At 41.3% G+C, this 64,108-nt stretch overlaps 2 protein-coding genes and 1 non-coding gene across 3 annotated transcripts; all 3 read left to right on the top strand.

Annotated features, from left to right (window-relative positions):
• The first annotated feature begins 40,065 nt into the window (after positions 1 to 40,065).
• Positions 40,066 to 40,138, top strand: TRNAF-GAA (transfer RNA phenylalanine (anticodon GAA)). The gene has a single exon. It is a non-coding gene; the product is annotated as a tRNA-Phe (tRNA).
• Positions 40,139 to 40,211: 73 nt separating this feature from the next.
• LOC145037910 (putative serine/threonine-protein kinase WNK10) lies at positions 40,212 to 43,379 on the top strand. The gene is made up of 7 exons (XM_078986664.1): positions 40,212 to 41,112; positions 41,285 to 41,322; positions 41,418 to 41,645; positions 41,739 to 41,959; positions 42,060 to 42,217; positions 42,295 to 42,601; positions 42,670 to 43,379. Exons 1-7 carry the CDS (start codon positions 40,810 to 40,812, stop codon positions 43,200 to 43,202), a joined length of 1,788 nt encoding a protein of 595 aa, XP_078842790.1. The 5' UTR covers positions 40,212 to 40,809; the 3' UTR covers positions 43,203 to 43,379.
• A 1,003-nt stretch (positions 43,380 to 44,382) lies between these two features.
• Positions 44,383 to 45,184, top strand: LOC145034184 (protein yippee-like At4g27745). The gene is made up of 2 exons (XM_078982544.1): positions 44,383 to 44,585; positions 44,698 to 45,184. Exons 1-2 carry the CDS (start codon positions 44,493 to 44,495, stop codon positions 44,923 to 44,925), a joined length of 321 nt encoding a protein of 106 aa, XP_078838670.1. The 5' UTR covers positions 44,383 to 44,492; the 3' UTR covers positions 44,926 to 45,184.
• Positions 45,185 to 64,108: the final 18,924 nt, after the last annotated feature.

Below are 64,108 nucleotides of genomic sequence, written 5' to 3'. Positions count from 1 at the left end.
TCATGTTTATGTTATGGAAACTTACCTTAATCATATTAGATCAACCCTAATCCGATTTTTTGATATATATATATATGACTATAATCTTAATCTAATTAAAGATATTTATCATCTAATAAAATATTTAATCTCCTTATATGATAATTGATTAATTATTTTGATAATTATCTTAAAAGAAATCTTGGATAAATCAAATAAAGATAATTAGGATATTAATTGTTAATTGGAATTATTTGTTATTTGATCCTCCATGTTTTAAATGTTTAAAACTTGCCCTCAAGTTTTGAAATTTATATTTGTGATTAAAAGTTTTAATTTAGACAACTTAAATTTCAAACCCTACGTTTTAAAAGGTTTAAAACACAACCTTATACTAATATGATATTACTAGAATAATATATATATATATATATATATATATATATATATATATATATATATATGTATAACTAAATGCTAGTCTTACCGTTAGTAGGCCTCATTCACGAAGCCGATCTATAAGGTGGGTATAAGGTTGCGGCCTATAAGATGGCGCTTAATGGGTGTACACTCACACCCACCGCTTGCTTGATTGGTGGAGGGTCGTTAGCCGAACGGGTAGGATAGGGCAACCTCATCCTTTCATTAAAAGTATAATAAGTAATACAAAGTAACTACACGTTTTAAAAAAAATCCCAATCTTAGTTACTTTAGAAAAAGTGAATTGATGCAATCCCATGAAATTACACTTTGCACCCTTGCTAAGAAGTTAGTGGAGCGTGTGTGGTTTACCGGCACACTAATTGGTTCTAAGCAAAGGTGGCAAAGGGTGATTCATTGTTTATCATAGTTCGATGGAGCGTGTGTGGTTTACCGGCACATCGAATAGGTGATCGTTACAATGAAGGCACCATGTGAATTTGCATGGTAATTCACACCCGCTTTGTGATCCTCGGCATCCCAGTCACAAACAAGAGGGGCATATCGAGATTTAAACATGCCATTGAATAGTTTCAATGAATCTCATCCGAACCTAGGAATTCTCAATACACTTAGGACTAATAGTCTAGGTTTTTGTGATGGAGAATTAGTGAATCGTCATTCACTTACCTTCAATTTATTTTCATGTTAGATTACGGCATCCCTTTTCTAATATGTAAATGTTATTGTTGGATCCTAACCCTAATTTTTCTTATTGGGTGATAATTAGGGATTCTTATTCTAATCTATCTTTGTCCTTTCTATAGATGTCAAACGCAAAAAACGCTGCTGCGAGTTCTTTCACATTGATGAGCCTTTGCCAAAAGGTCACCTTCGATGGAACGAACTTTAGCGAATAGATAAGATACATTCACACCATTGCTTGCTATGAGGATAAGGAGTATGTCCTCGATGAAAAGCTTGAGATGATCAACCCCGAAATCGCTACTCCGGCCGAAATCACCGCTTTTGAGACTCATGAGCGAGATGCAACGAAGGTACATTGCATCATGATTGCCACCATGAACTCCGAATTCCAAAAGTCCTACGAGGACATGTATCCATACGAGATGCATCAAGACTTATTAGAGAGATACCACCAAAACGCGAGACAAGAGCGTTATGAGATTTTCACTAACATGATCTCCGCTAAGATGGGTCATGGAGAATCTCTTACCGTGCACCTGCAAAAGATGCAAAGGTATGTCGATCGCCTTCGCAAGTTAAATGTTGACTTTGGGGAAGACTTGGCGATCGACATGGTGCTTCACTCTTTGCCTCCGATGTACAACCAATTTAGGATGACCTACCACATGAACAAAGAGGAGGTCACCCTAAGCAAACTCCAAGGTCTTTTGAGAGTCGCTGAGAGCAACTTCAAAGACAAGTCTGTTGCACCTACTCCCAATTCGTCTGCTGCTCCTGTCTTGGCAATTGGTCAAGGAAAGGGAAAGAAGAGGAAGGCTTCATCAAAGAACTATCGCAAGGTTAAAGCCCGAGATGGTGCCTCTTCTAGTGGGACCAAAGTTGATCCCTCTAAGACCTATCCTAACCCGAAGGAGGCAGAGTGCCACCACTGCCACAAGATAGGACATTGGAAGAGAAGCTGCCCAGAATACCTGCAAGCAATCAAAGAAGGAAAGATCAAGCCATCTTTCGCAGGTATATACACAATTAAATCTAACGATTCTAATCATGCTATTTCTTGGGTTCTTGACACCGGTTGTGGTTATCACATTTATTCAAATGTGCAGGGACTAAGAAGAAGTAGGGATGTGGAGCAAGGAAGGATCAATCTAATCATGGGGAATAGAAGATCATCGCCTGTTACCAAGATTGGAGTGTATTCTTTAGTGCTTAAGAATAATTTATGTTTAGATTTGAACAATTGTTGCTATTCGCCAGAAATGGCTAGAAACATCATTTCATTTCATGGTTTATATAGACAAGGATTTAGATTTTCTTTTAATAATGAGAATGGTTCTATTTTGGCTTATCTAAATAGTGTCTTTTACTTTGAAGCTATACAATGTAATGGAATATATGAAACTGTTATGATTGTTGATAACTTAGGAAATGATGTTTTGAATATTGATTCTTCCACTAGTATGGATAAAGCATCCTTGTGGCATTGCCGTCTTGGACATGTCTGTTGGAATAGTGTCTAAGGCTGCAACTATATTAGGCAAGTATTTGACCCGGTTGTGCATGGTCCTTTTGGGTTGCCTTCACCATAGCAACTTGACGGATGATTTGTTAAGAGAGAGTAAATATTATAAGGAATAATATATGGTTATTTGATTAATATAAGTCATAGATTAATTGGAATTAATTTGGTGACTTAAAGAGATTAATTAAGTAAGATGGTATAAACTGTCAATTGTTTGATAGTTACACTTTAGACTATAAATCCTTATCCAAGATAGGATGGACGATTTCTAGGGCTTGGATAAGCCAAAATCGTCCATAGGGTTATCAAGGAAAGGATATGCATTAACTTAAAGTCTAAGTTATCCAATTAGGGTTAAAGCTGTAATCCTTAAGGAGTCTACAAGTATAAATAGACCCTAGGGGTGAGGGAATTCGACACACCATCAAAAGTAGAGATACTCTGGACGAATTCCTCCCCTCTCCTCTCTCCTAAATCATCTTTCTTGCTATTGGTGTTTGTAAGCCATTAGAGGAGTGACATTTGTGACTCTAGAAGCTCCAAGACAACAAGATCAACAAGGAATTCAAAGGTATGGTTCTAGATCTATTTCAATGTTGTTATTTAACCTAATTAGCCATTAGAAGTCTTGGATTCAAAGCATGTTTAATTAGAAAGCCTAGATCCGAGCATTAGGGTTTTGCATGCGCACATAGGAAAGTTCTTATGGCTAAAACCCTTCACTATCATCACATGCACTTTGACCTTGTCAGCTTCTTTTATTATGACCAAGTTTTTTGCATTTTAAACATGTCACACTCTTGTCCTTCCTTGATGTCCTACAAACCTTCACCATATCTTCTAATTCAATAGTTGACTTCCTTCTTTTCTTCCTTGGTCTTCCAATGGGGACATGATGATTGGGAGGAAGCAAAGTGGTTGGATATGGAAAATTTTCCCACATTCTCTGTAACGACCCAAAATTTCAAAAGAAAATTTTCATTTTTAATTAATTAAAACATTCCAATATACCACAAAATCTCATAAAACATTGTTTTCAAATTCATAACATTAACATTTATTTCAAATATCATAGTGTCCCATCAAATCAAGTACCGGAGAGTGCACGCCGCGTCATCAAACTTTTCCCTTACCCTCAGGGTCTGAAGTACCTGAAACAATCAACAAACTGTAAGATAATGCTTAGTGGGTTCCCCAAAGCATACCCCATAGAATCCACATAACCATATCAATCACATAAGCCATGCATATAAACAAATAAGGATGCCATGAACACCCTCCAGGGTCTTACTCCAGGATGTCATGGGCACCCCCACATGGTCTTACACCTATGTGCCATGGGCACCCCTATGGTCTTACTTGGAATGCCACGGGCACCCCCACATGGTCTTATAGCCAAGTGTTATGGGCACCCCCGATGGTCTTTACACGGAATGTCATGGGCACCCCCACATGGTCTCATAACCAAGCGACATGGGCACCCCCAAGTCTTTGAAACGTTGTTAGCAAACCTTAGTCCATAAGAGAGAGTTTTGGAGCGTAAAGTGTGTTGTTAGTGTGGTTGAATGAGAAGAAAGAGCATCAAAGGAGCCAAGGTAGGAACCAAGCTTGTAGATTTGGGGTTTTCATCTTTAGGGGAAGCTTCAGAAGGTATAAAGCTTCTACCTTTATGCCTAGATAGTTTATGTCACACCCCCAAACCAGAACGGCGGAAACGTTCGGGGGCGGAGGACGTCATATTCAGTATCATAACAGTTCATAGAAAGGAAAGTACACACCACCATATATATTAAAGTTTCCAAGATGTTTACATAATTGTATTCATTACATGTTCAAAAGATAAATACATAAACATCTTTCAAAAGAAGTAATTAACGCTAGCGCGTTAATCCCAAAAGTTGATTTCCAAACCTGCTTAGCGGTTCCCTGAGAATACAAGTTATTTCAAAGAGAAAGTGTCAACAATTAAGTTGGTGAGTTCGTAAGTGGTTTAGAAAAATTGAATGCCATTCCAAAATGGGTGTATGTTTTCCAGAAAACACAGTATTTCAAATGTAAAGAGTTATGACTTGTTGTGTTGAAAATGAATGTATTAGATCCAGAAAATCCCATATTTTCCCTAATGGTTGAGATATGAATTGTTGTGTTTTCCAAGAAAAACCCTTATTTTCTTATAAAAGTATGAATTGCATATGAATGTTCGTGTTATAAGTTGTAAATAATTGCACCAGGAAAATCCCTTATTTACCTATTGGTTGTTTGGTTTGTATACAGGAAAAACCCTTATTTTCCTAACATAACTGGCAGTCTCTAAGACCGAAAATCGCAAGAAACCGACGTTCTTAAAAGTTGTGTCATAGTTTTATATAATAAAGCTATACGAAGATCGCATTTGTTAGATGAAGAATAGTTTTAATAGCTACTCGTTCATAAAAGCATAATACCATAATAATTGTATATCTGATGAGTTTTATAACCATACTAAACATAATATGCATGTAACGACGTTCTTCAGGCGTCGCAGCGTTATGACAACTGTCACCCCAAAGGACGGACTGTAGCTAACAGTCAGGGCGCGGGATCATGACTTCCCGTATAGATCTATACACATTTGACACGTTCTCCAAACGGGAGACTCTGGTTATAGACAGGACTTGCAGCATTACTTTCTAATAAAGAAAAGTAACATTTGAAGATATACACGTCTCATGGATTCTCAACTAAGTCTGTATTAAAGTGATAGTTTTGTATGCAAAGTTTATCCTTTTTCACAATATTTGACAAAGCAAAATCATAAGTTTTTAGAATGTATAAAACGACTTAACAACGAAAGGTACATTGAAATCACTATATACTTTGTATAAGTCTAATCACACGAAGTATGACAAGAGTTTTCCATAGTAGTAAGGAATTACAAGTGATTTATTTGATAAAAACAAGTGAAGTGAAACTTTATAAAATACACGATAATAACTGTATGTTTACTTGTATTCCCCCCCCCCTTATAGAGTATAAAATCATTTAAAATGTATTTAAAGTGTGTTTGAAAGGGGGGTATGAACTCACATGATAGTTTGAAGAAGGTGTGATGAAAATCGAGCGGAACTTTGGCTTGAAAAAGCGGATTTTCTTGGGATTTCTCGGGAGTAAAATCGACCTTCGGGACTTGCACAAAATGACCACGGCTTCGGGGTAGTGCGAGCACGGAAAACGAGGCAAAACGCAAGAAAAGAGAGAGAGAATGAGCAATTTTTCCGGGAACCCTCGCATCCTTTTATAGGAGGCTGGAACCGCCTCGGTACGCGGGGCGTACGCGTACGTCACGCATGACCGAGTCCTCGACTGCCTCGGACTTCGGATGGGACGGGGGGTAGGCTCGCATAGGGGCGACGTGGACGATCCGAGGCCAAGGCCTTGAGTACGCTCGGCGTACTCGTGTACGCGGGGCGTACTTGTGTGACTCAGACTTCGGATAATACCGAAGTTTTAAAAAAATATATATTAATTATTTATCAAACTTCAAAAATTCATATCTCCTTCATACGAACTCCGTTTTCGACGTTCTTTATATCCACGCGTAGGTGAGACTAAGATCTACAACTTTCGTTTAGATTTCGTTGGCAAATTCCGAAATTATTTTTATTATTTATTTATTAAAATGACGTGATTAAGGAATTTCTTTAAAAATTCATAACTTTTTCATACGATGTCCGATTTGAGCGTTCTTTTTATGAACGTTTGTAGTTTAACGATATCTATGACTTTCATTTAGACACCTAAGGTCAGAAAGTGTTTTATTGAAACTTTGCGTTTTTACGTAACCTCGTATCGTCGATTTTTGTCGGAAAAACTTAGAATGGTCATAACTTCTTCGTTATAACTCGGATTTTTGCGTTATTTATATGTTTGGAACCCTTAAGACGATATTTACTACATAGAGTACTCCAAACAGAGCTTTTGAATACTTCATTTTTCGATGATATTCTAATCCCTTTTTCAAAGAGGTTACAAGACTCGATCTTTGATGACTTGAAATGACGGGTTGTTACATCATCCCCCCGTTCGAGGGAATTTCGTGCCGAAATTTTAATACAAAAGAAAAGTTTTAGGGGCTGAGGAAGAGGTGTGGATACTTCTGTTGCATTTGATCTTCTCGTTCCCACGTGAACTCAGGTCCCCTCTTAGCATTTCATCGGACCTTTACTATTGGAATGCGGATCTGTTTAGTTCGTTTAACTTCCATATCCATGATCTCGACAGGTTCTTCCACAAAGTTAAGATTTTCTGTAACAGCCCGGAATTTCAGGTATTTTTATAATATTGTTTTTGGGGTGTTTTAGGAAGGGACTCGGCGAGTTGGAGCCAGACTCGCTGAGTAGGACCACAGACTGGGTCGCGGGTTCGCGACTGGACTCGACGAGTCCATTATGGACTCGGCGAGTCTGCGCTGTTCAGCGGAAACCCTAGCCGTTTGGTTTTGGATCGTATATAACGCCTTTTAGGCCGTCATTGTCCGTCTTTTAGCCGATTGAGAAGAACCCTAAGCATCTGTGGACATCTAGAGCAAGATTTGAGGCTATTGGAACTTTGAAGAGATTGTTGGGCAAGAAGGAGAGGAGTTTTGGCTAAAGGAACAGCAAGGGATTCGAGTTCTAAGGTTTGAGGACACAGAGAGTACGTTTTTCAGGTAATACTTCGGATCATTCCTGTTATTTTGATGTGTACACGGATTTAGGGTTTATGAAACCCATTTGGTGATTAGATGGATTATTATGCTGTTACCCAAACGTTTATACGCCAGTAATAGGATGTTTAGAGGTCCAGAAAGTCCCATGATTGTATATTTCGGGACCATACGTATTTCAGGAAGCAGTTGATCGACTGCATGGCATGGACTCGCCGAGTCCAATGAACAGACTCGGCGAGTAGCTTGAAGATTCACTGGGACTCGCCGAGTTGTTCTTCAGACTCGGCGAGTGGAGTCGGGGTGGCCCCGCGATTCTTCCACGTGGATCTCGTCGAGTCAAGGGGGATACTCGACATGTAGAAAGGGAACATCAGGGAAAGTTGGAGAGGACGTCTCGACTCGTCGAGTCACCTTTGCACTCGACGAGTCCGGTCCAGTTGACCGTTGACCAGAGTTGACCTGCATATAATTTCTTAGGGTCAGTTGTCTTGAATGATAAGAGTATTAATAAGGGTATATGGTATTATAGGGAGTCTGTAGATCGGCGGATCGAGTGCGAGTGATTTCAAGAGTTGATAGTTTTCATTACCATGAGGTGAGTCTTCTCACTATACTGTACCCGGAAGGGTTTGACTGTGTGACTGAAAGGTCGGATATGATATATGATATATGTGCTATATGTGTTAAGATTAATGTATAAATTGCTGTGTATGTTTATGGGCCGGAAGGCAATATGTTATGGGCCGGAAGGCAATATGTTATGGGCCGGAAGGCGTTATGTTATGGGCCGGAAGGCAATATGTTATGGGCCGGAAGGCGATTATCTCAAGGCCTGGAAAGGCGTATATGCGTAAGTAGTATACTGGGGAACTCACTAAGCATTTATGCTTACAAGTTGTTATGTATGTGTTTCAGGTACTAGCGAGGACCGTGGGAAGGCGCCGGCATGATGCATACACACTGCTGCTATTTGAGATCTTGGGGATTTTATATATGTATTTGATATGAAACATGGAATAAATACTATTGGTTGAATGAAATCACTTTATTTTATGTGAAAAATTTATTTGAAAATTTGCGTTGTTACAATTGGTATCAGAGCCTTGGTTTGAGGGATTCGGGTGTACCTTCGGGTGTAACTGAACTCAAACCGAGGATTTGAGGAAAAAATCTTTTAAAAATAATAAAGACATAAATTTTTATAAATGGTAAAGTGGTAAACAAGAACGGAGCAGTGTGTACGATCAGCCAGCGCCCGAACGGTAAAGATCCCCAGAATACCTTACAATGTTATGTTATGCACTGAATTATGAATTGTTATGCATGCTAGAAGACTAGGTATTCATGATAGGACTAGAATGGCCTGTTTTGTGATGCCTTAGTCTAGGGAGTTTGCTTATATGAGATATTCGATAGCGTGCAGGTAGATAGTGCATACTAGAGGTAGAGTACTCACTATTCGGGGTTTGGGGAGGAAGATTTGGGATGAATACTGACACGGTGTGGTCGGTAGTATTGGGCCCGTACTACCGGAGACACCGAGTCGGTGGAAGACCCAAGTAAGAATCCCTGGATATCAGAGACTGAGTAGGGTTGCGTTATCGAGTACAATTGTACTTGATGGAGTCTCTGATATTTTTATGTTGTATTTCAGAGACATCATGGTTACCACACGTCATGGGGCGAGTTCGAGCAGTGTGAGCGATGAGGATATTCGTCAGATGATTTAGGAGGAGGTAGCTGCAGCGATCCGGGCTGAGATCCCGGAGATGTTTGGGTCTATTAAGACCACACTGATGGAGACGTTTGAGGAGCGGTACGCCGCACTGACTGAGGCTGCAGCCGCTGCTGCTACCGCAGCTGTGGCTGCTGCCAGGCCGCAAGGGGGCGATTCGTTGCTGTTCTGGGAATTCAGCAACACGAAACCCCCTGAGTTCGATGGGACACAGGATCCGATTGCTGCGATGAGGTGGATCGCCGACATTGAGGGGTGCTTCTACACTTGCTCATGCCCGGAGCACCTGAGGGTACGGTTCGCCCTGAACCAGCTCCGTCTGGGAGCGAAGGATTGGTGGAAGTTCGTGACGACGAACTTCACTCTGGCGGAGATTACAGCGGTGATATGGGAGAGGTTTACTGAGATGTTCAGGGACGAGTACGTTCCCCCAGTGGAGAGGGAACGATTGATTCAGGAGTTCTTGACCCTTAAGCAGGGTACTGATTCCGTTGCGGTGGTCACACGGAAGTTTCACGAGAGGGCGATGTTCTGCCCAGAGCTGGTGTCTACAGAGCAGTCACGGATGAGCCGGTATTTAGGCGTTTTGAGGAGGGATATCCAAGAGTTTGTGTCAAACTCCACCTATCGTACTTTCACTGAGCTTCAGGCGAACGCCAGGAAGCGCGAGATCGATTTGGAGACTCAGGCCAGGGAGGAGGCCGAGTCTCGGCAGGTGGACCGACGACCGGCTCAGTCTCAGCCGGCAGCCAAGCGGATCAAGTCCGCTGATTCGAGGATGGGAGGTCAGAAGGGCCGCACTTGCGGGAAGTGCGGCAAAAGTCATGAGGGGGTGTGTCGAGTTGGTGGTTGCTACAAGTGTGGCAAGGAAGGACACATTGCCAGGGATTGTCCTAAGGGGTTCATGGTTTGCTTTCACTGCAACCAGACAGGCCATCGGAAGGCCGAGTGCCCGCAACTTCGTCAGGGATCTACACCTACTACCAGGACTACTGAAACCCGACCGGCGAAGGTCGAGGCCCCGAGGGCTCGCGGGAGAGCCTTTCAGCTGACTGCGGAGGAGGTCCGCGCTGCGCCCGATGTTGTGGCAGGTATGCTGTAATTCACGTATTTACTTTAAAGTCGAAATGTTATGCTTATGTTAATGTATGTGTAGGTACTTTTCTTGTGAACTCTATGCCTGCTCTAGTGTTATTTGATTCGGTTGCGAGTAGATCCTTTGTATCTTTAGGTTTTAGTCAGCATATCAGCATTAGTCGTGAGCCGTTAAGTCGGCCTCTGAGTGTTTCTATAGCGGCCGAGAGGGTGGTTTGTGCCACGGAGGTTCTTCGGGGATGCGTACTAGAGATTTTCGGGGTTGAGTTTCCGATTGACCTAGTTCCTATTGCGATGGGTGATGTCTGTGTCATCGTGGGCATGGACTGGTTGAGCCGATTCAGCGCTGTCATCGACTGTGAGCGCCAGTTGGTGACTATACGGGACCCTAGTGGGGGAGTTCTTACGGTATATGGCGAGGGTACCCGTTCGGGATCAGCTTTTTGTTCGGCCGCTAGGGCGAGGCAATGCCTACAGCAGGGATGTAAAGGTTTTGTGGCGTATGTGATGGATACGCGGGAGGCTTCCGAGAGACCGAGGACAGTGAAGGAGGTTCCAGTGGTGCGCGGGTTTCCAGATGTTTTTCCTGAGGAATTGCCGGGAGTACCTCCTGCGAGGCAAGTAGAGTTTGGTATCGATCTGATTCCGGGGGCTGCGCCTATTGCGAAGGTGCCTTATTGTCTTGCACCTCCAGAGATGCAAGAGTTGTCCTCGCAACTCCAGGAGTTGCTGGGGAAGAAATTTATTCGGCCGAGTAGCTCGCCGTGGGGAGCACCGATTCTGTTCGTCAAGAAGAAGGATGGTTCACACCGGATGTGCATTGACTACCGGGAGTTAAACAAGGTGACGGTCAAGAACCGCTATCCATTACCGAGGATCGATGATTTATTCGATCAGTTGCAAGGGGCATCTTGGTTTTCCAAGATCGATCTGAGATCAGGGTACCATCAGGTAAGAGTGCGGGATGAGGACGTCCAGAAGACAGCATTTAGGACGCGATATGGGCATTACGAGTTCGTGGTGATGCCTTTCGGGCTCACCAATGCCCCGGCAGTGTTCATGGACCTCATGAACAGGGTATGCAGGCCGATGCTGGATCGGTCTGTGATTGTATTTATCGACAACATCTTAGTGTATTCACGAACTAGAGAGCAGCATGAGGGACATTTAAGGGAGGTCCTTGGGGTACTGAGGTCGGAGAAGCTATATGCAAAATTCTCCAAATGTGACTTCTGGTTGCGGGAGGTCCAATTTCTTGGACATGTTGTTAATCAGGCAGGGATATTGGTCGATCCGGCCAAGGTCGCGGCAGTGATGAGTTGGGAGGTACCGAAGTCACCTTCCGAGATCAGGAGTTTCCTTGGGTTGGCGGGGTACTATCGGAGGTTTATTAGAGACTTCTCCAAGATCGCAGTACCACTCACCAGACTGACCCGGAAGGGTGTTGCATTCTCATGGGGACCCGAGCAACAGACTTCCTTTGAGACACTACGTCAGAGACTATACGAAGCCCCGGTATTAGCCCTCCCGGAGGGGATGGAGGATTTTGTCGTATATTGCGACGCATCGATTTCGGGACTGGGTGCAGTGTTGATGCAGAGAGGCCATGTGATAGCTTATGCATCGAGGCAATTAAAGCCTCACGAGGCGAGATATCCCACGCATGACTTAGAGCTGGGGGCAGTAGTGTTCGCTCTTAAGATTTGGCGCCACTACCTGTACGGGGTTCGTTGTACTATATACACGGACCATAAGAGTTTGAAGTATTTGATGGATCAACCCAACCTAAATATGCGTCAGAGGAGATGGTTGGACGTGGTTAAGGATTATGACTGTGAGATCCTATACCACCCAGGCAAGGCTAACGTGGTGGCCGATGCATTGAGTCGTAGGGCGGAGAGCACTCCATTGCGAGACGTATGTCTGAGACTGACGGTGATGTCTCCAGTATTAGATGCTATTCGTGGGGCACAGGCCGAGGTTGTGAGATCCGAGATGCAGAAGAAAGAGCGGGTCGTTGGGTTAATTTCAGAGTTCGTTAAGGATGGACGAGGACTTCTGACGTTTTAGGGTCGGATTTGGGTACCATTCGTGGGCGGTACGCGTGCTACTTTGATAGAGGAGGCTCATAGATCGAAATTCTCGATCCATCCCGGTGCTACGAAGATGTATTTGGACTTAAGGAAGGAATATTGGTGGCCTTGTATGAAGAGAGACGTCGCATGGTTCGTTGAGAGGTGTTTGACCTGCCGTAGGGTTAAAGCCGAGCACCAGAGACCGCATGGTAAGTTGCAGCCCTTGGAGATTCCTGAGTGGAAGTGGGAGCAGATTACTATGGATTTCATCACCAAATTGCCGAGAACTGCTAGGGGAGTCGATGCAATTTGGGTGATTGTGGATAGATTGACGAAGAGTGCACACTTCCTTGCCATTAGCGAGAGTTCATCAGCGGAGAAGTTGGCGGAGTTATACGTGAGAGAGGTAGTATCTCGGCATGGAGTGCCGATCTCGATTGTTTCAGACCGTGATGTACGCTTCACTTCTAGGTTCTGGAAGAAATTCCATGAGGAGCTGGGTACTAAACTGCATTTTAGTACCATATACCATCCCCAGACAGACGGTCAGAGCGAGCGGACGATTCAGACATTGGAAGACATGCTTAGAGCGTGTGTGCTAGACTTCGGGGGTAGCTGGGATGCGCATTTGCCTTTGGCTGAGTCTTCCTACAACAACAGCCATCATTCGAGCATTGGTATGCCACCTTTTGAGTTGTTGTATGGTAGGAGGTGTCGGACCCCCATTTGTTGGGGAGAGGTGGGACAGAGAGTGATGGGCAGTACAGAGATCGTACTCCAGACGACAGAGCAGATTCAGCAGGTTAGGCAGAGGTTATTGACCGCCCAGAGCCGACAGAAGAGTTATGCGGACAGACGCCGGTCCGAGCTGGAATTCCAGGTTGGCGACTTCGTTCTCCTGAAGGTTTCTCCTTGGAAGGGAGTGATCCGGTTTAGAAAGAGGGGCAAGTTGGGGCCCCGGTTCATAGGTCCATTTCGTGTAATTGCAAGGGTAGGTCGGGTAGCTTATCAGTTGGAGTTGCCAGCAGAGTTGGGACGGATTCACAATACCTTTCACGTATCACAGTTGAGGAAGTGTATAGCCGATGAATCGGCAGTGGTTTCGTTAGAGGATATTCAGGTGGATGCGAGCCTGAATTACGCCGAGAGACCGGTAGCTATCAGGGATCGGAAGATCAAGGTTCTGAGGAACAAGGAGGTACCTCTGGTGTTGGTTCAGTGGCAACACCGGAAAGGACCGGAGATGACTTGGGAGCCGGAGCGTGAGATGCGGGAGCAACATCCGGAGTTATTTGCAGAATGAGACTTCGAGGGCGAAGTCTAGTCCTAGTGGGGGAGAGTTGTAACAGCCCGGAATTTCAGGTATTTTTATAATATTGTTTTTGGGGTGTTTTAGGAAGGGACTCGGCGAGTTGGAGCCAGACTCGCTGAGTAGGACCACAGACTGGGTCGCGGGTTCGCGACTGGACTCGACGAGTCCATTATGGACTCGGCGAGTCTGCGCTGTTCAGCGGAAACCCTAGCCGTTTGGTTTTGGATCGTATATAACGCCTTTTAGGCCGTCATTGTCCGTCTTTTAGCCGATTGATAAGAACCCTAAGCATCTGTAGACATCTAGAGCAAGATTTGAGGCTATTGGAACTTTGAAGAGATTGTTGGGCAAGAAGGAGAGGAGTTTTGGCTAAAGGAACAGCAAGGGATTCGAGTTCTGAGGTTTGAGGACACAGAGAGTACGTTTTTCAGGTAATACTTCGGATCATTCCTGTTATTTTGATGTGTACACGGATTTAGGGTTTATGAAACCCATTTGGTGATTAGATGGATTATTATGCTGTTACCCAAACGTTTATACGCCAGTAATAGGATGTTTAGAGGTCCAGAAAGTCCCATGATTGTATATTTCGGGACCATACGTATTTCAGGAAGCAGTTGATCGACTGCATGGCATGGACTCGCCGAGTCCAATGAACAGACTCGGCGAGTAGCTTGAAGATTCACTGGGACTCGCCGAGTTGTTCTTCAGACTCGGCGAGTGGAGTCGGGGTGGCCCCGCGATTCTTCCACGTGGATCTCGTCGAGTCAAGGGGGATACTCGACATGTAGAAAGGGAACATCAGGGAAAGTTGGAGAGGACGTCTCGACTCGTCGAGTCACCTTTGCACTCGACGAGTCCGGTCCAGTTGACCGTTGACCAGAGTTGACCTGCATATAATTTCTTAGGGTCAGTTGTCTTGAATGATAAGAGTATTAATAAGGGTATATGGTATTATAGGGAGTCTGTAGATCGACGGATCGAGTGCGAGTGATTTCAAGAGTTGATAGTTTTCATTACCACGAGGTGAGTCTTCTCACTATACTGTACCCGGAAGGGTTTGACTGTGTGACTGAAAGGTCGGATATGATATATGATATATGTGCTATATGTGTTAAGATTAATGTATAAATTGTTGTGTATGTTTATGGGCCGGAAGGCAATATGTTATGGGCCGGAAGGCAATATGTTATGGGCCGGAAGGCGATTATCTCAAGGCCTGGAAAGGCGTATATGCGTAAGTAGTATACTGGGGAACTCACTAAGCATTTATGCTTACAAGTTGTTATGTATGTGTTTCAGGTACTAGCGAGGACCGTGGGAAGGCGCCGGCATGATGCATACACACTGCTGCTATTTGAGATCTTGGGTATTTTATATATGTATTTGATATGAAACATGGAATAAATACTATTGGTTGAATGAAATCACTTTATTTTAAATGAAAATTTTATTTGAAAATTTGCGTTGTTACATTTTCATTTAGTTCGATCTCATCGAGTGGAATTACAAGTGTTTCGTCGGACAAACACTTCTTCAGGTTTGATATGTGGAATACTGGATGTACTTTGTTAAGCTCGGTTGGAAGTCGGAGTTTTTAGGCCATTGGACCAACTCTTGAAATGATTTCGAAGGGTCCAATGTACCTAGGATTTAGCTTGCCACGTTTTCCAAAGCGTATCATGCCCTTCCAAGGTGAGACCTTCAGTAGTACATGATCGCCAATCTGAAATTCAAAGGGTTCACGTCTTTTGTCGGCATAGCTCTTTTGCCTATCCCTTGAGGATTTCAGTCGTTCTCGTATTTGCACGATCTTTTCAGTAGTTTCTCTGATGATCTCCGGACTAGTGAGGGTGCTATCAGGGACTAGACCTTTTGCTAATTGTGTGTCGCCCACTTCCGTCCAACACAGAGGTGATCTGCACTTACGGCCATAAAGGGCTTCAAATGGAGCAGTCTTGATACTAGTATGATAGCTATTGTTATAAGAGAACTCAACCAAAGGTAAGTGAACATCCCATGCCTTACCAAAGTCGATTACACATGCTCGCAACATGTCTTCCAAGGTTTGGATCGTCCTCTCACTCTGTCCGTCAGTTTGGGGGTGATAGGCTGTACTCATGTCCAACCTTGTTCCCATGGATTTTTGCAATGATTGCCAGAATCTGGAAGTGAATCTGCTGTCTCTGTCCGAGATGATAGACATTGGCACTCCATGGAGTCGTACGATCTCTCGGATGTAGATTCTCGCTAGCTTTTCCTTTTTATCAGTTTCCTTGATCGGTAAGAAATGAGCAGACTTGGTTAATCTATCGACGACTACCCAAATAGTATCTTAGCCACCTTGAGTTTTGGGCAGTTTCGTTATAAAGTCCATGGAAATCTGCTCTCATTTCCACTCAAGAATTTCAGGTTGTTGGAGTAGCCCTGAGGGTTTCTGGTGTTCTATTTTTATCTTGGCGCAAGTCAAACACTTGCTCACATATGTAGCGATCTCCGCTTTCATGTTTGGCCACCAGTAGAGTTGCTTGAGATCTTGTTACATCTTGTCTGACCTGGGTTGTACGGAGTATGGAGTCTTGTGTGCCTCGCTCATAACTACCTCTCTGAATCCACCAAACTTGGGTGTCCATATTCGGTTCATGAGGTAGCGTGCTCCGTCACTCTTGATTTCTAAGTTCTTGTCCATTCCTCTAAGGGTCTCACCTGTCACGTTTTCGGGTTTCAAGGCCTCTATTTGCGCTTCCTTGACTTGTGCTGGCAGGTGCAAATGGATCGACATGGCTAATGACTTCACTCTTCGGCCAGAGTACTCCTTACGACTAAGGGCATCTGCCACGACGTTTGCCTTTCCTAGATGATAGCGAATCTCACATTCGTAGTCGTTGAGCAATTCGACCCAACATCGCTGTCTCATGTTCAACTCCTTCTGGTCGAAGATGTGTTTTAGGCTCTTGTGGTCTGTAAAGATAGTGCACTTGGTACCATATAGGTAGTGTCTCCAGATTTTAAGAGCGAAGACCACCGCCCCAAGTTCTATGTCATGAGTGGTGTAGTTGACCTCATGCGTTTTCAGTTGTCGTGAGGCATATGCAATAACCTTTCCCCTCTGCATTAGTACACAACCCAACCCTTGCTTCAAAGCGTCGCAATACACCACAAAATCTTCGGTCCCTTCTGGAAGAGAAAGGATGGGCGCACTGCAAAGGGCCTGTTTCAAAGTCTGAAATGCAGCATCTTGCTTATCTCCCCAATTGTAGGTCACACCTTTCTGGGTTAAGGCGAGGCTTTGCGATGCTGGAGAAATTCTGAATGAACCTTCGATAATAACCAGCAAGACCTAGAAATTGGCGAATTTCTGTTGGTGTAGTTGGTGCAGACCAGTTTTTGATAGCCTTGATTTTTGATGGATCCACGTGGATTCCTTCCTTGCTGACCACGTGACCGAGGAAGTCCACCTTTCTAATCCAAAACTCACATTTTGAGAATTTTGCATACAGTCTCTCAGTCCGTAACGTCTCTAAGACTTGCCTCAGATGTTGACTATGCTCTTCTTTATTCTTTGAATAAATGAGTATGTCGTCTATGAATACTATCACAAATTTATCCAAGAATGGACGACATACCCGATTCATTAGATCCATGAATACGGCCGGGGAATTGGTTAGTCCGAACGGCATCACTACGAACTCGTAATGTCCGTATCTCGTTCGGAAGGCCGTCTTGGGAACATCACTCTCCAGGACTCGCAGCTGGTATCCCGACCTCAGATCGATCTTGGAGAAGTAGTTGGCTCCTTGGAGTTGGTCGAATAAGTCATCGATTCGGGGTAGGGGGTATCGGTTCTTGATGGTAAGTTTGTTGAGTTCTCGGTATCGATGCACATTCTGAATGATCCATCCTTCTTTTTCACGAACAACACGGGTGCTCCCCATGGCGAGAAGCTCGGTCTGATGAATCCTTTTCCAAGTAGCTCATTCAGTTGGCTGGATAGCTCTTGCATCTCTGCCGGGGCTAATCGATAGGGTGCTTTGGCTACTGGGGTAGCTCCGGGAACCAGATCGATTCTGAACTCGACTTGTCTCGCGGGAGGTATTCCCGGAAGGTCCTCGGGAAAAACGTCGGGAAAATCGCATACGTCGGGCACATTCTTGACGTCCCGGACTTCGCGTTTCACATCTACAACATGTGCCAAAAACGCGTGACACTCCTTGCGTAGGCATTTCTGAGCTTGGATACTTGAGATGATACGAAGAGTGGTACTGGGTTTGTCGCCCAAGACAATGAAAGTTTCGCCGGTTGGCAGATTAAGGCAAACGGCCTTATCGTAACATAAAATGTCCGCATGATGAGAACTCAGCCAATCCATGCCAACGATGACATCGAAACTCTTAATCGAGACTAGCATGAGGCTGATTGAAAAGGGATTATCGTTTAAAGTTAGGGTGCAGTTTAAGTATATCTCCTTAGTGCCTTCGGTTTTCCCGTTGGCCATTTCTACTATGAATGGTTCACTTAATGATTGTGGTATTGATTTTAGCAGGCCTTTAAAGTCGTGACTCACAAAACTCCTTTCCGCTCCACTATCAAACAAAATGCATGCATACGAGTTATCGAGAAGAAACGTACCCGTAACAACAGTAGGGTCCGCAATGGCTTCATCTTGTCCCATTGCGAAAACTCGGCCCCTTCCGCCGGTATTCCGGTTGTTTGCCTTTGGGCAGTCCCTACGGTAGTGCCCCGTGTCTCCGCACTCAAAGCAGGCACGACTTACTCCGGTATTAGCAGTGGGGGCGGATGGTTGGGTTGGCTCTTTGCAATAGCGGGCTGTATGTCCCTTCTTATTGCACCTGGTGCATTGAAGGTCATGGCAAGGACCGTGGTGGTGGAATTTGCATTGGTTGCACTTAGGAAGTTTCCCATTATATGAGCTTGTGGGGGCAGGGTTGGCAGGTACAGTCATAGCGTGGGTCGCTACTACTGGTTGTTTCTTGGGGTTCTCCTGGAGGGTTGTCCCCTCCTCTTGTTCCAAGGCCTACTCTGGCCCTGAGCCTCCTTAGATGGATTTGCGGTTGCTGCAATAGTACCCTGTTTTACTCCGTGGTTGATGAGTCGCTGAGCCAGGCGTTTAGCGCTGTTGTAGGTAATAGGGTTGGAAGCTAGGACATGCCCTTGAATCTAGGTGACAACCCCCAAATGTACCTTTCAACCTTCTTTGATTCTGGGTTGACCATGGTAGGGCACAATGCAGCGAGGTCGTTGAACCTAGCTGTGTAGGCGACTAGGTCAGACCCAGTCATTTTCAGATTCCAGAGCTCCTGCTCAAGCTTTTGCACTTCGCCCCTTGGGCGGTATTCTTCCAGTAGTAGAACCTTCAGATCCTCCCAACTCATGGCGTTGTCGACAGTAAGCGTCACCGAATTTACATGGCTTTTCCACCAAGTGAGGGATTGATCTATGAAGGTGCAAGCAGCGAATTTAACCTTGCTTGCTTCTGGGCATGAGCAGATCTCGAAAACTGTTTCGGTCTTTTCGAACCATTGCATTAGCGCAATGACTCCTCCAATTCCATTAAAAGTTTTGGGCTTAGCGTTAGAGAACTCCTTGTAAGTACATTCTCTTACTTGACCACGACCAGTGCCATGATTTGAATGATTCGTGTTGCTACCTGCCCCTCCATTTCCATTTGAGTTTATTTGCGAGATGGCTGCAGTTACTGCTGCTGTGATAGCAGCCTGGACCATGGCTGGATCATACGTTGGTGGTGGAGGTGGTGCCGTGCCCGGTCTGGGCCTTAGGTTTGGACGAGGAGGCATCGCGCAGCCAAAAGAAAATGAAAGATTTATAAGTTTTGGTAGTTCAGAGTTGAATGATATTGAGTTAACTTTTAATAGTTCTAAGAAATTGGGTTTAACCAACACAGGGTTTTGAGCTTGAAAATAAAGTTTGAATAGATGTACTTATGAATTGAACGAACTACACATAATTAACAACAAGAAAGGGATATGCCCTTATATATATATTCAACATATAGTTGTGTTACATCTGAGTCTAGACAAAAGTTCTTGACCTTTCTAAAGGTCTCCGATTACAGAAAATTTTAAAGAAAATAATACTTTTTTCCGAAGTCCTAATTTATAACAAAAATTGAGAGTCGGGCAAGTACTACTTGCGGCGCGGTTTGCGCTTGGAGCTCGACTCCGTGTCGGACTGCTTCGACTCCATGAGGCGCCTATCAAACGCAGCTTGTTGTTCCCACAATTCTGCGAAGGCTGCATTTGCTTGTGCTTGGAATGCTTCGGCGCGAAGGTGGATGTCGTTCTGCAAAATCTCTAGACGGTTGATATCGGCCATGTGGATTTGTACTTCCACGTTGACCTCTTGGATTCGGTTGGCCTGCACTCCGGATTGATAGCATTGGTTGGCGAGTTTGCCAACCATGACCGGAAGTGCTCGGTCTGCTGATCCCCCGCCTCTGACATCATAGAAGTCTCGGCACATGCCGTAGGGAGGGCGTAATGTCACACCCCCGAACCAGACGGCGGAAACGTCCGGGGGCTGTCGTGACTCAATTGAATACCATAACATTGAATATATATGAAACATAACAACATTCGTCACCATTCATCAACATAGTACAACCAGTAGTGTTTACATATCATACATTGTTTAAACATTACATTCCCCAAAAATTAAGTTGTTCAATTCATACAAAAATAAACCGCAACCGTCACTGGATATGATTTCCCTTGATTCACTGGCTCCCTGAGAATACAAGTATTTTGAAAAAAGTCAACATATGAAATGTTGGTGAGTTCATAAGTAGTGTTTGAAATCGAATGTTTGTATTGTTTGAAAAACCACCAGAAAATCCGATATTTTCTGAAAAGATAAGTTTTCGAAAACGTTTGTGAAGATCCATAGGTATGCTTGTTCGTTTCTATACTTGTAAAAAAAAATGTTCGTTGAAAATGTATGCATTTCAAATCAGTTCGTATTGAAAACCCTAGGAAAACCCGATGTTCTCCTAGTTCCTTGAATTACGTGATGTTACATTGAAACCATTGCATAGCGTATAGTGTCAGTCCCAGGCGACGTTGGAAGGTTTTCGAGCAGGATTATTTACTACAAACCCGCGTTACACAAACGCCCAGTTTATAGTTATACTAACGACTCCGAAGGCGTCGTCAGTACTAATCGCGTTATCCAATCGCCCTGACTAGGTGTAGTCCCACATCCGAAGAGAAAGAGATCACGAAGACCCCGGTAACTCCATTAGCCGGTTGGGGATAAAATGTACGAGGGGTCCCCGACCCGCCTCGCATGAAATGTAGACTTTACTAGCAATACCAAAGGACCCTTGGGGACCGGTGGTATACAAGCCATTGAAAGTCCATTTACGTTGTGTCGGATCGGTAAAACCCAACACACCGTAAAAAAAAATGTCTTCGGGCCTTAAGATCAGGTCATTGGGCTAGCTAGGCTCAACGAACAAGATTTTACACTTGTGGGGCCCAAAGATGGTGCGTAGACGTCTGTGCACACTCGCATGTATATGTATTACCAAACGTTACTTGTATGAATCGTAGTGTCGTAGTGTTAGTAGTTGTAGATTTCTATTGGCTCGAGACCGAGCCAATTCGTTTAACAACGACTTTTGGGTATTGTAATGTATTGTATTTCGTCGATAGTCGCGGTACAATTATTTGATCAAATTGTGTACATTGAACTAGCCTTGAAATATTCCTGTTTTCAGCCCCTAGTTATTTGTAAAATTTACATTTTCAACCCTTTTTATTAAATACTTCCCGGTTTGGTCCTTAAACTATTTTTCTTGACATTTTAACACCAAAAATTATTGAAATTAATATTTTTCAGCAAATTTTTCGTAGAAAACAGTTTAAGTCCTTGAAAATGCAGTTTTCTCGGTTTTAATCCCTTCTTTTTGCAACTTTGACAATTTTGGCCCAAATTGGAAAGTTTTTGCAACTTTGGTCCTTTTTAAATTTAAAAAGCATTTTAAACCTTTGAAAAGGATTTGGAACACTTATAGTCCACTGTTTTACAGAAAGTTACAGTTTTGGCCCTCCAAAACAGAAAAATTCGCATAATGGGCCTTATTGGGCCGAAATTTCATTTTTAGCCCATTAAGCTTGGAATTTATGTTTTTAATCCCCTAAATGAGTATATTTCCAGAAATTTATTTATTGAAACTGTTTTGGCACACTTCATCCATCAGAATCTGTGAAATGTCAATTTGGGCCCTTATTTTTGCATTTTTCACATTTTAGGCCCAAAATTTGTGTTTTTAACCCAAAGAAAATTATTACTAAACCACTTAGCCATTTTTCTTGAAACACTTTGTGTTTAGAAATATATTTGAAGCTAAAATCATTTAACACAAGATATATCTCGGTTTTGATGGGTTTTAAGGCTAGATCCAACATAAAAACACATAAAAGCATACATATAAGCATGGAAATCATACAAGGCATACAAAACACATATAGATCTACACTTTCACTTGTATTCCCCCCCCCCCCCCCCACAAAACTCATAAAAACAGAAAATAGGGGGTATGAAGCTCACCTTGGGGTGTTGATTCGGTTTTGCAAGGAAAAATGGAAGGAAAATGAAGTGTTTTTGGCCTTAGCTCCCTTTGATGAAGATCTCGAGTTTTGAGGTGGTTCTAGGATGCAAGATCACGATTTTTGCATAGATTAGGAAAGGATTTTGATAACAAAAGAATTTAAACCATAGATCTATGCATAATCTTACCTTAGATGAAGAATTTTGTGGAGATTTCCTCTTGAATGCTTCCTAGAACTCGAGATTTTTGAGTGGAGAGGGAGAGTTGTTCTTGAGTGATCTAGAGAGAATTTGAGATATTTTTGGTGTGTGTATGTGTGTATGGCCGAGAGTGAGAGAGAGAAGGGAAGAAGAGGTGATATTTGAGGTGATGTGCATGGAGAAATGAGATTAATGCATGGATATCCTATGGGTAAAGATGAGGTGTCATTTGCAAGTCCATTCTCTCTTGGATTTGGGCCTTGGGCCGAGAATGTGAAGGGAAAAAGGAAAAATTTGGGCTTTTGCCTCTAAGCCCACTATTAGAGGTAGTTTAGGGTATTTATTGGCCTTATAAAATAAAATTGTGATTTTTATGCTTTATTAAGCTAGGTTAGGTTAAATTATGGATCAAAGCTTGTGATTTATTTCATTCTAGGCCCAATATGACCTAAAATGTTGAAATAAATTAGTGTGGGTCCAATTAGAGCCCAATTAGGGTCCTAAGCCCATGATAGTCCAATTGGAAGCTTATTGGTCCATTTGGATCCAAATAGGAAGTCCTAGTCCAAATGGACTTAACAAGAACTTCTAGGGTCTCCAATTGTTTGATGACTACTTGTAGTGCTTGCATATTGTATTTGATTGAAGTTTTTGATTCACATTAGGTTGAATGTATAGATTACATGACACAAAATTTCCAGTTGTGACATCATCCCCCCGTTAGAGGGAATTTCGTCCCGAAATTCTGTTTGAAAGCTAGATTTGAGAATGCTAGAATAGGTGAGGGTACTTCTGCTTCATTTGATCTTCGCGTTCCCACGTGAATTCTGGCCCACACTTTGCGTTCCACCGTACCTTCACGATCGGGATGCGACTCTGCTTAGTACGCTTCACCTCCCTGTCCATGATTTCGATTGGCTCTTCGACGAACAGGAGATTCTCATTGATTTCGATTTCGTCAAGAGGAATGACTAGGGTTTCATCTGACAGGCACTTTTTCAGATTAGAAACATGGAACACGGGGTGTACACCGTTTAGCTCTGCAGGTAGTTGTAGTCTGTATGCTACTGGACCTATTCGGGCGACGATTTCGAAAGGTCCAATGTATCGCGGGTTCAGCTTTCCCCGTTTTCCGAAACGTATAACCCCTTTCCAGGGTGAGACCTTCAACAATACTCGATCACCGACCTGGAATTCTAAGGGCTTTCGCCGTTTATCAGCGTAGCTCTTTTGCCGGTCACGCGATGCCTGTAATCGAGCTTTGATCTGGACAATCTTTTCTGTGGTCTCGCGAATGATTTCCGCCTTCATGTTAGGCCACCAATAGTGCTGCTTAATGTCCAAATACATCTTGTCCGAACCAGGATGGATGGAGTATCGTGTCTTGTGGGCTTCCTTCATAACGATCTCCCTGAATCCTCCGATCTTTGGAACCCAAATACGGTTCATGAAGTAGTATACCCCATTCTCTTTGACTTCCAGGTTCTTCTCCATTCCGCGTAATGCCTCGCTAGTTCTATTTTCCGTTTTCATAGCCTCTGCCTGGACTGATGCAATTTGAGCGGTCAGATGAGACTGAATGGTTATCGAGTGCGTTTTCGCACGGCGATTTGTGTACTCCTTCCGACTTAATGCGTCAGCTACCACGTTGGCCTTGCCTGGATGGTACTTGATCTCGCATTCGTAGTCGTTTAACAACTCCACCCATCTTCGTTGTCTCATGTTCAGCTCCTTCTGATTCAAGATGTGCTGGAGGCTCTTGTGGTCTGTGAAGATGGTGCACTTTGTACCGTACAGGTAGTGCCTCCAAATTTTTAGGGCGAAGACCACGGCTCCCAGTTCTAGGTCATGGGTTGTGTAATTTACTTCGTGCGTCTTTAGTTGACGGGACGCATATGCTATCACTCTTCCACGTTGCATGAGAACGCAACCTAAACCTTGATTTGACGCGTCACAGTAAACTACAAAATCTTCCGTTCCTTCGGGTAGAGATAGTACAGGAGCGCTACAAAGAGCTTGCTTCAAGGCTCGAAACGCAATCTCTTGTCGGTCTGTCCACTTGAATGGCACACTCTTTTGCGTAAGCAAGGTAAGTGGCTTGGCGATCTTTGAGAAGTTTTGGATGAATCTCCTATAGTAACCTGCTAGGCCTAAGAACTGACGAATTTCGGTGGGCGTAGTCGGAGTTGCCCATCCTTCCACAGCTTTGACCTTAGAGGGATCCACATGAATTCCATCTTGGCTAACTACGTGACCGAGAAAATTCACGCTCCGTAGCCAAAACTCACACTTAGAGAGTTTGGCGTAAAGCCTTTCCGATCGCAGCGTCTCTAGGACTTGTCGGAGATGTTGGCCATGCTCCTCTTTGCTCCGAGAATAGACGAGGATGTCCTCGATAAACACAATGACGAAGTTGTCCAAGAACGGTCGACAGATTCGGTTCATTAGGTCCATAAATGCGGCGGGTGCATTTGTTAGACCGAAGGGCATTACGACGAATTCATAATGTCCATAGCGGGTTCGGAAAGCGGTTTTAGGAATATCTTCTTCTCGGACCTTGAGTTGATGGTATCCGGACCGTAGATCTATTTTAGAAAAATAGCTAGCTCCTTGGAGCTGGTCGAATAGATCATCGATTCGTGGGAGTGGGTAGCGGTTTTTAACAGTGAGTTTATTCAACTCTCTGTAATCGATGCACATTCTGAAAGATCCGTCCTTCTTTTTGACAAAGAGCACCGGAGCTCCCCACGGCGAGTAGCTAGGTCGGATAAATCCCTTGTCCAGAAGCTCACTGAGTTGGCTGGACAATTCCTGCATTTCAGCAGGTGCCAATCGATACGGTGATTTAGCGAGGGGAGTTGCTCCTGGGACGAGGTCGATTCGGAACTCAACCTGCCTCTCTGGGGGCACTCCTGGAAGATCTTCAGGAAACACGTCCGGGAATTCACACGCTACCGGAATGTCTTGGATGTTAATTTCTTCTTTAGCCTTGTCCACTATGTGGGCCAAGAACGCTAAGTTGTTCTTTCGCAGATGTTTTTGTGCTTTGATGCATGAGATAAGACGAAGACTCGTGCTAGGTTTGTCTCCGTAAATTACTAGGGTTTCGTGATTCGGGAGACGAAGGCGAACGGCCTTCTCGTGGCACATAATCTCAGCATGGTGGGGGCTTAACCAATCCATGCCGATAATCACATCGAAACTCCTAATTGACACTGGCATCAGATCTATTCGTAAGACGTGTTGGTTAAGGGTTAGGGTACATCCGATGTAGATCTCCCTAGTGGATTCGGTTTTCCCATTGGCCATTTCCATCGTATAGGTTTCATTTAGCTTCTGGGGTTGTTGTTTTAATAAATGTTTAAACTTCTCGCTTACGAAACTTCGCTCCGCTCCGGTATCAAATAAGATGCATGCATAAGCGTGGTTTAGGAGGAACGTACCGGTCACAACTGCGGGGTCCTGAACTGCATCACTCTGACCCATAGTCAGCATTCTTCCTGCTCCTCTGTTTCCTGAGTTGTTGTTGTTGTTAGGGCAGTCTCGACGGAAATGTCCCGTCCTTCCACACTCGAAACAGGTGTGGCTAGGCCCTGCGTTGTTGCCGCCGGCATTGGTGTTGTTGGTATTGCGGTGGTTGTTGTTGTTGTTCTGGTTGTTTCCCTGACTCTGGTTCTGAGAAGGATAAGTCCTGCAGAACCTTGCAGTGTGTCCCCTTCGGTTGCAACTGGTGCAATGGAACTCCCTACATTCTCCTTGGTGATGGAAACCGCACTTGTTGCATTTGGGATGATTACCAGAATAGGGTTTTGAAGTATTTGAAGCAGCTGAGGCTGGAGCATGTGATGTGACTGGTACCGGCGCAGTGACAGCGTGGACTGCCACCGTTTGCTGCTTTTTAGAGGTCTCGGGACCCTGACGCCCCTTCCTCTTGTTGTTCCATCCTTTCTTACCATCACTCTCCTTCTTCTTCTCAGTCTCTACCGGTTTCTCGCCCTTTTTGTGGTTATGATCGTATAGCCTCTTTGCCAATCTCTTCGCACTGTCAAAAGTTTCAGGGTTCGCAGCTATCACATTCCCTTGAATGGGGGATGTCAGTCCCCAAATGAATCGTTCAATCTTCTTTCCCTCTGATGTGATCATACCCGGGCACAACAGAGATAGTTCGCTGAATCTCGATATGTAAGCATCGATGTTCCCATTCTGCACCGTGAGATTCCATAGTTCCTGCTCCATCTTCTGTATTTCGCCTCGGGGGCAGTACTCAGCCGTCAACATCTCTTTCATTTCTGCCCAGGGAATAGAGTTGGCGACAGGAAGTGTCATAGCTTCTACATGACCATTCCACCAAGTGAGTGCTTGGTCCACGAAAGTGCAGGCCGCGAACTTCACTTTCATCTGCTCGGGGCACTCGCATATCTCGAATACCGACTCTACCTTCTCGATCCATCGCTTCAGGGCGATCACTCCTCCGGTACCGTTGAAAGTTCGGGGTTTAGCGTTCGCAAAGTCCTTATAGGTGCACGTTTTAGTGAGTCCTTGGTTCGTCCCGTTGTTCGAACTTCCGGATCCTTGCCCGTTACCTCCTCCGTTGTTCCCTCGGTGAAGTTGTGCCATAGCCGCTGTGACTGCAGCAGACACGGCTGCCTGGAAAGCAGTGGAGTCAACTTCCGGCGGGGTTGGTTCGGGATTTCCGCGAGTAGCTGGGCGAGGCATCTTTCTGTCACGAAACGGAAAGATGTTGAGTGTACGCGGTTTCCGTGAGGTGGCGACTCTACTAACTAGGTGCATGGTACGAACCTAAACGTTACTATCATCAAGCATACAATCATAACGTCTCAACACATGACAACTGAGAATATCATAGCAAAAAACACAAAAGTTTATTAATATTATCCGCATTTAGTACAAGAAAATTTGCTCGTAGGAGCATACATAAGTAACGCTAATCCGACAGCATAACGGCTCCATGAGTAGTGTAGTCACTTAAACATAGAGCCGGAGTACGTAACATAGTTCCTAATGATCTACTATGATAAGTCTACCCCTAACCGCGATGAGCTGTGTCCGGAGGTGGTGCTGAGGATGTGGATGCTCCCTGAAGACGAGCAACCAAGCGTTCCGCGTCCCGGAGTCGAGACTCCCACCGAACCTGTCTCATGTGAAACTCTCGAAGGACGTCACGCGTCTCCTGCTCCGCACGCTCGACCCTAGTCCTCAATTGGTGTACCTGATCCGCAGTGTCCTGGGCAAGATCGCCCGTATTCCGTAACCGTTTCACCATGACTGGAAGGGCTCGATCAGCCGGCCCTCCGTCTCTCAGGTCAAAGAACTCGCGTGACATGCCGTACGGGGGTCGCTGTCCCTGCTGTCTGCTCCATCTCCAAAGGTCAATACCCCAGGGAGGTGTAGGGCCAGTGGGGCCCACTCGATATGCAGGCACCCGGATCGGGTAAGGGGGGTTGATGACTTCGGACTCCGCATCCGAATCACCCCTGTCGCTATCATCGGCATCCTCCTCGAGGTTTCCTTCATCTTCCTCTGATTCTGCAGGTTCGCCCTCAACTTCGGCCTCCGGTTCCCCGTCAGGTTCCTCTTCGGGGTCTTCCTCAGGCTCCTCCTCAGGTTCCTCCTCCTCCTCTAGCCACCCGTTGTTTCCCTGATTAGGGAAGTAGGGGTCTCCCGGGTGATGAAAACCAGCCATGCTGTCTGCGCGAGTACGTACATATGCTAACATTATCCTAGGATGCTATGACTCTTGTACAGACTAAGCAAACATTCTCTTTTTGGGTGATAAGGGTATAGTTTTAGGTTCCCTGGCTATTCCGATCTCATCAAGACGTGTGTTAGTTTTACCTTGGAGAGAATGTAGTTGATCAGGCTACATTCACTCCTTGGTATCACTAAGAACAGTCCCGAATTAACCGAGATACCAGTATTATTGTGTTTGATTCGACGTTAGGTTCTTATCCCTAATGCAAGCAAGTGTGTTTTATTTACTTGTGTTGTTCAGAGTTATGTTAGTCCCTCTTTTTGGTTTATAGTTGCATATCAATGTATGGCTCGACATGCTAGTTCACTATAAACAAAGCTCTGATACCAACCTGTCACACCCCCGAACCAGACGGCGGAAACGTCCGGGGGCTGTCGTGACTCAATTGAATACCATAACATTGAATATATATGAAACATAACAACATTCGTCACCATTCATCAACATAGTACAACCAGTAGTGTTTACATATCATACATTGTTTAAACATTACATTCCCCAAAAATTAAGTTGTTCAATTCATACAAAAATAAACCGCAACCGTCACTGGATATGATTTCCCTTGATTCACTGGCTCCCTGAGAATACAAGTATTTTGAAAAACGTCAACATATGAAATGTTGGTGAGTTCATAAGTAGTGTTTGAAATCGAATGTTTGTATTGTTTGAAAAACCACCAGAAAATCCGATATTTTCTGAAAAGATAAGTTTTCGAAAACGTTTGTGAAGATCCATAGGTATGCTTGTTCGTTTCTATACTTGTAAAAAAAAATGTTCGTTGAAAATGTATGCATTTCAAATCAGTTCGTATTGAAAACCCTAGGAAAACCCGATGTTCTCCTAGTTCCTTGAATTACGTGATGTTACATTGAAACCATTGCATAGCGTATAGTGTCAGTCCCAGGCGACGTTGGAAGGTTTTCGAGCAGGATTATTTACTACAAACCCGCGTTACACAAACGCCCAGTTTATAGTTATACTAACGACTCCGAAGGCGTCGTCAGTACTAATCGCGTTATCCAATCGCCCTGACTAGGTGTAGTCCCACATCCGAAGAGAAAGAGATCACGAAGACCCCGGTAACTCCATTAGCCGGTTGGGGATAAAATGTACGAGGGGTCCCCGACCCGCCTCGCATGAAATGTAGACTTTACTAGCAATACCAAAGGACCCTTGGGGACCGGTGGTATACAAGCCATTGAAAGTCCATTTACGTTGTGTCGGATCGGTAAAACCCAACACACCGTAAAAAAAAATGTCTTCGGGCCTTAAGATCAGGTCATTGGGCTAGCTAGGCTCAACGAACAAGATTTTACACTTGTGGGGCCCAAAGATGGTGCGTAGACGTCTGTGCACACTCGCATGTATATGTATTACCAAACGTTACTTGTATGAATCGTAGTGTCGTAGTGTTAGTAGTTGTAGATTTCTATTGGCTCGAGACCGAGCCAATTCGTTTAACAACGACTTTTGGGTATTGTAATGTATTGTATTTCGTCGATAGTCGCGGTACAATTATTTGATCAAATTGTGTACATTGAACTAGCCTTGAAATATTCCTGTTTTCAGCCCCTAGTTATTTGTAAAATTTACATTTTCAACCCTTTTTATTAAATACTTCCCGGTTTGGTCCTTAAACTATTTTTCTTGACATTTTAACACCAAAAATTATTGAAATTAATATTTTTCAGCAAATTTTTCGTAGAAAACAGTTTAAGTCCTTGAAAATGCAGTTTTCTCGGTTTTAATCCCTTCTTTTTGCAACTTTGACAATTTTGGCCCAAATTGGAAAGTTTTTGCAACTTTGGTCCTTTTTAAATTTAAAAAGCATTTTAAACCTTTGAAAAGGATTTGGAACACTTATAGTCCACTGTTTTACAGAAAGTTACAGTTTTGGCCCTCCAAAACAGAAAAATTCGCATAATGGGCCTTATTGGGCCGAAATTTCATTTTTAGCCCATTAAGCTTGGAATTTATGTTTTTAATCCCCTAAATGAGTATATTTCCAGAAATTTATTTATTGAAACTGTTTTGGCACACTTCATCCATCAGAATCTGTGAAATGTCAATTTGGGCCCTTATTTTTGCATTTTTCACATTTTAGGCCCAAAATTTGTGTTTTTAACCCAAAGAAAATTATTACTAAACCACTTAGCCATTTTTCTTGAAACACTTTGTGTTTAGAAATATATTTGAAGCTAAAATCATTTAACACAAGATATATCTCGGTTTTGATGGGTTTTAAGGCTAGATCCAACATAAAAACACATAAAAGCATACATATAAGCATGGAAATCATACAAGGCATACAAAACACATATAGATCTACACTTTCACTTGTATTCCCCCCCCCCCCCCACAAAACTCATAAAAACAGAAAATAGGGGGTATGAAGCTCACCTTGGGGTGTTGATTCGGTTTTGCAAGGAAAAATGGAAGGAAAATGAAGTGTTTTTGGCCTTAGCTCCCTTTGATGAAGATCTCGAGTTTTGAGGTGGTTCTAGGATGCAAGATCACGATTTTTGCATAGATTAGGAAAGGATTTTGATAACAAAAGAATTTAAACCATAGATCTATGCATAATCTTACCTTAGATGAAGAATTTTGTGGAGATTTCCTCTTGAATGCTTCCTAGAACTCGAGATTTTTGAGTGGAGAGGGAGAGTTGTTCTTGAGTGATCTAGAGAGAATTTGAGATATTTTTGGTGTGTGTATGTGTGTATGGCCGAGAGTGAGAGAGAGAAGGGAAGAAGAGGTGATATTTGAGGTGATGTGCATGGAGAAATGAGATTAATGCATGGATATCCTATGGGTAAAGATGAGGTGTCATTTGCAAGTCCATTCTCTCTTGGATTTGGGCCTTGGGCCGAGAATGTGAAGGGAAAAAGGAAAAATTTGGGCTTTTGCCTCTAAGCCCACTATTAGAGGTAGTTTAGGGTATTTATTGGCCTTATAAAATAAAATTGTGATTTTTATGCTTTATTAAGCTAGGTTAGGTTAAATTATGGATCAAAGCTTGTGATTTATTTCATTCTAGGCCCAATATGACCTAAAATGTTGAAATAAATTAGTGTGGGTCCAATTAGAGCCCAATTAGGGTCCTAAGACCATGATAGTCCAATTGGAAGCTTATTGGTCCATTTGGATCCAAATAGGAAGTCCTAGTCCAAATGGACTTAACAAGAACTTCTAGGGTCTCCAATTGTTTGATGACTACTTGTAGTGCTTGCATATTGTATTTGATTGAAGTTTTTGATTCACATTAGGTTGAATGTATAGATTACATGACACAAAATTTCCAGTTGTGACACGTAAGCTTTGTTGTTGGCTCCAATGATGGAGTTGACTTCCCCACACAGGAGTGGGTCCTTGGAAGTTCCTCACGTGGACGAGAGGTTGTGGGATTGGTGGATTGATAATTTCTGGCTCCGAATCTGTGCCAGAGTCATCTCCTTCCTCCAACTCTATAGGCTCTTCGTCTTCTTCAGGATCTTCTTCGATCCATCCTCCATTACCTTGGTTGGGGTAGTAGGGGTCATTGGGGTGATGGAATCCTACCATTTAGTTTGTACGAGAATAGGGTTAAGAATTTACTATAAGCTAAAGCACATGAAACTTACCCTTAAGTTTAATGGTTGATGGCAACACAAAAACTCCCTTAGTATTATGTAATGATGTGCTTTTGGTAAGTTATAAAATTGTTGTCCACTGCAGACACTCCTTGGCATACGTTAGTCGTCTCTCGGACAAATATAGTTGATCAGGCTATATTCTTCCCAGTTCTGATTACATGTCCCAAGGCGTACCTGTACTGCACAACTTATTTATAATACTTCTAAAGTTATTCGATATGAAATTGTTATTAGTTATGGAATGAGTGCATGCTTACCTTAAAACTAAATGAATTTAATTTCAAAAGTATGACTCTTCTCAGAGTGTTTTTGCCCAGTTGAGTTTATAGTTGTATATCAAAGAGAAATGGTTTTGATATACTTAATTCCCTATAAACAAAGCTCTGATACCAATCTGTCACACCCCCAAACCAGAACGGCGGAAACGTTCGGGGGCGGAGGACGTCATATTCAGTATCATAATAGTTCATAGAAAGGAAAGTACACACCACCATATATATATTAAAGTTTCCAAGATGTTTACATAATTGTATTCATTACATGTTCAAAAGATAAATACATAAACATCTTTCAAAAGAAGTAATTAACGCTAGCGCGTTAATCCCAAAAGTTGATTTCCAAACCTGCTTAGCGGTTCCCTGAGAATATAAGTTATTTCAAAGAGAAAGTGTCAACAATTAAGTTGGTGAGTTCGTAAGTGGTTTAGAAAAATTGAATGCCATTCCAAAATGGGTGTATGTTTTCCAGAAAACGCAGTATTTCAAATGTAAAGAGTTATGACTTGTTGTGTTGAAAATGAATGTATTAGATCCAGAAAATCCCATATTTTCCCTAATGGTTGAGATATGAATTGTTGTGTTTTCCAAGAAAACCCTTGTTTTCTTATAAAAGTATGAATTGCATATGAATGTTCGTGTTATAAGTTGTAAATAATTGCACCAGGAAAATCCCTTATTTACCTATTGGTTGTTTGGTTTGTATACAGGAAGAACCCTTATTTTCCTAACATAACTGGCAGTCTCTAAGATCGAAAATCGCAAGAAACCAACGTTCTTAAAAGTTGTGTCATAGTTTTATATAATAAAGCTATATGAAGATCGCATTTGTTAGATGAAGAATAGTTTTAATAGCTACTCGTTCATAAAAGCATAATACCACAATAATTGTATATCCGATGAGTTTTATAACCATACTAAACATAATATGCCTGTAACGACGTTCTTTAGGCGTCGCAGCGTTATGACAACTGTCATTCCAAAGGACGGACTGTAGCTAACAGTCAGGACGCGGGATCATGACTTCCCGTATAGATCTATACACATTTGACACATTCTCCAAACGGGAGACTCTGGTTATAGACAGGACCTTCAGCATTACTTTCTAATAAAGAAAAGTAACATTTGAAGATATACACGTCTCATGGATTCTCAACTAAGTCTGTATTAAAGTGATAGTTTTGTATGCAAAGTTTATCCTTTTTCACAATGTTTGACAAAGCAAAATCATAAGTTATTAGAATGTATAAAACGACTTAACAACGAAAGGTACTTTGAAATCACTATATACTTTGTATAAGTCTAATGCACGCAAAGTATGACAAGAGTTTTCCATAGTAGTAAGGAATTACAAGTGATTTATTTGATAAAAACAAGTGAAGTGAAACTTTATAAAATACACGATAATAACCGTATGTTTACTTGTATTCCCCCCCCTTATAGAGTATAAAAGCATTTAAAATGTATTTAAAGTGTGTTTGAAAGGGGTATGAACTCACATGATAGTTTGAAGATGGTGTGACGAAAATCGAGTGGAACTTTGGCTTGAAAAAGCGGATTTTCTTGGGATTTCTCGGGAGTAAAATCGACCTTCGGGACATGCACAAAATGACCACGGCTTCGGGGTAGTGCGGGCACGGAAAATGAGGCAAAACGCAAGAAAAGAGAGAGAGAATGAGCAATTTTTCCGGGAACCCTCGCATCCCTTTTATAGGAGGCTGGAACCGCCTCGGTACGCGGGGCGTACGCGTACGTCACGCATGATCGAGTCCTCGACTGCCTCGGACTTCGGATGGGACGGGGGGGTAGGCTCGCATAGGGGTGATGTGGACGATCCGAGGCCAAGGCCTTGAGTACGCTCGGCGTACTCGTGTACGCGGGGCGTACTTGTGTGACTCAGACTTCGGATAATACCGAAGTTTTAAAAAAATATGTATTAATTATTTATCAAACTTCAAAAATTCATATCTCCTTCATACGAACTCCGTTTTCGACGTTCTTTATATCCACGCGTAGGTGAGACTAAGATCTACAACTTTTGTTTAGATTTCGTCGGCAAATTCCGAAATTATTTTTATTATTTATTTATTAAAATGACGTGATTAAGAAATTTCTTTAAAAATTCATAACTTTTTCATACGATGTCCGATTTGAGCGTTCTTTTTATGCACGTTTATAGTTTAACGATATCTATGACTTTCATTTAGACACCTAAGGTCAAAAAGTGTTTTATTGAAACTTTGCGTTTTTACGTAACCTCGTATCGCCGATTTTTGTCGGAAAAACTTAGAATGGTCATAACTTCTTCGTTATAACTCGGATTTTTGCGTTATTTATATGTTTGGAACCCTTAAGACGATATTTACTACATAGCGTACTCCAAACAGAGCTTTTGAATACTTCATTTTTCGATGATATTCTAATCCCTTTTTCAAAGAGGTTACAAGACTCGATCTTTGATGACTTGAAATGACGGGTTGTTACATCATCCCCCCGTTCGAGGGAATTTCATCCCGAAATTTTAATACAAAAGAAAAGTTTTAGGGGCTGAGGAAGAGGTGTGGATACTTCTGTTGCATTTGATCTTCTCGTTCCCACGTGAACTCAGGTCCCCTCTTAGCATTCCATTGGACCTTTACTATTGGAATGCGGCTCTGTTTAGTTCGTTTAACTTCCCTATCCATGATCTCGAAGGGTTCTTCCACAAAGTTAAGATTTTCATTTAGTTCGATCTCATCGAGTGGAATTACAAGTGTTTCGTCGGACAAACACTTCTTCAGGTTTGATACGTGGAATACTGGATGTACTTTGTTAAGCTCAGTTGGAAGTTGGAGTTTGTAGGCCACTAGACCAACTCTTGAAATGATTTCGAAGGGTCCAATGTACCTAGGATTTAGCTTCCCACGTTTTCCAAAGCGTATCATGCCCTTCCAGGGTGAGACCTTCAGTAGTACACGATCGCCAATCTGAAATTTCAAGGGTTTACGTCTTTTGTCGGCATAGCTCTTTTGCCTATCCCTTGAGGTTATAGAGTGCTATTGGATCATGGATCTGAAGTTTGAGCTCGAGTGCTTAATCCATTAAGCACTTATGGAAGTTTTAAGATGTGCGATGGTACACCCCACATAAGTTGTTGTACGCCTCGCGTTCGGAGTCAAACCCTCGTAATAGTTCAGTACAAGGTGAGGTACGCCCAACGTACCGAAGGGTATGCCCCGCTTACGCCTCCTGTTGGGCTTGAAACTTTAGGCTTCGGTTAGTGGGCCATATTGTGGGCTTTGATACTTAGCCCTAATGGTTTATCTGGATGGTGTGTGTCTTGGGCTAAGTAGAGGATTAGATCTTTGGATAAGGCCCAAGTGTAGGCTTGAAGTGGTTTGGGCCTTTGGATCAAGATTTGGGTTTGGCTTGTATTGGGTTGTGATGGATGGTCTGTGATTTTATGGTTTGGGCTTTTAGCTTGCTAGATCTTCTTAAGTGAAGGCTATTAGGCCCAATTTGGAAAATCATGTCATAATTGGACTTAAGAAGTTTATTTTGATATTGGACCTTTTATCATCTAGTTTGGGCCTTGGATTTGGGCCAAGCTTGATTTGGACTCATTATATGAGTCAGTGACTGGATGCTGATGATTGTCAGTTTAGTATCTACTAGTGGATCTGAAGTTAGAGACTATTCATGGGATCAACTATTGTTGGGGTGTTATCTTGATGATGATGGTTCGGGATCTGGCAGTCAACGGTCAGGGATCGTCTGCATGTTTTGGTAGCGCGATGTGAGTTTTCCTCACTGTATTAACAGGGTTGAAAGCACTAATGTCAGCCCTTTGGATTGTTATACCGGTTATCATATGATTAAGTTTTGTAGTGATATGTTAGATCAATATCCTGGTAGATATGATGTTATGCTTATGGATCAGTTAGATCTGCATGTTATATGTTCTGGCTATATGTTCTCCAGTAGCTTGTGTTGAGGTAGTATGGTTGGGTTGAGACTGTACTGCTTTGTGATGCCAGTCAATAAACCTGTCAATGTTTATATCGGTATATTATATGCATGCTTATCTGTTATATGTCGACATGGCTTGTGTGTGCGTGGTTGGGTTGAGGCGTGCCTGCTTTATGCTGAAGGCCAACATACCAAGGATGGTCCAGATAGACTGAAGGCCCATCGGGACATACCAGTCAGGCCGAAGGCCCGAAGAACGGTCTAGACATGCTGAAGGCCCAACGAGGCGGACCAGACTTGCTAAAGGTTCTGAGAGTAGCCCAGACAGACTGAAGGCCCGGTGAGGCGGTCCAGACATGTTGAAGGCTCTGACAGCGGCCCAGACAGGCTGAAGGCCCGATGAGGTGGTCCAGACATGCTGAAGGCTCTAAGAGTGGTCCAGACAGGCTGAAGGCCCGGTGAGGCGGTCAAGTCATGTTGAAGACTCTATATGCATGTTGTTATTTGTATATGTGCTACTGTTTGTGTGTTGGTACTTTGGGGGAACTCACTAAGTTTTGTGCTTACGGTTTTAGTTTATTGTTTCAGGTGCTTCAGATGTTTTTGCAAGGCGAAGGTGTGACCTTACACATCCTCACGTTTTGGACTTATGGTTTTTGGGAAACTCTGATAATGTGAATGTTTTGAAAACTATGTATAAATGATTCCGGTTTTAAATAAATGTTTTGGAAACAATGGTTTTGTAAACACTTCTGTAGGAAAAGGATTGTTTTGGAAGGTTTAAATTTTACTGAAATTTTATGGATGTTACATTGGGCTTCGCATCTTGGGCAACTTCTTTGGAATAGTTGCTTTGGGCCTTTTAGGCTATCTAAGATCAACTTTTTGGGCTAAGGAAATTATTGGGCTTTAGGATAAGGCCTATATGGGGGTTGGGCCTAATTTGGGAAATTGGGTCATTAGTGGGCCTTTGTAGATCTTTTGGTTTTGGGCCTGTTTAGTTTATGTATGTGGGCCTCAAATTTAGTTCAAGTTGGGCCAGGGGTAAAATGGTCATTTACCCCAAGTATGGATTATGGGCCATATATTGAAACCAAATTGCTAATTAGGTGTTATTTTGTTCTGATAGCTTAGGGAGTCGTTAGGGCAACAACTAGAGATTTCTTTCAGTAAGCTTCAACATTCGAAGTGAGTCTCCTTATTGTACTATGGGTCGAACAAACCAATGTCGTTCCCATATGGTTTATGTTTTATATGAAGACCCGGTGGTGGCACTTGGCCTTTGTATGAAAGATCGGGAGGTGGCTCCTGACAATTTGTATGCAAGAACAGAGTCTGAACTCTGCCAATTAATTAATTAAGTAGTTGTAGACTGTATACTAGTTGTCTTCGTGATGCTTGCATGGAAGCCCAAGAGGTGGCTCCTGACACTTGTTTGTAAGACCCAGAGTTTTGGCCCTCGGCATAGCAAGGAAGACCATGATACGGATCGTGGCATAATGACAAGATTAAGGTTGGCACATGGCACTTTTATTGATTGTTGGATATGTATGACTCGTTTGATATGTATGGTATGTGGTATTTGGGGAACTCACAAAACTTTGTGCTTACGGTTTATGGTTTATGGTTTATGGTTTCAGGTACTTCCGGCTCGAAAGGGAAGGGTCTGACATGATCGCAGCGCATACACCCGTGTTTTTCCGCAACTCGTGATTTCTAGGATTTTACTATGATAATTTTTTACTATGGAATACCTTTAAATGTTTGAATAAAGATAAATGAATGTTTGAATAGATATTAAAAAAATGAAAATTTTATCCTATGATTTTTACACATAATTTTATCGAGTCAAAAGAAAGGTCAAACAACCATTTGAGAGAAGATATTTTTAGAAATTTAGATGCTACTTAGTATGTGTAGGAAACAAAAACAAGTATACAACAATTAAAATTCAAAACAAAACAAGGATGAATACAATGAAACTACCTTGGCTTGTACAGACCGGACCAGAACATCACTAGGGCCGGCCCAAGCCCAGGGCGAGCTGGGTCATTGCCCAGGGAAACAACTCATCAATGGGCATCACGTTTAAATTGTCTATTATGTGTAGTCATTTGGTTTGATCCACTAAAGCGCCTAGTCCAAGATGTAAAAAACCTAAAGGCGGCAATTGAAATTTACATTTGGCACGCTTCTGACTTCTCGATCACCTAAGCAACACCCCCAATAAGTAAAGCTGAAGAAGACGAGGGCGTCTAAGGAGATTGATTTCTGGGGAAGATGATTCATATAAGGTATCATTGATCTCATATCTTAAAGAAACACAAGGTTCTCTGGGGCTAATTAAAGTCATTAGTTCTTTCATTCTTCATGAAGATCTCATTGTGGTTGAAAGAGATGGGGGTTGGGTTAATTTTTATGAATTCTGATTTGTGAGTTCCTCTCCCGTCCTTTATAAATCAACATTCTCAAGTCTCAATCGTGGCAGGTATTCATATGAATGTCTTATTCTACCTTTATGTGGTTATCAATATTTAGCCGATTGGCTATGAAATAGTATCATATCTAGGGTGAATGATGAAATATAGAATTATATTTTTTTGGATAGTTTTGAGGTAAATATCCAATACAATGCCTACAATGGAATTGGATGTTGAAATTTGATCATGGTTTGTTTTACTCTACGTATTTCAAATATTTTTTTTGTTTGCTAATGTTCATGACAATTCTCCTAGTAAATCTAGCTTGTTTATGTATCGTCATTGTAATTTCAAGATAATTTATGTTTTGTCCGAAAATTTTATGTCTTTGACAAACATCTCTATATCCCTCATTATTAAGTTGTTTTTCATAAACAAGCTTGAAATTTCAGTTTTTATTAAACTATTGATGATATCCAAATAAAACTTTTTGAGATTGTATTTTTTCTTTTAAGATTTTATGTTTTTTATGTGGTGGTTAAATTTAAATTTCTTTTTTTTCTTTGTGACTTTAGATTCTTTTTTTGAAAACCGCATATGCTTGCCATAGAAGATGATGTATAGATTAGTAGTTTGGAAAATTTTGTGTTTAAGAACTTTTGTTGTTAAATGACGATTTCTTTTATATTCATTAAGGAAAAATACATGTATTTAATTATGCCACAATTAATTCATTTTGATTCGGTTACCATCATACGTTAAACAAATAAACAATGTTTTAAATAATTGATCATTTATATGCATTTTCTTTAAGTACAATTTCTTTGCATGTTGTTTTAAAAAAAACTATAAATTTGTTGGGACTATTCGGTATAAAATAAAGGCATTACTTAATTATCTTGTCCCAAGCATTATAAATCAATGGAACCGACCTTGAACATCACATTACATTAATTCTACTAACACAGTCCATACAAGTTCTTAGACCTCATAAAATTTTATTTAAAAAAAAAAAAAAAACATGCAACAGCCATCTACTATTTTTTTTTTTTTCGTTTGATATTAATAATCTTAAGACCATGATAAATTTTTTCAGATTTTCTGGACATATACCCGTCCGTGTAAGGTTAAGCATTGTATGTGAAATAAGTCATGGTTTGTTGAGCTTGAAGGCGAATACTCTTGGGGTGTATTCTTTGTATGGCCTTTTGTGGCTTCAGGTGACCATGACTCATCAAGAACAAGTGAGGGAAAGTCGTTCCAAAATAAGCACCATCAATATCTATGCAACCAAAGTCAAGAAACATAGAAAAAAAAATAATAATAATAATCAAATGCTTTATCAAAGATTTTAATAAAGGATACTGCCTTGGTATTTGGATCAAGGGTAGTAGATATCTTCACATTTAGGACAATAAATTTTTACCTATGAGCGTTGAAAAATACAACTTAAAATCTAACAAACCAGTTTGAAAAATCTAATTTACTACACAATTGAAATGGTTAAATTCAAGGTCAACAACAATAAAATATACACCACATATTGGAATTCAAGTGGTGATGATGTGGTTATAACTCAAAGTCTCAAACTAGATTTGCATTACCACCTCTGAATATCATATTCGAAAGTCTGATGATGAAACTGCAGAAACATTTGTTATAAAAATAATACGTTAGAGAAAAGGAACAACAAAGCGGGGATAGCTCAGTTGGGAGAGCGTCAGACTGAAGATCTGAAGGTCACGTGTTCGATCCACGTTCACCGCATTGAATTCTTTTGTTTTTTAGTTTAAGATTATACGCACTGACTGAAGGTGTTGCTTGCAGTTTTTTGTTTTTATGTTTCACATTCTAATTCTGTCTCATTTCCACTTCCAGTGTCAGACAGCAATCAGCAATCTAAACCCGTACAGGCGTACAGGTGTTTGTGTGATGCGATTTTTCCGCCGCTCGCCTCCTTTTCTCCTTTCTCAAAAACTCTGAAATTATCCGTTTTCCCTTTTTCTTCTCGTTTTGTTCCCTTTGAATTCCATTACCATTTACCAAAATCCCTTTCAACCTCCAGATTCCCCCACTTTTCCTGTAGAAAGGGATAAAAAGAACTCCACTACCAAAACCCCCCCCCCCTTTTTTTTTTTTTCCGAATCCATATATTATGACATGATGGTTTTTGATTTCTTCTAAGAATGCAGGGAATGCAAAACAAGGAGATTGTAACGATGATGACGGAAGAACGACACGAGGGAGCTGATGGTGCTTTTTCTTAGATTGGTTTGAATAGATTCAAGGAAAATTCGAAATTCAAGAAAGAATCATCCATCAATCCTGGAGGATTTTATTTTTTCTGGTGCGATGGCATATAAAAGTCCTTTCTTTATTGTTTCCCTGTTGTCGTCGTCGTCATCAAGGAAGCTTGCCAATGATGTTGTCCTTTTCGGATGTCGATCTCGATTCAATACGCGATCGGCATTCGATTCGTATTCAATTACTTCCGAAACCCACGTCCCCTTGTGATCTCCCTAATCTTATTTCGTTTTTCTTTTTCTTCTTCCCAATCTTTTTATCTTTCTGCTACCGGGATGAGTTCTGGTGGTGGGTTAAACCTAGGAGAGGGGTTACTTTTTCCTGGCAAAATTTGTTGTTGTAAAGATAATAATGGGTTGTTTGGAGCTGTTTGTAACGAGTCTCCCGATTCAGAGACTGATTATGTTGAAAAAGACCCCAGAGGTCGATACGTTCGGGTATTTCGTTTTATGTTCATTAGCTTACACATGATCTATTGCCTTATTAATTAATTAATTATGTTGTTTTTCTGCAATTCCGACTGAATTTAAGTTATATATATATATATATATTTAATCGACTCATATCCATTCATTCATTCATGGGTTTTGTTTCTTGTTCCATTTACAGTACTCTGAAGTTCTGGGCAAAGGTGCATTCAAGACTGTGTATGGTTTCATAATGTTTAGTAGAAGAAGCTCCAGTTTTTGATTCCGTTTGTAACATTTTGTTAATAAAGGATTTTTATTTTGTTTTTTAATAGGTACAAGGGATTCGACCAGCTTGAAGGAATTGAAGTTGCCTGGAATCATATGAGGATTGATGCTGTGATGCAATCACCACAAGATTTGGAAAAATTATATTCAGAAGTTCATCTTCTTAGATCATTAAAACACAATAACATCATCAAGTTCTTTGATTCATGGGTCGATCATAAGAAGAAAAATGTAAATATGATAACTGAGCTCTTCACATCCGGAAGCCTTAGACAGTAAGAACTACTAATACATTTGATATCGTATGTATATATAGATATATAATTAATGTAATATTTTACTTGGACTCTTAATTTTGCAATTATTAGATATCGGAAGAAACATAAAACGGTTGATTTGAAAGCGATCAAGAAGTGGGCAAGACAAATTCTAAATGGTCTTCACTACCTTCACAGTCAAAATCCACCTGTGATTCACAGGGATTTGAAATGTGACAACATATTTGTTAATGGGAACAATGGAGAAATCAAGATTGGTGATCTTGGATTGGCAACTGTCATGAAGCAGCCAACTGCCAAGAGTGTTATCGGTAAGACTAATTAATATATAATCTTAAAAAAAAAAAAAAAAAAAACATGTTCTTCAAGTGTAGTACGAGTTTAATGTTGTTGTTTTTTTTTTTTGGCTAGGAACACCTGAATTTATGGCACCGGAGCTTTATGAAGAGGAATACAACGAACTTGTTGATATATATTCTTTCGGGATGTGTTTGTTGGAAATGGTGACTTTTGAGTACCCTTATAGCGAATGCAAAAATCCAGCTCAAATCTATAAGAAAGTGACCTCAGTAAGTTTTGGAAATGGTAGCTTTTACTTTTATATATGGAATGAAATAAGTTAAAAGTTAAAAATGAAAAACTACAGGGGATCAAACCGGGTTCTCTTAGCAAAGTGGGTGATTCTGAACTGAAGGCGTTCATAGAAAAATGTTTGGTTCCAGCAACTGAAAGATCATCTGCTGGAAAGCTTCTTGAAGATCCTTTTCTGAAAGAGGCAACAGCAGCACCAAGGTCATTGAATTTCATGGAGATTGATCAATCTGTATGTTTAAACACCAAAAATGGAGTTGCTGAATTCAAGAGGATTCATCAGCAAAACGAGTTCAGGTTGAAAGGGATAAAGAATGATGACAATTCGGTTTCTTTGACCTTGCGGATTGCTGACCCATGTGGTGAGAAGCTTTTTAATTTAAAAAAAAAAAAAAAAAAAAAAAAAAGAAATTAAGCGGTTGATTTGCAGGTGGGGTGAGGAACATACACTTTTTGTTTTACCTTGATAGCGACAGTCCGCAATCTGTCGCGATTGAGATGGTGGAACAGCTTGAGTTAGCAGATCATGATGTGTGTTTTATTGCTGAGTTTATCGATTACTTGATCACAAAAATTATACCTAATTCAAGGGGGGATAAAGAAGATTCAGAAACATCGGATGCATCGATGGGTGAAAATGATGTTAGGATTTGTGAAATGGAGGTTAGGGATTTGTACTATGGAGGGTATGGATTAGAATGTGTAAAAAGGATTAATGAAGATTTTGCAGATGAGGTCGAGTCGACGATGAGCATCATAAACAATGCTTCATTTCTTTCTTTATCATGTAAATGTAATGAAGATGATGATGAGATGGAAGTACATAAAGATATTCAAGAGGATGATATGGAATTGAGGCTAGGAATTGAAGCAATTGAAGCGCAGTATCAACAGCTGAGTCTAGAGCTCAAAAGATTGAGGGAGGAGGCAGTGGAAGCAACCAGAAAGAGATGGATTAAATGAACTAATTAATTAATTAATGTGGTCGTAAATTTATAGGCATATGTGTGTGTAGGTTTAGGGTGGTTTCTGGAAGTTCTGTTATAAAACCATAATGTTTGGGCTATAAGTCTATAACCCAAGAATTTCTTTCTTTCTTTTAGTATCTTTTATTTGAAATGCCTTCTAGATGTTTTGCTTCGTTGCATCTTAATGGTAGTGTTGTTTCTTTTGGACAATGACGTTTTGTATATATAGGGATCATTAGTTTATCTTCTTAATTATCAAACAAAAAGAAGATGAAACCAATCAAGTAAACTTGTGATAGGAGAGTTTCTAAACAAAAATTGTTTAATTATGAAATTGGATTCCTTTTGTTTTGTTAGGAACATCACATGACATTAATTTTATATATTTACAAAATCATTGTAGACTATTATATATAACTAGGTGTAAGATTCATGTATTACATAGGTTAATTAAAAAAAATTAAATATAAATATCTAAATATTTAAGAACTTTAGAATTATAAAAAAATAAGAAGAATAATGAATTATTAAAATTGATTTTTTTTTTCGTTTAAATTTAAATAAATAAACAAAATAAACTAATGACTTTATTTGAGAATTTTGAAATAAGAAAGTAAATCCATTAATTAAATTAATAATTATGTATTAATATATTTATTGTAATTATTACATTAAATTTTTATTTGGAATTTATAAAAATTGAAAAATCCATAAAATGACATTTGGAAAAAAAAAAAAATTAGTTCAAACTAACCATAAAATTACATTTGTCAAATTGAATAAAAGTGTGACATGTTATCTTTCATTTATTAGAATAGATTCGAATAGATTCCTAATTTACACCAATTATTCATAGTTGTTTCTAATAAAAAAGATGGTGAATAAGTTTGATAAGTAATTATGTCATGTCCATAGCATATTCTATAAGTGAATACTAACAACATCAAGAATACACAATACGTACATGGTTCTTTATGCTAACAAAACTTTTAATATTTTTATTTTCTCTAATAATTATAAATTATATTTGACGTTTTTTAGTTGACAGGAAAACCATTTTCATGAAATAGCCTCTTGGTTTGCAGTTTGGAAGGGCGTTCTTGGTTTTCCATATACCTTTTATTTAATTAATTAATGTCCTTTTATTTATTTAAAGGTAAGATTCGTATGTCGTATCAATTATCACCATCAAACCACTATTTTAATCGATAATTTCTTGAGTGATTCGCTCTTTATTCCTTCCTTTTACTCAACCTCCATCCCAAATTAAATCCGTCATACTGAAATGGCAGATACGGTCGCTCCTAGGTTGTACGCCTGCTACAACTGTCACTCCCATGTTGCCCTTCATGACGATATTGTCTCCAAAACTTTCCAGGTATTAATTATGTATCTTCATAAATTGTTTTCATCGTATATGCATGATGATTAAGTAGTGTACATATGTGAGTTTTGTTTGTATATAAATTCAAATAAATAAATATTTATAGGCAACTCATGGGAGAGCTTTTTTGTTTTCTCACGTGATGAACGTGGTGGTGGGTGAGAAAGAAGACCGACATCTGATTACTGGATTACATCGAGTGGCAGATGTGAGTTGCTCAGATTGTGGGGAGGTGTTAGGATGGATGTACGACAAAGCATATCAGGAATCTCAAAAGTATAAAGAAGGAAAAACGGTTTTAGAAAAGTTTAAGATCGTCAAACACAACTGGTAATTAATTAATTGCATACGTATCATTGCTATTGTTTCTAATTTGTGATTGATCATTTGTAGGTATTATTAAGTAAAGTACTCTTGTTAGGTTCTTTAGCTAGCTTATTAAAATATGTATTTTGAAACTTGTTTGCTTTTCAAATGGATCGTTGTGAACAAGTAGAAAAAGAAGTTTGATAGAATCGTGATTTGATCAATCTGTTTGTGTTTGGTATAGATAAGGTTTGTTAGGATTATCTAATTTAAGGTTTGTTCGGATATGTGTGTGTTATCAATCAGTTTGTCAAAAATTACAGTTAGTTTAAACTTTAAATTATAATGAATATTATTGGTTCATTGGCTTTTTTTTCTTTTTCTTTTTTAAAAAATAATAGAAATTTATCTCAAAATGAAAATAAAAAGACGAACAAGTAAGTTTCTTGAAAGTTGGAACTACTTATGAAAGAGGGCCATTATTAATCATCATAAAAATAATAATTTTAATATGAAAATAAGGAATCTGGTATAAACGAAAGCGAAAGGAGATGAGCCAATGTGAGTGTTACAATTGATAAAGTAGAATCCAACAAGTTTCCTACAACCATAAGAATAATTCAATATTAGAAAAAACCTCTTTGAAAATAAATTCACAATTTATGTTATATCATGTTCGTATCTTGCAGAGAAACGTTTATATGGTTGAAATTCTTATAAATATATGTTTTCTTAACTATAACAATAATATTGTTGTTAAATTTGATTCGTATATTAAGTTGATATAATATATTGATTATTTTGAAATATATCATAAAGCATATATTAAAACTGGATAATCTTAATCGTTTGAATGATCTCTATCCGTGGGTTACTCATGAATATGAAAATAAAAAATAATATATGATTTAATATTATTTATATTTGTTATTATTGGTAATAATTTTTTAAAAATTATTAGTTTAATGTTTTAATTTTTATCACTATAACTATTTAAAACATCAAACATTGTTTTTTTTAAATAATAATATAATCATTTATATAATGTTATTTTTAACTATTGATATTGTAAGCTATATAAAAATAATGTTACTATATCAATATATGTTTTTACATGACCTAAGCCTAAATTGGAAAATAGATATTATAAATAGATAAAATGCTTAGCAAAAATACAATCTTAAAAAAAAATAGATATAGAAAATTTAAAATCCTAGAACCACCACTAAAATTAATTTATCTCAATTTTGACAATATTGTTTTATAACATTTCATTATTTTAATTCATATAACAAAAAAAAACACAATAAATGTTCTTGGTGTTAGAAAAAACAAAGTATTTACTAATATATTCATTTTATGGAAAAAAATATCTTTAATAATTATAGTTACTAATTATAGTATTGATTTACACATTTAATACAATAAATACTTACATCTACCCTTCTTAACAAAAGAATAGTTTACCATTATCACGTGTCATTTTATGAGCCATTTCGCCACGTATCCTTTTCTTAGCCTATGTAACACGTGTCATTAACTTCAATTTTGCAACGACCCAAATTTTCAAAGAAAAGTTTCATTTTTGAATCATCAAACACATTTCCATACATTAACAAATCCAATTATAATTGTTTTCAAAACACAAGTTAAATACAACTTTTATTACAAACATTAGAGTGTCCCGTAAAAATGTCTGAGATAGTGCACGTCGCGCCATCAAGTTTTGCCTTTGTCATTGGGCTCCGATGTACCTGAAACAAATTCACAAACTGTAAATTAACACTTAGTGAGTTCTCCAGAGCATACCACACATATCATATCAACTATAAAAGCTACCTCTACCACATATCACATATCACATATCACATATTGTAACGACGTGAAAATTTGAAACAAATTTTCATTTTTTTTAAAACAAACATATCTCACATAAACAACCCAAATCTCAAAATGTATCAAATGTTATCTCAATAAAACATATCCCAGAATCTCAATTTCATAATTCCCTATCAGTGTGTACGGATCATGCCGACGTCTTCCCGTGATCCTCGCTGGTACCTGAAACACATATCACATAACACTGTAAGCATAAATGCTTAGTGAGTTCCCCAAAATACCACATACAACACATAAGCCACTCGAGGCTATAACTCGGTATAACCCTCCGGTTAATGTGTCTCAGCGGGACCCTCCAGTCCTGTGGCTCATTAGACCCTCCGATCCGATCTGGCTCGTTAGACCCTCCGGTTCGGTCTAAATTATTGGACCCTCCGGTCCGGTCTGATTGAGGACCCTCTGGCCTCATGAGTCGTTGGACCCTCTGGCTTGTCTATATAACACATAAGATACATATACCACAATGCACATAAATTTCAGACATTACACATAACACATAAGACCCTCCGGTCTGCACATAGATACCACTCTAGGTAATGTATAATGAGAAGACTCACCTCGGGTAAATCGGATAATCTCGAACTCGAATACTGATCTAGCATCCGCCTAAGCACATAAACAATTTCATCTAATTAACAACGACTCTAAAAGGCTAGATTAATCCCCCTTTATAAATCCTCAGAAGGGTAAAAGACCATTTTACCCTTCCCCAAAACCCAAAGTCCAATTGTTGACCAAACCCTAAAAGTCAACGAAAGTCAACTCAGTTAACGGTCCAACTTTGACCAAACTCGCCGAGTGCACTCGTGGGACTCGGCGAGTTCATGTGCATCCTCTAAATCCTTCTAAGGCTTCACTCAGCTCGTCGAGGTAACCTTTCACTCGACGGGTTACCATTGATCACAAATCGCGGGGCAACCCGACTCGACTCGTCGAGTCTTCTCATGGACTCGACGAGTTTCCTCCATGGCAACTCCCAAATGACCTCCTGAGGTCAGATCTGTTTGTCTATCTTATAGATCTAACCTTTAAACACTTAAAAGTCATGTAAAGGTCCAACCTTTATGCTCATGCAACACTCATATGGCTCTTTTTGGTGAAATAGCTCTTAAAATGATAACATAGGTTCAAAACTCCATTGGAATTGCATAAAGTTGGATGCTTGGGATTCCCTGGACCTAAAAGGGCCCAGATCTCTAACACAACTTGCAAGAGGGGGGGTTTGAGGCATCCAAAACCCCAAAAAGGAAAGATTTAAGCCCTAACCCCAAATAATGAAATCTATACAACAGAGAAAAAGAGGGGTCCGATTTGGTACCTTAAAATGAAACTCCTTGCTTGGGTTACTCAGAATAACAACCTCCTTTGATCCTTCTTGCTGGAGCTCCTCTCCTATCTTGAAAAATCACACCAATAAGCTCAAATGGCCTTTTCTCTCTCTCACTCTACACACTCAAGCTCGATGGGGTTCTCTCTCTGGGATGGTAGCCGCAAATGAAGGCCATAAGTGCCTTTAAATAGGGCTCAGGCCCGAAGATTTAGGGTCTCTGCCAACAGCACGGATTCGTCGAGTCCACTCATCGACTCATCGAGTCCACTCATTAACCCGAGTCACCAGTCACGGTCCTACTCGATGAGTTTAGGCGCCAACTCATCGAGCCCCCCTTCATAACTCAAAATAAATACATCAATTATGATACATGGAAATCTGTATGTTATAATTCTCCCCCACTAGAATCAGACTTTGCCCTCGAAGTCTCATTCTATAAACAACTCTGGGTGCTGCTCCCGTATCTCCGCCTCCGGCTCCTAAGTCAACTCGGACCCTCTCTGATGTTGCCACTGAACCTGAACTAGGGGCACATCCTTGTTCCTCAGAACCTTGATCTTCTGATCCAAGATCACGATCGGCCTCTCAATGTAGTTCAAACCTGCATCCACCTGAATATCTTCTAGCGGCACTACCGTCATCTCATCGGCTATACATTTCCTCAATAGGGATATGTGGAAGGTATCATGAATCTGAACCAACTCCTCGGGTAGCTCTAAACGGTATGCTACCTTGCCCACCCTGGAAATCACTCTGAAAGGACCAATGTATCAGAGTCCCAGCTTACCCCTTTTCCTGAATCAGATCACTCCTTTCCAAGGAGATACCTTCAGGAGTACGAAATCTCCCACCTGGAACTCGAGCTCAGATCGCCGCCTATCCGCGTAACTCGGCTCTGTGCTGTCAACAATCTCTGTCTAACCTGTTGTATCTGCTCAGTCATCTTAAGCACTATCTCAGTGCTACCCATCACTCGCTGCCCCACCTTGCCCCAACAGATAGGGGTCCTACACCTCCTCCCATACAACAACTCAAAGGGAGGCATACTAATACTCGAATGGTGGCTGTTGTTGTAAGAAAACTCGGCTAGGGGTAGGTATGAATCCCAACTCCCACCAAAGTCCATGACACATGCCCGAAGCATGTCCTTTAGCCAACTCCTCATGAAAACTCGGCTAGGGTCTGTATCGTCCGCTCACTCTACCCGTCCGTCTGTGGGTGATAAGCGGCATTGAACTGCAACCTCGTACCCAACTCCTCATGAAACTTCTTCCAGAACCTGGAAGTGAAACGTACATCTCAGTCTGACATAATCGAAATCGGCACTCCATGCCGCGACACTACCTCTCTCACATATATCTCTGCCAGCCTCTCTGTAAAAGAGCTCTCACTGATATCAAGGAAGTGAACGGTCTTCGTCAACCGGTCCACAATCACCCAAATTGCATCAACACCTCTTGCGGTCCTCAGCAATTTGGTGATGAAATCCATAGAAATTTGTTCCCACTACCAATGGGGAACCTCTAGTGGCTACAACTTGCCATGTGGACACTGGTGCTCAGCCTTAACCCGACGACAGGTTAAGCACCTCTCCACTACCCATGCAACATCCCTCTTCATATAGGGCCACCAGTTGTCTCTCTTCAGGTCCAAATACATCTTAATGGCCCCGCGATGGATCCAGAATCTCGACTTGTGCGCCTCCTCCATCAGTATGCTACGTGCTCCGCCCATGAACGACACCCAAATCCGACCATGAAAGGTCATAAGCCCTCGGCTATCGGTAACAAACTCGGATACCTACCTAATAACTCGTTCTCTCTTGCGGTTCTCTGGTCTCACCGCCTCTTCGCGGGCCTCCCGGATGGTATCCAATACCGGAGTCATCACCGTCATCCACATGCATATATATCGAATCAGGGTACTCTCCGTCCTACGGCTCAAAGCGTCGGCTACCACGTTAGCCTTGCCCTGGTGGTACAGGATCTCACAATCATAATCCTTTACCACATCCAACCATCTCCTTTGGCGCATGTTCAGATTGGGCTGATCCATCAGATACTTCAAGCTCTTGTGGTTCGTGTATATGGTACACCAAACCCCATACAAATAATGGCACCAGATCTTGAGGGAAAACATTACTGCCCCCAACTCCAAATCGTGGGTAGGATACCTCATAAGCCAAGGGGACAATGGGAGGCAAATCGATCTTAAAGAAATTCAAGAGTCAAGTGATGAAAGAACCTCTAACACTGGCGCTCAACCCGAGGAGGAAACTTCGGTTGAACAAATTGACGAGTCCTTACCTTTTATATGTTCCGAAAGAGTTAGGGTTCAACCCCAGTTTTATGTGTGACAATCCGAAAAATTTTCCGTCACGATAACCCGTCCTCGTCAACAAAACCCGTCTATCTTTCAATTATCCGTTAACATTTTGGATTAGGTCATTTAATTTAAGACTTTTATTTTGACCTCATGAGTGTCCAAACCCATTAGAAACGCGTAAAAATAATCTCGTTATTTATTTGGAAAAGTTTTAATTATAACTACGTCGGGTTACAACAACTAAATCGGGTACGACCAAAAGCCCCGTTTAACGTCAGTATCGGGTAGATTTCCACCGGGCCACAAACTCAAGCCTTATATAAAGGATGAGTGAACTTCAATTTAGCTTTTTACCACCACCTAATAACTTTCTCTCACTACTCTCTCTCTAAAACTCGAAATTGAGCCAAAATCATCCCTTTCAAGCTTCAATTTGGTAAGTAATCTATCTTAGCATGTTTCTAAGCTTGTTTATCATTCAAATTTGTGTTTAAACTACCAAAAACCATCAAGAACATGTGTTTACGGCTGTAAACTCATGGGGAGTTGGTCATTTGGGCCGAAAACTCCATAAGGAGTTTACTCTTGAAGAGCAAACTCCATATTCTAGTCATACACACCCTTAGATGCTACCCGGGTCACTCCAAACACTTGAATTGAAGTGTTTTCGCATCTAGAAATGTTTATTCTTATTTAATTATTAGATCAAGGTCTAATTAGGTACACATTATGTATCTCTTCATATTACATAGGAACCTCGCACGCGTTCAAGCCCTGAGCTGTCATTTAGCATCCTAGCCGACACTTTTTCTCGATCGGTGAGTTCATACCCCTACGCCTTTTTCCGTGTTTTTCAATGTTTTCAGGGGGGAAATACAAGCAAACTATAAATGTTTTCGAAACCTAAAACTAATGTAATTCTATAAATATCTGGCAAAATTTTAGATATCGTTACCCCTTTTGTATCATGCAGAGCATAAGGGATGTTTTACTGAATATAACTAAGTAGATTTCAATTACAGTGTAAGAAACAATCAAAACAATCAAATTATTATGGGAATAATTTGGGATCTTCAGTTCTTGTTTTACGAGCACAGATTTTATGCAAAGTTAATAGATAAACTATGTCTGATTCAGTTTATCTCTGTTTAATTTAAGTATCATGCCAAATAATTTCGTTGTATTCAGTTATTTTTACTGTATTATGTTTTAAAACGATTATTATGTTTGATAACGACCGAGTACACCGTGAATAATTTAATACTAGCTTGTGAGATTTATCTTCATTAAACCCTTCGGGTCATCAGTAAATCCTCTCTGGAAGTATAACCAGAGTCTCCTGGAGGGAGAGCGTGGAATTTATGAAAAGATCTATTTGGGACTGACAATCCCACGCCTTAACTGCTAGCTACAATTAAGCGGGCACGCTTGGGGTGACAAATTCTGGATATCATCCGACGCCTGAAGAACGTCAAGGAGGTCTCGTGTCATATTAGCATGGTTATCCGACTCACAATATGTATTAATAGAAATTTTGTTCACGGATTTTATATCTTCCTTTAATCTATAGTTTTATATACTAAAACTACCTACTTTCGTACTGGATGGTATTCCAATGATCTCAACTTATGGTTTTCTTATCGTAATGGTAATAATCTAGGGTTTTTAATCTATAGTTTTACGTATTAAACTATCTATTGTTGTACCAAACATAAATTTAGAAGTTCTAACTAAACTGTCTTTATAAGAAAATATGGGATTTTCTTGGATAGCAACTTTTCAGAAAACCAAAGGAAACATGATCTTTTTACATAAACAAACATCTTATGAACTCACCAGCTTTATGTTGATTTTTAAACTGCTTGTATTCTCAGGTTCTCCTTAGACAGGTATCCGCGTTCTTTTGCTGAAGACGGAGCGTATGGAAATCACGTCTTAACTTTTGTTTAAACTTATGTATCTATAAAACATGTGTGACATCCCCAAAATCTCGGTCAGAAAAGACCGATTTTCATTTATGCTTTTAAAATAATTTCAGAGTAAATCCTTTTTGTTTGAAAGAGTTGCGGAATTTGTTCCCAAAAACAAAACATGATAAAACAATGTTTACCAAAGCATTTCATAAAAGAAATGTATTTTCATTATATAATCAAAACTCGGGGTGTCATGTTCCGATACGGACCAATAAGCATAAACGATAACATTACAAGTCATTCAACAAATATATACATATACAGACTTGTAAACAAAACAACTTGATGGTTCATCCATCTTACGCCCTTGCGCCACTTCCTGTAATACAAATAAAACTGAGTGGGTCAGGCTTGGGAGCCTGGTGAGCATATAGGGTTTTCAACCCACAATAAATAATTAAATTAATTATTATCAACCAACAATAACCCAATTACCCATTCCCGTTATTCTTACTTTATGTCCCTAAAATAACTAACACAAGGGACCTAGTCTAAGAATATTTCATCGGGGTGAAAACACATGCTTCGGGGGTTCCTCGGTAATATAAGTCAAATAAGGCAACCATGAGGGGGATGGAATACAACGAATGAACACCCAATTTCATTAACACCTACAGGTTATGAGCCTGCTAGCGTTCCACTGGACTGTCTAGAAAAGTCTGTGGTCGTCATCTAAATTCCGCTAGATGACTGGATCAAAACAACATCGAGGCCTCTCATCTGTTTATTACACACCAACTATCTACCCATGTTCTACCCAACATATTAGTAGATAAAACATACATGTTTATACATATTCTCAAAACCTGTATAGCATGCTCAATCAATACATTTTCCACATAACAGATGAGGCACACACACATAATACGTATTTCATAGAGAAATAATCAAATCTATAAGATAGAAGAAAGTGAATATACATTCACACACATAACAACAAAATATACACATAACACGTATTTCGTATAAAATACTTCATAGTTATGCGTTAGAAGAAAGTAACAACACATTCACACATATAAACAACAATATACTTAATACACTCAAATCATACTTGTATTATTATCGTGTTTATGAAAGGTAGTATACACTCACTTGAACAGAAGATGATCGGACAACACTATGACTTGAAAAAGTAGTAATCCTCAGCATATCTGGAAGATCTCTACAAAAATCGAACTTCTCGCGGGCAAAGCTTCGGCTCGGAAACTGCACTTCTCGGGATCTTCGGGATCTCTGGACTTGCTTTGGGACTCGGGAATATTACCGGGCTTCGGGGTTGTAACACCGTAAATTTCAAGACAAAATTTTCATTTAAAATAATCATTTTATTCTTAGAAACACTTGTTGAAAATCTTATTCATAGTCGATTTTCAAAACATAACTCCATTTTCACTTGCATAGAAAACCAGGATCCTCCAAAATATGACTCTTTCTCTGGTGTGTACAATCAAGCCGGTGTCGTCCCGTGATACTGAAAGAAACCTGAAAAACATCAAACAAAACACTGTAAGCACGAAGCTTAGTGAGTTCCCCAAAATACCACACATAACACATATTAGCCACTCGAGGCTATAACTCTATGGGTCCGTGCACCCAAACTCTGTGAACCCTCAGGTTCTAACTCTGGGAACCTTCCGGTTCCAACTCTATAAACATGCACCTCATAAATCACATAGAAATAATGCAGTACAACACATCACGTACATATAGCATACAAATACTCTAATCACATAACTCTGGTTACCTACTCAAGGTAAAGTATAGTGAGAAGACTCACCTGGCAAGCAGAAAGCAGATATCCCCACACTTGAATCTCGAACTCGCCACCGCCTAACACGTAAGGCAAATACTCTCATGAATAGAACTCTCGAGACTAGAATAAATCCTCTCATAACACCCTCTTATGGGTAAAAGACTATTTTACCTCTCTCTTGGCCCAAAGGCCACATCGCTGACCAAACCCTAAAAGTCAACGGCCAACCCTTGGTCGAAATCAAAGTCCTCAGTCTAAGTCAACCCCTGACTGACCCTACTCGCCGAGTCAACCCTGTGACTCGTCGAGTTCCCATAATCAGAACTTCATTCAATCTGCGACCTAACTCGCCGAGTCACCCCGAGACTCGCCGAGTCCAACAACTCTGAGTCCACTCGCACTCGACTCACCGAGTCATCCCTCGACTCACCGATTCTCGACTCAACCAGAGAATATTTGGGACTCTTCGACAAGACTCGCCGAGTCCAAATGGACTCGCCGAGTCCAAGTCTATCTTCAACCTACTCGCCGAGTTGTTCTTCCAACTCGTCGAGTTCCAGGCCATCTTCAAGCAACTCGTCGAGTCGACCCATGTGACTCGCCGAGTACCACCGTTCTGAATCCATTCAGAAGCACTCCAGGCCATGCAATTGATCCAAAACATAGATCTAGCCTCCTACAACCCATCGATCACGTAAAGTGGCAAACTTTACGTGAATCCAAAGAGATCTAAGCCGTTTGCACATTGGGCTAGGATTTGGGACAAGATGGCTCCATCAACCACTCACAAACAGGGACTTTCATGCACTCTAGACCTTCTCCCTTCCAGATCTGAGGTAGCAACCTCAGATCTAACCTCTAAACTCCAATACATCCAAAGATATGATCTCCAACACCCCCAAAATGATGCATCTAAGAAATAGCAGCTCAAAAAAAAACGAGATATTACCTCAAAGGAATGCCCCAATTGAAATGAGACTCGAATTCAAACAAAGCCCCTTGCTCCAAGCCTTCAATCTCCCAAAATTCCTTCACAAATACATTCTCCAAGCTCCAATCCATCCAACAATGGTGCTTCTTCGTGATTTAGGGTTTTCTGGGGCTCAAGGGGTGATAAAGAGGCTGGGAGGGAAACATAATGATCTTTATATAAGGCTCAACCCTGAGAATTAGGGTTTTCTCCACTCAGCGCCTACTCGCCGAGTCCATTACCCTGACTCGCCGAGTCGGCCACTTAACACGCGACCAAGTCGCGACACTACTCGCCGAGTCCGCACATGGACTCGCCGAGTCACTCTTTCCCAATTTACTCTTTTAGCCCTTCAACTCTACTCTTGATATTTCGGGATGTTACAATTCCCCCCCCCCCCCACTTAAATTAGGCTTCGCCCTCGAAGCCTACAGCAACTCAACTCCAGAAATACTCCCACAACGTGCCACCTGGCCTTAATCGGACCAGATCTCACAAGGCATACCCATCGAAACTCGAACACACTTTCCCTTTCCTTACGGTGTCCTGACCACTATCTCGAACCAGGCACCGGATGTACCCTCTGATAACCACACTCAACGATTCGAGAATTACCCATGAAGCATCACTGACCCAAATCTCAACAATCACTTGACCCATAAGGGTTAGAAGCCATGAACCATCGGATCCCCGATTCGAATCCCATCCTATCCAATCCGTGACGACAGAAAGGACCACTCTTCAATCCTAGAGCAAATCTCATGAGTCCTCTTCTTGCAATCAAGCACCCAAGCCGCACCAACCTTCGCACTCTTGGGTTAGGAGAACCCGTAGCACTGATGACATCTCTAACATCCCCAGGAGACACCACCACTACGCACACGACCCTTGATCAGAATCAAGCTGGGAGTCCCAGACTCCATCCCTACATCCATCCTGAGACTCTTGGCTCTACACCCGCAGAATCCCTTCCGCATCCTCAGCAGACATCCCATCATGATGTCATTCCATACCACTGTCACAGACACAATGTTCGACCATCAGACTCTAAATCATCCATTCTCACTACAACTTCCACTTCCGCGAATCGACACTTTCCTCAGCAAATGAGGGTCCGACACTTCCTCCCATACAACAACACAAAGGGTGGCATACCAGTGCACTAATGATGGCTGTTGAAATAGGATAACTCAACCAAGGATACATACGTGCCGCAACACCCTCCGAAATCTAATACACATGCCCGAAGCATGTCTTTGAGTGTCTGAATCGTTCACTCCCTCTGAGGTGTCCTCAGACATCATCATGATAGGCTCTAGCTCATCTCATATCCCTCTTCGAGACTGGTCACCAGGTCAGCTTTTGACTCCACAGCTGAGCCTCCAAAGGTCACCCAAATCATGATCCAAATATCCCACTAACTTCCTCCCTGTGACCACTATCCCGGCCCCGTGACACGCAAGTCACGGAATTCTCTTTTCCTTATGCAAGAAGGTACAATCCAACCGAGGATCGTCTCCACTCTGATCTCTGGTTTCTGCTGCGCATATCCCTTGCGCATCTCACCACATTCCCTGACAGAGACGAGGACCCCAGTCTCGCCCTCGATCCAACATCCAAGCTCCAAAAACTCAATACTAGGGCTACTCAAGCCCAAAACTCTTCCACATCATACACTGATCGGAGAACATTCCATCATCACACTCTCTTGCCATCTAGTGAGCACTACGACTCCCCGTGGTATCACAACACCCTCTGACTAGTGAGTACTACGGCTCCCCGCAGTATCACGACACTCTCTGACTAGTGAGTACTACGGCTCCCCGCAGTATCACGACACTCTCTGACTAGTGAGTACTACGGCTCCCCGCAGTATCACAACACCCTCTGACTAGTGAGTACTACGGCTCCCCGCAGTATCACAACACTCTCTGACTAGTGAGTACTACGGCTCCCCGCAGTATCACGACACTCTCTGACTAGTGAGGACTACAGCTCCCCGCAGTATCACAACACCCTCTGACCCCACTAGCTCGTGCTCCACAGACTATCATAGGCGGCTACCCATACTCGTCTCGAATATTCATCACAGACTCTGGAGGCAATCGCTATAACAGATGCCCACCCTTGCGAAGATCCACTCTCCCAAGTAATCTCCCTGGATGCCCATACTCGAAGGCTCTCACTAGATCCATAGATACCTGATATACCACAAGTCGTCTCAACTCATGATTCACGAATAACTTTGAAATAAAGATATCAATACCCGGATACCTCGGAACACCCCCACCGAACATCACAAGATCCTGCCATAACCACAGATCTCCTGCCCCAAGCACCATATAGATGCAATAATACATTCCCTCAGAACCCCATAACTAGATCTTCATTTTTCCCAAGTTGCAACTTCGGTGTATTCAATTTCTCAATTGCAATACGAAGAAACGCTAACGCTACGAAATACGCTGATAATTCTCCGAAACCCCTTTTTCCTGCCGCTCAAAATCCAAACAAGGATACGCATTCCGACCCGGGAGTTGGCTGCCCAATCATTCTTTATCCACTTGCCCCAACACTGACCAATACCAGATTCCTGACTAATAAACACCTGCCGTGGAGACATTCATCCTTCTCAAACAAGTACTTCCCGCATTAACTCACTCTGACCCCTTTCCTCGATCACCGACATCTTTGGTCTCATGATTTCTTACCGTATATCTCTAAACTCCACTTATAACTGCTCTTGACAAATCTCTGCTTTCTTACATACGGCACCCGGTTCTCCCCCACTTAGGGTTCGAACCATCATCAAATAGCACGCAACTAACCCATAACTATATTCTCCAGCAAAATCGCACCGGCCCCCGGAAGGTGCTACACAACACCCGATAATCCCCTCCCCCCCTTAAGGAAATGAATCGACCTCATATACTCTGAACCTCTGGTGAACTCCTCAAGAACTTCTCGTCATGTCTGCCTCTAGTCGTTCCAAATCTCGTACCAATTTAGTACCAAACAACTCAACTGCTCGATAACATCCCTGGCTCATAGACTGAACCATGAAATCATCGTACCCCTCACCTCAACTCATCAACCAACGCTCCAACACCGTGATCATCCCAAGAACAGGTACTCACCCCCAGATTCAACACCCCATGGATAGAAAACTCTCTGCACCGCTAAACTCGACTGAACTCCCCACTGATACCACTACAATACCTCCTACTATGCTCAAATAGGTGTAGTGTGGTCCTCACATATCTTAGTCCCAACTGACTATCTGCTCATGATAAATCATTGCCTCGCGACACATATGCTACCTGATACTCTGGTGGGAAATCATCGTCAATGACGACCTGCAGGGTTTACCCCTAAACCCAAAACTAAAACATCATGCTTCTCATATTTTCACACGTACATAATCAGTACCTCCCCGATCATAGGAGGTGACATCTCCTTTATCGACTGATCGCTCAACTCAGATCGAAATTCTCCCTTCCACTGACTCCTTACTAGAATACTCTAAGGGGCTCTCGATCTCCCTCTCAAGGGATGCCTCTTCGAACTTACTCGTGACCGAATAACCGGAGAACCACAAACATCATTCACTACGAACCATGGTACTCATTCCATGACATCTCTTCTCAATATGCCCCGGTGTATGGTACCCTAACCATAACATCATTCCCCAATCCGCTCCGATGTATGGTACCCGGACCATAACATCACTCCTCAATCTGCTATGATGTATGGTACCCGAACCATAACATCACTCCTCAATCTGTCTTGATGTATGGTACCCGAACCATAACATCACTCCTCAATCTGCCCTGATGTATGGTACCTGAACCATAACATCGCTCCTCGATCCACTCCGATGTATGGTACTCAAACCATAACATCACTCCTCAATCTGCCCTGATGTATGGTACCCGAACCATAACATCACTCCTCAATCTGCCCTGATGTATGGTACCCAAACCATAACATCACTCCTCAATCTGCTCCTTAGAACCTTCAGAATACTCCCTGTATCAAGTATGGGTCCTCTGCTTTCAGTAGTACGGGCCCATACTACCTGCCACATCTACCCATACTTTCCACACGGACCATCCCAGAGCTTCTAAATAGCTGCTCGACCTGCTCTTTCACCAATCCCCTCGCGCGTGCTCGCTCCCCAGCGAAATTCTCTATTCTACAAGCGCACTCATCTGGATAGGGTTACTCCCTAAGCTCTTCCGTTGTCCTCCCACTTCTTTGCTATCAGCTGCTGAAGAGCTCCTAATGATGCCAACCATCTACCTCCTGAATATCGTCATATTCACTTGGTAGCTGACTCCCATCATCGAGAGTTCCACAAAGCACAAGGCAAGCAGCATTCGAGCATCGAAGAATACATAGGACTCCCTCTCTATGATAACTCCACCTTCTCGGCTCATCCTTGAAAGTACCACCGAACTCTGTAACTCTACCCCTCATGGGTTCTAACTAGATACTCTCACTCATCACATATTCAAAAGCATAACACCTATAACAACGAGTCCTAGGCTAAGGCATCACAAATCAGGCCACTCTAGTCCTAACATATGAAATACCTAGCCTGTCTCTAGCATGCAATAATATCTCATAAAGTGCATCATACATATCTCATAACACAAAATAAGGGTATTTTGGGAAATCACCGTTCGGGCTCTGGCTGATTGTACATACTGCTCCTTCTTGCTTTCTCTTTGAACTTTTATTCATTTTTAGAAAATTATTTCCTTAAAACTTTTCTTACTTCCTCAGTTTGAGTCCAGATTTACCCGAAGGCGCATCCGAATCCCTCAAACCAAGGCTCTGATACCAACTTGTAACACCGTAAATTTCAAGACAAAATTTTCATTTAAAATAATCATTTTATTCTTAGAAACACTTGTTTAAAATCTTATTCATAGTCGATTTTCAAAACATAACTCCATTTTCACTTGCATAGAAAACCAGGATCCTCCAAAATATGACTCTTTCTCTGGTGTGTACAATCAAGCCGGTGTCGTCCCGTGATACTGAAAGAAACCTGAAAAACGTCAAACAAAACACTGTAAGCACGAAGCTTAGTGAGTTCCCCAAAATACCACACATAACACATATTAGCCACTCAAGGCTATAACTCTATGGGTCCGTGCACCCAAACTCTGTGAACCCTCAGGTTCTAACTCTGGGAACCTTCCGGTTCCAACTCTATAAACATGCACAACATAAATCACATAGAAATAATGCAGTACAACACATCACGTACATTGATGTGTGTAAAGATCACTTAGTTTTAATCCTACTTTAATTATCAAATAACACACAAAAGGCAGTGAACCTATCAATTGTGGTATAGCTAAATAAGCAGGGTATCGAACACAGGGAACGGCAAATTAAATTAAAAACTAATTCTATCTAGGTTGATTAAGAAAATAGGGGTTTTTCTCTAGTTTTACAAGACTAGAAACTTACTAACTATAACTAATTAAAGACTAGAAAATGACAATTTAACTAGATTCAATAATGGGAAAGGAACTTCTGTTTAGTTCAACTCGGTTAACTTTATGGTTGATTTTAAGGTAAGAGTGCAATGGATTAATTCTTTCGTTGGTTACCGATTCAAGTGATTAGGTTCATGTTCACTACCATAATCCTTAGCAAATAAACTAACTCAAACAGTGGCCAATTGCTTAATTTAATTATATTTACTAGATTAATTATTCGGGTTAAGTTAGACTTGCAATAGCTAATTAATTTATTATTCTTAATTAACCTTTTGTTTGATGGTCATCTTACAAGCTTGCACATGAATTTACTCAATTTCCTTATTAATCCTAGTTTCATATTCATTAATCCTAGACATATGGTATAGTGGTCACATATCATATGAGGTTGATAATCAATAGATGTTCATACTAATCAATTATCTTCCTATTAACAGAAAATTAATTATCATTCATACACAAGGTTCTTTAGCAAGCTAAAATAACAAAAATTCACCAACTTGGAATTAATCCTACCAATCAATCAAACCATATTGTCAACTTTGTATTCCCAAACAGAAGTCTAAAGAATTTAGTTCATAACTAAGGTGAATAACAGCAAACAAACAAGTTCAAGTTGCTTAATCATGTTGACAAAACAAAAGGAATAAGTAGAATGATGAAATTGTGCCTTAATTACTCCCGGAATTGAATTCTAGCTTCTTTGGTCGACTTCTAGGGTTCTTCTGGCTTCTTATTCGCAGCTAAGCACTTCTGAAACTTCCCAGAATTCTCTCTCTCGATTTGTGGAGTTATCTTTAAATATGCGTGCCGACTCGTCCAGTCATATGGTGACTCGTCGAGTCCCTCTCACATTCTCCATATTGCGATAACTATCTTGACTTCCGAATCATTATCCTCCTGAATCCGCGACCGGACTCGTCGAGTCAAGGCTCGACTCGACGAGTATAAGCCTTTTTTTAGGTGTTTTTCTTCTTTATTCCACTCTTGCTTCTTAACCGCTTCTCTTGCTTCCTTTCGCTTCCGAGCTTCATCTTTGGACTGAAAAACATAATTTAACACTTTTAAGTACCTTTTGTCCGTAATATGTGATAATTTAGCTAATATATGAATAAAAACTATACTAAATACACACTAAATATGCACATATCATACATATAGCATACAAATACTCTAATCACATAACTCTGGTTACCTACTCAAGGTAAAGTATAGTGAGAAGACTCACCTGGCAAGCAGAAAGCAGATATCCCCACACTTGAATCTCGAACTCGCCACCGCCTAACACGTAAGGCAAATACTCTCATGAATAGAACTCTCGAGACTAGAATAAATCCTCTCATAACACCCTCTTATGGGTGAAAGACTATTTTACCTCTCTCTTGGCCCAAAGGCCACATCGCTGACCAAACCCTAAAAGTCAACGGCCAACCCTTGGTCGAAATCAAAGTCCTCAGTCTAAGTCAACCCCTGACTGACCCTACTCGCCGAGTCAACCCTGTGACTCGTCGAGTTCCCATAATCAGAACTTCATTCAATCTGCGACCTAACTCGCCGAGTCACCCCGAGACTCGCCGAGTCCAACAACTCTGAGTCCACTCGCACTCGACTCACCGAGTCATCCCTCGACTCACCGATTCTCGACTCAACCAGAGAATATTTGGGACTCTTCGACAAGACTCGCCGAGTCCAAGGCTATCTTCAACCTACTCGCCGAGTTGTTCTTCCAACTCGTCGAGTCGACCCATGTGACTCGTCGAGTACCACCGTTCTGAATCCATTCAGAAGCACTCCAGGCCATGCAATTGATCCAAAACATAGATCTAGCCTCCTACAACCCATCCATCACGTAAAGTGGCAAACTTTACATGAATGCAAAGAGATCTAAGCCGTTTGCACATTGGGCTAGGATTTGGGACAAGATGGCTCCATCAACCACTCACAAACAGGGACTTTCATGCACTCTAGACCTTCTCCCTTCCAGATCTGAGGTAGCAACCTCAGATCTAACCTCTAAACTCCAATACATCCAAAGATATGATCTCCAACACCCCCAAAATGATGCATCTAAGAAATAGCAGCTCAAAAAAAAACGAGATATTACCTCAAAGGAATGCCCCAATTGAAATGAGACTCGAATTCAAACAAAGCCCCTTGCTCCAAGCCTTCAATCTCCCAAAATTCCTTCACAAATACATTCTCCAAGCTCCAATCCATCCAACAATGGTGCTTCTTCGTGATTTAGGGTTTTCTGGGGCTCAAGGGGTGATAAAGAGGCTGTGAGGGAAACATAATGATCTTTATATAAGGCTCAACCCCGAGAATTAGGGTTTTCTCCACTCAGCGCCTACTCGCCGAGTCCATTACCCTGACTCGCCGAGTCGGCCACTTAACACGCGACCAAGTCGCGACTCTACTCGCCGAGTCCGCACATGGACTCGCCGAGTCACTCTTTCCCAATTTACTCTTTTAGCCCTTCAACTCTACACTTGATATTTCGGGATATTACAGGGGTACTTCTGGCACGCAAAACGATGCAAAACGGGAGAGAGAAGGGAGAAAAATAGCAAAGGAGCCGGCTGCCCTCGCATCCTATTTATAGGAGGCTGGGAGCCTCATGTACGCGGGGCGAACAAGGGTACGTAGGGTGTACATGCGTCCAAAATCGTCACTGCATGCGTCATCCGAAGTGTCGACACTCTTCGCTGTACGCGGGGCGTACTCCGGATGAGTCCGGTGACTCACCTCCGGATAATACCGAGGTTTAATAATTAAATTTAATTATTAATTATTTAAGAAACTTCGAAAATTCATATCTTCCTCATACGAACTTTGTTTTTGACGTTATTTATATCCACGCGAAGGTGAGACTACGCTCTACAACTTTCGTTTAGACTCCATCGGCTAATTTTGAATTTATTTTTATTATTTATTTTTAATATGCCGGGACAGAAAATTTCGTTATAAATTCATAACTTCTTCGTTTGACGTCCGTTCTCGCCTAACTTTTTATCTCTTTGATACTAACAATGAGATATTCGAATCTCATTTAGATCACTAAAGCTAAATATCTCTCTAACGTAAATTGCACTTTTTACGTCATTCAGCGTTGCCGGTTCTGTCGCGAAACTTCGACAGGTCATAACTTCTTCGTTATAACTCGGATTTCGACATTCTTTATATCTTCGGAAACCTTGTTTCAAATACTACAACATTATCTAAAGATATCAAGTTTATTTTATACTTAAATTTTGACACTTATTTTTATTCTTAATTAATCAAACCACATAATTAAGCAATACTCAAATAATACACTTCTATTATTTCAAAACGGGTTACAAAGGTTAACCTAGACTATTACAATGCTAAAAATGGCAAGCCCAGAAACACAGGCGTTACAATTCTCCCTACCTTAGGATGATTCCGTCCCCGGAATCACACC

The sequence above is a fragment of the Lactuca saligna genome, chromosome 3, assembly GCF_052625555.1.
Source record: "Lactuca saligna cultivar CGN05327 chromosome 3, ASM5262555v1, whole genome shotgun sequence".
Lineage (NCBI taxonomy): Eukaryota > Viridiplantae > Streptophyta > Magnoliopsida > Asterales > Asteraceae > Lactuca > Lactuca saligna.
The sequence above is the reverse complement of the archived record's forward strand: the minus strand, read 5'-3'. Positions and strand labels throughout refer to the sequence as shown.

Coding starts and splice junctions, on each gene's coding strand:
- LOC145037910 (XM_078986664.1), top strand. CDS start 40,810: ATGTCGATCTCGATTCAATACGCGATCGGCATTCGATTCGTATTCAAT. Junction 41,960..42,059: donor AACTGCCAAGAGTGTTATCG/GTAAGACTAATT, acceptor TTTTTTGGCTAG/GAACACCTGAATTTATGGCA. Junction 42,602..42,669: donor GCGGATTGCTGACCCATGTG/GTGAGAAGCTTT, acceptor GTTGATTTGCAG/GTGGGGTGAGGAACATACAC.
- LOC145034184 (XM_078982544.1), top strand. CDS start 44,493: ATGGCAGATACGGTCGCTCCTAGGTTGTACGCCTGCTACAACTGTCAC. Junction 44,586..44,697: donor TTGTCTCCAAAACTTTCCAG/GTATTAATTATG, acceptor AAATATTTATAG/GCAACTCATGGGAGAGCTTT.